At 45.6% G+C, this 72,089-nt stretch overlaps 1 protein-coding gene across 1 annotated transcript; it reads left to right on the top strand.

Annotated features, from left to right (window-relative positions):
• The first annotated feature begins 16,850 nt into the window (after positions 1 to 16,850).
• EXOC3L4 (exocyst complex component 3 like 4) lies at positions 16,851 to 59,267 on the top strand. The gene is made up of 13 exons (XM_077923859.1): positions 16,851 to 17,128; positions 24,158 to 25,060; positions 25,199 to 25,441; positions 31,285 to 31,948; positions 33,157 to 33,274; positions 35,724 to 35,843; positions 37,123 to 37,223; positions 37,702 to 37,791; positions 42,957 to 43,071; positions 48,569 to 48,703; positions 50,140 to 50,292; positions 52,023 to 52,144; positions 55,962 to 59,267. The coding sequence occupies exons 2-13, from the start codon at positions 24,199 to 24,201 to the stop codon at positions 56,116 to 56,118; spliced, it is 2,880 nt and encodes a 959-aa protein (XP_077779985.1). The 5' UTR covers positions 16,851 to 17,128; positions 24,158 to 24,198; the 3' UTR covers positions 56,119 to 59,267.
• The last annotated feature ends 12,822 nt before the right edge of the window (positions 59,268 to 72,089 follow it).

Here is a 72,089-nt window from a genome sequence, read left to right as displayed (position 1 = left end):
AAAAAAATAAAAAATAAAAGAAAGCATTGTTGTGTGCAAATGGAATCACATATTTGGGCCAGCTTTTGCCTAATGAGAATGTGTCTAATTTCACAGCATCCCCAGAAACATTAGTATGATGGACTGTGAAGGACAGTGCAGCAACCATCAGAGGTGTCATGGTGAAGAAATATGGCGGAATTATAGAGTTCATCAAGAACTTCAGCTCCCTTCATTTGGGTCTGAATAGAGCCAATGGCTTCCTTTCCCATTACAGATTCTTCTTCTTTGGCAATCACTTGGAGCTGAGTAAGATTGTCTTCCGTAATCGCAGTCTTAACAATGAGTAGGTAAGTGACTGTGGAAGCCAATTCTGGATCCACACATCCTTCAACAGTGGGGACGTTGGTTTCCGGGCAGGAGCTGATCACGGTGTGGATTTGCCAAGCGTGCCTTCCTCTTAGCATGTTTCTCCCTTGCATCCTGAGTTTGAGTGTCTTCAAAGCCCATGAAGAAGAAGAAGAAGAAGAAGAAGAAGAAGAAGAAGAAGAAGAAGAAGAAGAGGAGGAGGAGTTTGGATTTGCCTTTCACTCCCCTTCAGGAGTCTCAAAGCGGCTAACATTCTCCTTTCCCTTCCTCCCCCACAACAAACACTCTGTGAGGTGAGTGGGGCTGAGAGACTTCAGAGAAGTGTGACTAGCCCAAGGTCACCCAGCAGCTGCATGTGGAGGAGCGGAGACGCGAACCCGGTTCCCCAGATTACGAGACTACCGCTATTAACCACTACACCACACTGGCTCTCATGACACCTTTGGTAAAGGCTGTTCTCCAATTGGAGCACTCACAGGCAAGTGTTTCCCAATTGTCGGTGTATATACAGTGGTACCTCGGGTTACAGACGCTTCAGGTTACAGACGCTTCAGGTTACAGACTCCACTAACCCAGAAATAATACCTCAGGTTAAGAACTTTGCTTCAGGATGAGAACAGAAATCGCGCGGCAACGGCAGTGGAAGGCCCCATTAGCTAAAGTGGTACTTCAGGTTAAGAACAGTTTCAGGTTAAGAACGAACCTCCAGAACGAATTAAGTTCTTAACCTGAGGTACCACTGTACTCCATTTTTTTAGATTTGCCTTGAGACAGTCTTTAAACCTCTTTTGTTGACCACCAGCATTACGCTTCCCATTTTTAAGTTCGGAATAGAGTAGTTGCTTTGAAAGACGATCATCAGGCATCCGCACAACATGACCAGTCCAGCGATTAATTACCTCAGCGCTGCCAAGATGATTGTTTTATCACCTGCCACTGCTGTTTTACCGAGTCACTGAGCCTATTTTGAACGCAGCCTACCTCTAATTGCCTCGTCCCTCCCTGTACTTCTGCCATTTTATTTCCTCCTGACCCCACTGCAGACAACTCAAATTACAATCTCTCATATTGCGGTCGTAAGGAAATATACCTGCAGTTGAGGAGAAGACTTCATGCATCAGATGGAGTGGATGCTGTTCCCTGCAGCTCACACCACAATAAAAACTGGTAGTCTTGAAACTGCCACAAGACTCCTGGGAACATAAGGAGCTATTGTATACCAAGTTAGAGTTTCATTCCATCTAGATCAATGCAGTCTACACTGACTGGCAGCAGCAGAAGGAGAAATCAGCCACTGAAGTCACACAACGCTTGGCTCTGCGCTCGGCCTCCTCTACCCCCTGATTTTTTCAGACATTGTGGGGGGGAGGGGCAAAAGGGCTTGGCCCCCAGGAGTTGGTGCCCCCGAAACTGGGACATTCTGTTCTACATCAGTATCACTTCTTGAGCATTTCCTCCTGGTCACGTACAAAATGTTATTAGGGGAAACGCACAAAGCTGCAGTATTTTATACACAGAAATCTTTGAATTTATGCATCGCATTTAGGGAAATCTGAGGGGGAAAGAAAACCTCAAATCAATAAATACAGCTGACTGCGTGTGAGTGTGTGTAGACTATGCAATGCTATCATGCATTTGTGAGTATTTTGGAATCACCATTACTGTTCTGATTGTGCAGGTGTGTGAAACGGGTTTCCCAATGTTTATTTTAGGGTCTAGGAACACATAGACTTTTGAGTTCGGGGCTACATAAACTGCCCCCTTTTTTAGTGTTTCAAACTTCTGAGCAAATTAGGAATGTGCAGCTGCACAGACCCCACCCCACAAGTATCCCCTCCGCCAACTGCCCTCGGATGCGGCCCTTCACCCAAATGCACAAAATGGGGAGACTCGTCAGATTTCAGAAGGTGCCTGCAATTCAGATCAATACCTTTTCCCCATCCACATTAGAAGCCAGTCAGGAAGTGTCTTTGGAGGGAGGCGTTTTTGCTCCAGAGGACCCTTCCCCATCTCCCCAAATCCCCTTCCTCTCTAAGAGTCTAGTCCAGTTCATTTTAAGCCACTGATAGTGCCAGGTTGCAGGATCAGATCTCTCTCAAAGCAGGAGCCAAAGAGGAAACTCCCGCTACACATACAGGTGGCAGCGGTTCAGTGACACTTCAGGTTCCCAAACAAAAATGGCAATGAAAGGCCATTGCAGTGATGCAAAGAAACTGGGCAAGGACCTAAGAGGTTTGGACGCAGAGCAGACCCTCCCTGTTGTGTGAGGTGTTGCTGGGTATCTTTTAAGAGCATGCAAATAAGAACCTGAAGTAGGTTACGGCTTCTCTCTTTCCCTGGCCAGAAGATGGAAGGAGCAATGAATGAAAAGGTGGAGAAAGATTTGAAGTTTTTTGAGCAGGGAGGAAAGGTTTGCATTTGGAAATTGGGGACTCTGCATGACGAAGTGAGAAGCCATAATGGCCTGAGGGTTTTCGTGACAGTCCCAGCATTTAGGGGCCAGTTGGAGACTGTGTTATCTTCCATGAATTTGACTAAACCTCTGTTGCCATTTGGGGACGCGGGTGGCGCTGTGGGTTAAACCACAGAGCCTAGGACTTGCCAATCAGAAGGTCGGAGGTTCAAATCCCTGCGACGGGGTGAGCTCCCGTTGCTCGGTCCCTGCTCCTGCCAACCTAGCAGTTCAAAAGCACGTCACAGTGCAAGTAGATAAATAGGTACCACTCCGGTGGGAAGGTAAACGGCTTTTCCATGCGCTGCTCTGGTTCGCCAGAAGCGGCTTAGTCATGCTGGCCACATGACGGAAGCTGTACGCCGGCTCCCTTGGTCAATAAAGCGAGATGAGTGCCACAACCCCAGAGTCGGTCACGACTGGACCTAATGGTCAGGGGTCTCTTTACCTTTACCTTTACTGTTGCCATTGGCTAATTATGAATGATTCCAGTCTGTTGATTGTAGCTTGCCCATCACTTGAATGCAAATCATTGCTTTTATGAAAGAAAAATGAGGAGGAAAAACCCTCTCACCTCATCTTACAGTGGTTTTATGAAAAAAAGAGTTTAGCTGCAATCCTGTCTAAAGAGTAAGCAGTCTGAATATATATATATAGAGAGAGAGAGAGAGAAGTGACTGTTTTTAACAATGTATTATTTTGTTCATCGGAGGCCCTTGAAGAAACTAAATATGCTGCCATCGTGTGGACTGAACACAGCAGCAAGTTAGAAGAGCGCAGTTCAAACAGCCGTCATGCATAGACATTGCCAAATAAGACATTTCGCAAGCCCTGTGCACTGCTAGAGTCATTAAGAAAGATGTTGAACAATACCAGATCCTTGTGGGGAAGCTGCTGAATGCTTATTTCCAACGCAATTTCTTCAATCCATTAATTACCCCTTTTCAAATGTGACTTTTGTTCTTATTCTAATTCTAATTCTACGCAGAATTAGACAAACTAACAGGAAGAATCCGAAACTGGCAGGACCAGAGATTCACAGAAGACTGGTGTAAATTTACGGAATATTTGAAAAGCAATTGTGACAATCAGATTACGTTTGTAGGTTTGCAAGAAGTTTTGTGAGGTGAATTACTTGAATTATTGCAAAATGGATAAAGAGGAGGATTGTTAGTTAAGACAATTAAAGGCAATATGAATTTAAGAAATGCAGAAGAAATAATAAGAATGGTGGATCGTCAGAGGTGCTGATGAAAGTCCAAAAAGATTGTATAAGATGTGAAGTTTTGTAGTATGTACGACAATTAACATACTAAAATTAATAAAAATTATTATAAAAAAAAATCGAATGTGACTTTTGTTCACACTTCGTTTATCTGTTTCCCACTAGTTTCTTTTAAGCACACATTTCTCAGGCTTGGTTAACGAGGTGCCATTCAGCTTTCCCCCAAGGAATCCTGGGAAATGTAGTTTGTTAAGGGTGCTGGGAATTGAAGCTCTGCAGTACAGTTCCCAAGGTTCTTTGGGATGTGAGCTGAGTTCAAGGGCGTATTCCAAACAAGCAGAAATATTTGATAAGCATGTGATGTAGAGCTAGGGAGGGATATGGCTAATGGATAAAAGGCATGACCTGGGGAGGGTCCCAAGGGCTGAATAAAGAATTCTGGAGGGCCACATTCAGCCCTGCCCCCTTGGCTCCCGACCCCTTCATTATAGGAATGCTGTGCTATAAATTTTACTTACTGCAGCCATTGCATGTATGGGATGTCAGCGGATGGGAGGGGGATACTGTCTGCTGCTGTAAACTTGTGATGGATAGGACTCTTGTCAATCAGCTGTCACAGGTAGTTTTCCCGAAGATGCCAGAGGGATGGGCAAAACCCACCCCTGTGTGGGTGATTCATTGTGTCCCTGTCACTCCTTACAATCAAACCAAGCTCCAGGAACACAAAAACTCGTATCACGATAATAGCTCCTGTTATTGCTACTGTAATTCAAGGTTCTCTTATAGCCCCTACACAGCCAGAGTTTTGAAACAGAAATGTGTACCGTATTCTTTTTGACAAGGAATTTGACACGTGGCCTGCCCAATTTCGGAAAGGCTGAAAGATACAAGGAGCGTGTTGCTGCTACAATAAGTCTTGTCCCACCTTCTTGCCAGGCGCGATACCAATAGATCTATGGTATCTTTAGTTGGAACTTATAGCACATCTAAAGGACAATATAAACTATAAATCTTGGACTTTTCTCACACTGGACAAATTAACCCAGTTAAAGTGCTGGGAATACTACTGCTGCTGCTGCTGCTGCTGCTGCTGCTTCTGCTGCTACTACTACTACTAATAACAATACAGTGGTACCTCAGGTTAAGTACTTAATTCGTTCCGGAGGTCTGTTCTTAACCTGAAACTGTTCTTAACCTGAAGCACCACTTTAGCTAATGGGGCCTCCCGCTGCTGCTGCGCCGCCGGAGCACAATTTCTGTTCTTATCCTGAAGCAAAGTTCTTAACCCGAGGTACTATTTCTGGGTTAGCGGAGTCTGTAACCTGAAGCGTATGTAACCTGAGTTACCACTGTAATAATATATTACTTATACCTTGCCCATCTGGCTGGGTTTCCCCAGCCACTCTGGGCGGCTTCCAACAGGAGAGTTAAAATACATTAAAACATCAGTCATTTTTTAAAAACTTCCCTAAGCAGGGCTGCCTTCAGATGTCTTCTAGAAGAAGAGTTTGGATTTGATATCCTGCTTTATCACTACCCGAAGGAGTCTCAAAGCGGCTAACATTCTCCTTTCCCTTCCTCCCCCACAACAAACACTCTGTGAGGTGAGTGGGGCTGAGAGACTTCAGAGAAGTGTGACTGGCCCAAGGTCACCCAGCAGCTGCATGTGGAGGAGCGGAGACGCAAACCCGGTTCACCAGATTACGAGACTACCGCTCTTAACCACTACACCACACTGGCTCTCAATGTCAGACAGTTGTTTATTCCTTTGACACCTGATGGGAGGGCATTCCACAGGGTGGGAGCCACTACTGAGAAGGCCCTCTGCCTAGTTCCCTGCAACCTCACTTCTCGCAATGAGGGAACCTCCAGAAAGTCCTCGGAGCTGGACCTCAGTGTCCGGGACGAACGATGGGGGTGGAGATGCTCCTTCAGAGCTGAGGCCGTTTAGGGCTTTAAAGGTCAGCACCAACACTTTGAATTGTGCTCGGAAATGTGCTTATATTTTCAATGCTGTTTAAAAGGCAGTTGAATACTTGGATTGTCCAATTGGGAAAGGGTCGTAGCTCACGCAGTCTTGCTTGTAGAAGATCCCAGAGCCTAATCCTGACATCTCTGGGGAGTCCTGGGAAGACCCCCCCTGTCTTAAATTGCAGAGAGCTGCTGTCAGTCAATGTGTCCAGGCTGAACAATGGGGGTGGAGACGCTCCTTGTGGTATACAAGGCCAAAGCCATTTAGGGCTTTAAAGGTCAGCACCAAGACCTCGAATTGTGCTTGGAAACATACTGGGAGCCAGTGTAGGTCCTTTATCACTTCCAGTGATTATCAGTACGCATCCCTGCTGGAGCAACATCCTAGCCTGCTGCTCTTGGGTGCCTCCATCCAGCCAATCTTTTCCCTTCTCCACTTGGATCTGTCCATGGTAATTTCCTTCATTTTCCTCGCCTGCACTGTCAGCCCGCCTTCCTGGGTCTTGCTATGGTCTCTCTCTCTCTCTTCATTGCGGTCCAAAGACCCATAAAACAATTTCCTTTTACAAATTATCTAAAAAGACAACAAAATGAATTGGACTCCCTGGCAGGTTTTGAATAAACATGCACAAATTTATTGGTGGACAACATGGTGGATAGATATGTAAGGATATGTACAATTTTTTAATATGCAGAGGAAATATGTGAAGAGAAATCAGGGAGAGGAGCTGAGGGAAGTCCTTGGTGGGGGGAAAGGGGTGGAAATAATGTATGTGATTATATGGTTTGATAATTTTTTTTTAAAAAGACTCATACAACAATTTCAGAACAAAATACAGTTAAGACAGCCAACCACGAAAGGGAGAGAAACCGAGGCAGCCATTTTGTTTTGTCTCGAGCTTGATGATCTTTGTTTCTTTTGACTCCCAAAAGAAACTTTGCCACGGCCAGTGTAATATCATTAGACCTGTCACCCAAAAGATATTTAATATGGGAGGCTTCAGACTTTCCTGGTAGATTTGCCAGTAGGAGTTTGATCAGTTGGTCCCTTGCTTGCTCGTACTGCCCACAATGCAGTAAGATACGCTTCATACAATCAATGTCCTAAGAACATAAAGGTAAAGTGACCCCTGACCGTTAGCTCCAGTCGAGGATGACTTTGGGGTTGTGGTGCTCATCTCGCTTTACGGGAGGAGGGAGCCGGCGTACAGCTTCCGGGTCATGTGGCCAGCATGACTAAGCTGCTTCTAGCGAACTAGACTAAGCTGCTTCTAGCGAACCAGAGTAGCGCACGGAAACAACGTTTACCTTCCCGCTGGAGTGGTACCTATTTATCTACTTGCACTTTGATGTGCTTTCGAACTGCTAGGTTGGCAGGAGCAGGGACCGAGCAACGGGAGCTCACCCAGTCGCAGGGATTCGAACCGCTGACCTTCTGATCGGCAAGCCCTAGACTCTGTGGTTTAGACCACAGCGCCACCCGCGTCCCTAAGAACATAAACAAAGCCTATTCTGATAAGGGATGCCTCTCAGTCTACCATTTAGCACTTCCGAAGGAAATACATTAAGTCTGGCTTTGGTAAATAAACACCTATAGGTTGGTACAGACAGGTTCCTAAGATATGAGGATATCTGAAAGTCATACCCATATTGGATTCCTGCTGCTACTGGGCCACATATTACACGGGATCAAGATCTCAGGTCGCTATGTGAGATGTCCCAAAGCTTTTGCCTCAGGGATTCAAGGGCTGTACCATAGCCTAGATGATACAAGAGGGATTGTGGCAGTCCAATTGAGGTGCCTTTTCTGGCTTTAGTTTTCAGCCATGGGCTGATAAACCCCTCATTGGTTAAATGTAGGAATAATCCCTTCCCCAGGCCAAATACTGAGATCTTGAGCCACTATCTCAGGGCAGCCCACCATGTTTTGGTGGAGAGTGGGCATTCACCGATTTCCAAAAATAGAATTGAATTTGGGACACAGTTTGGGACCTGTAATGTTGTTGTTGTTTAGTCGTTTAGTCGTGTCCGACTCTTCGTGACCCCATGGACCAGAGCACGCCAGGCACTCCTGTCTTCCACTGCCTCCCGCAGTTTGGTCAAACTCATGTTGGTAGCTTCGAGAAGACTATCCAACCATCTCGTCCTCTGTCGTTCCCTTCTCCTTGTGCCCTCAATCTTTCCCAACATCAGGGTGTTTTCCAGGGAGTCTTCTCTTCTCATGAGGTGGCCAAAGTACTGGAGCCTCAGCTTCAGGATCTGTCCTTCCAGTGAGCACTCAGGGCTGATTTCCTTAAGAATGGATGCGTTTGATCTCCTTGCAGTCCATGGGACTCTCAAGAGTCTCCTCCAGCACCATCACTCAAAAGCATCAATTCTTCAGCGATCAGCCTTCTTTATGGTCCAGCTCTCACTTCCATACATCACTCCTGGGAAAACCACAGCTTTAACTATACGAACCTTTGTTGGCAAGGTGATGTCTCTGCTTTTTAAGATGCTGTCTAGGGACCTGTAATAGGGACCAAAAAAAACTTTGCCTAGAACCCATCTAGCTTAGGAAATGAACCGTTGTGCCAGACGTTTGAAGTGTAGAGAAGTTGGGAAACCCATTTTGCATTAAAGACCCTTATGGCTGATGGAACATACTCACCTCCCCTTGTAAAAAAGAACAGGGCTGTAGTAAAGGATGTCTGAGATATAGCAGATAAAGTTCCCTGAAAACGCAGTACTATTAAAGAAAGGAAATTGAAAAATAAGAGAGGGGGGTGGAATTCTGAATATTCTTTTTTTCCAAAAAGAATGCCAGGGGTCTTGTTGAAGGACAATGGACCATCGGAGGGGATCTGCTAACCAGCCTGGCAAACCCAATGCAAAGAAGGATGCGGGGATGTTCTGTTGAGTCGTGATCAGTGCTTGTGAGACTTCCTGCTGCTCAAACCACTGTTAAGTCTGCTTTGATGTGCTGAAGCCAGGTTGCTACAGCCAAAGTGAGGGAATTCATTCCATTGTTAGAGCCTTCCATGATTTTAATTGGTTGGTGCTCAGGCTCAAACTGCTTTAATTCCATGCGCCTCCTGGAATGCCTTTCTGCATAAAGACAAGGGTCTGAAAGTTCATGCTCAACTCTGTCAAGTAATGTTGGTCCAGCAAAAATATACAGCTTTGTCATCTTCTTTCTTACTTCACGGATGGGGATGCTGATGGCGTTTCTGCCCAGGTGGGATGCTGCAAATGCACTCACTTTTCACACACAGGCCTCAAGGATCCATTCAAAGAAAGACAAGAAACGCAGCCCGTATTTTGACTGGGTGGAAGGCAGGTCTGCACCTAGAAATTTGCTAAGAAGATGAGCCAAGTGCACACTGGATTGCAGGGTAGAGCCCTGGGTGGGCGGAAATGGTGTTTTTCTATTTGTTAAGAACAGTCATACCTCGGGTTGAAGTAGCTTCGGGATGAGTATTTTCCGGTTGCGCTCTGCGGCGACTCGGAAGTAACTGAGCGTGTTACTTCCGGGTTTCGCGGCTCGCGCATGCGCAGACGCTCAAAATGGCGTCACGCACATGTGCGGAAGTGGCAAATCGCGACCTGAGCACACGCAGACACGGGTTGCGTTCTGCTCAGGATGCGAACGGGACTCCGGAACAGATCCCGTTCGCATCCAGAGGTACCATTGTACACAATCCTGTGCACCTTTGCTTTGAAGTAAAGTTCTGTTATGTCCAATGGGGCTGCTTCCTTCGTAAGAGTGGTTAGGATGGCAGGCTTACGGTCTTAAACACGTTTTATGAAATACGAATTGACCGAATAAATGTGTGTTTTAAAAATGAAACACATTTATTAAATAAATGGTTTCATCTACACACACACACACACACACAGCTTTATTGCGGTCCGTAGACCCAAAATACACAGTACAACAATAATATATATCAACAGTGATTGAGGTGTAAGATCAGCCTTGCTAGCCAACAGAGGAGCATTAGCCTGTACATACTGATTTCTGATTTTTACTGCCTCTGAGAGGAATTTTGCTGCAGACAGTGTAACAGTATCAAACTTACCCTCACATTGCCCTTCCTGAGCCGCTCTGTGAGGGTGGGATCCCAGCCTCACAAAGTGGATTGAGGGTGTTTATGAATGAATGGAGTTCCTTCATAAGAAATAGAGAAGGTCAGGGTTAGGGATGGGAGGAGCTGTCCATTTTGCTTCTTTCAGTTTCTCTCTCCTCCTTTCTTAAATCCAGTTCTCCATATTTCTGCAGCATATTTGTCAATGTAACAAAATCCCCACAAAAGAAGATTTTTTTTGGGGTGTGAATTTCTCCTAATGAGCACATTTTGGCACAGAGTTTTAACTCCTGGGCACGTTTTTGCAAAAGCCATTTCATAATTCCCATAGAAATCAAATTGCAATATTTCTATAAGACTCAAATTGAAGTATTTCCATAGAATCACAGAATTGTAACACACACACAAACACAACAGCAACAACACTGCTCATTGCATTTACCTTTGCTAAGAGAGTTTTTAAAAGTCACGAGAGATCATTGTAGCAAGCACACCAGCGCCCTCTAACATCTTGCAAGGGATTGTTTTAAAAGGGGATTTGAAATGTGCCATCTCTCAGCTGAGCTTTCAAATTCCAGATGAGAAACCACCAGTGAGCACACTCACTTAGACCATGTCAGACAGCTGCACGTCCCCATTCTGACAGCTCCTTCTGGCCAATTTCTAAAAGCCCATTTGGGCAGCCATCGAGCTGTGGTATGAAATTGTAGCGGGGAGGATGGATAGGTGTGAAGTTGCAGGCTCTCCGCTCTAACAAGTTTTGGAGATCTTTCTGGTCATTACCACCTGCCTCTTCTGCTTGTCGTATTCACACCGCCGCAGCCAGTGACTTTGAAACACAAACCTGAGAGAACAAGAAGCCTCTGATTGCGTCCGGGCCGCATAACAGAGATGCTGAGCAGTAGTGAAAACATAGAACTTTGCCGAATGCCTCCATAAGCTAACTCTGAGGATCAAACCATACACAAAAGGTAGAATGCATTTTTCAAGACTTGTTGAGAGTGGAATTTTTTGGCAGATGGGAGGATTTATCTTGACGGGCTACAAAGCAAAAGAAAAATATCAATATTTTCCTCTGTCGCTGTGGCTACGTGTTCAAAAAGCCCAGGGAAATCGCAGATCACACTAGCAGGTTTCATCAAGCGGATGATGGCGACTTAGCAAGGTTGATTTATTGGGACCAGGCAGCATATTGACTCCTATAAACGGGTGTGATACAGTCCAGTTGGCTGCCTGTTAATTGCCTGTCAACACCTTTGGACAATGAAAGAGAAGACCCTAACACACAAAAGAAAAGGTGTGAGATATTGGCCTCCTTAAAGAAAAAAAAGAAAACGAGGACCTTTGGATGAAAGTCACATGGAGGACTGCATGTGATGATAACTGGCACTTGATAGCTACTGGTTTGCCTTGGTCTGGGGTCAATATGGCACAACAAAGGCGGGGAGCGAGAAAAGATGGGTTAGAAATGAATTTGCTAGGTGGATCAGAGCCTGGGAAAAACTTTGCTTGTGACAAAAAGGGAATGATGTGCCTAATTTGCTGTGAACACAAATAGCAATCTGATATTGCAATGCCCATTGTGACGGACTGGGTATCCAAAACCATAGTGCAAAGAGGAGACATACCTAGTGGATGGTGAAACCGGTCTCCAGAGGGGCGGAAAAATCACCCCATAAATCCTTCTCTAGTTATCTGTGTAAGGTCTTGAGTTTAGATCTCGGATCTGAGCTGTAGGAGAAATGGCAAGGCAGCATGAAGGGGGAGACTAAGGAGTGCGTGGCATATATGTTTGTGTGTTGTGCCACTGCTGTTGTGGTGAGATCAAACACAGGAGAAGCTTCCTGCCTTTCTCACACTGCGGCACAAAGTGTGTTTTTTCTGGTGAGGGGGAGTGCCAATACAGTTCCTAGCCAAGGGTGGATTGGACCCCAGGTTTGCTTCTGAAAAGAGAAGGCTAGAATCTGGCACTGAAAGCTACTGTTGACGATGGTAGGCTATGGGTCTTTCTGCAGCCAGACAGGAGTGCCCCTTTATCACTGCCATCTCTGTGGTGCAAGCCTTATGTTATCAGCATCAGCAGTACATTCAGGTAATTTTAGATTCTGCCTCAAGAGGAACAGGGAACTGAATCCAAGCAGGCAGACCAGATCCTTATCTCCCCTTCCTTATTCCACAGAAACCCAGAAGCCCTGGAATCCTGCCCTTCTTGAAGACTGGGGTGGCATGCAACAATATTTACAAGCTGCCAATTCCTCCTCTCACCCACAGCAAACAAGTGACCTGGCATTGCTTATTTTTGTCTCAAATTTGTTTGTTTCTAGTACAGTGGTACCTTGGTTCTTGAACTCGATTCATTCTGGAAGTCTGTTCGACTTCCAAAACATTCACAAGCCAAGGCACAGCTTCTGATTGGCTGATTGGCCCCGGAAACAATGGCGACAGTCAAAACACACATTCGGCTTCCAAAAAATGTTCGCAAACTGGAACACCTTCTTCTGGCTTTGCAGTGTTCGGTAGCCAAGCCGTTCAGGAACCAAGGTACCACTGTATTGCCACTGTTAGAATATGCAAAATGCCAATAAAACCCCCCATTAAACTGTAGACTATGGCCAAGTGCCAATTGCGCATGCAGTGAGCATCTCGAACACAAATTGTTGAATTTTTTTGCCCCCAATCAGCATCATGGAATGGCAGTGATAGGGTTTTAAATGCCATCTCCAACTCCTAGAAATATTCCATTTAACGCTGTCTCTGAAAAATTGGTATGCATCACTAGGGAAGACAGGCAAACTAATGTTAGTGCACTGGAAGGAGCAAATATCACAAGCGTCGAAGCAAGGATTCTTCAACATCAACTTCGTTGGACTGATCATGTGGTTCGGATGCCTGATTATTGTCTTCCAAAGCAACTCAACTCAAAAAATGGAAAATGGAATGCTGGTGGTCAACCAAAGAGGTTTAAAGAATCTCTCAAGGCAAATCTGAAAAAAGGAAGTATAAACACTGGCAACTGGGAAACACTGGCCTGCAACTGGAGAACAGCCTTTACCAAAGGTGTCATGGGCTTTGAAGAAGCACGAACTCAAGACAAAAGGAGAAATGAGATAAGAGGAAGGCACATTTGGCAAACCCTCTCCGTGATCAACTCAGAAACTACGTCCCCACTATGGAAGGATGTGCGGATCCAGAATTGGCCTCCAGTGTCACTTAGGGACTCACAGTTAAGACCACATTCATTGAACACAATCTTACTTAAAACAAAAAAAATTCCTTCCAGTAGCACCTTAAAGACCAACTAAGTTAGTTCTTGGTATGAGCTTTCGTGTGCATGCACACTTCTTCAGATACACTGAAACAGAAGTTGCCAGATCCTTCTATATAGTGAGAAGGTGGGGAGGGGTATTACTCAGAAGGGTGGTGGAAATGGGTGATTGGCAGATAGCTGTGATGAGCCTGTTGACGACTCTTAACGGCTGCAATAGGTCTTACAGGAAAAAGCAAGGGGTGAGAAGGTGAAAAATGGCTTTGTCATGTATAATGAGATAAGAATCCAATGTCTTTGTTCAGACCAGGTCTCTCCATGGTTTTAAGTTTGGTAATAAGTTGCAATTCAGCAGCTTCTCTTTCCAGTCTATTTATGAAATTCCTTTGTAGTAAAACAGCTACTTTGAGATCTTGTATAGAATGTCCTGGGAGATTGAAGTGTTCTCCTACTGGTTTCTCTGTCTTGTGATTCTTGATGTCAGATTTATGTCCGTTTATTCCTTGGCGTAAGGTTTGGCCTGTTTGTCCAATATAGAGAGCTGAAGGACACTGTTGGCATTTGATGGCATACACAATGTTAGACGATGAGCTAACTACAAAGGAATTTCAGAAATAGACTGGAAAGAGAAGCTGCTGAATTGCAACTTATTACCAAACTGCATGCACACGAAAGCTCATACCAAGAACTAACTTAGTTGGTCTTTAAGGTGCTACTGGAAGGAATTTTGTTTTGCTTTGACTATGGCAGACCAACACGGCTACCTATCTGTAACAATCTTACTTGGTTATGAGTGAATGCAAAAGAAGAAGGGTTTTTTGTTGTTGTTGTTGTTGTTGTTTCTGCTTTTTAAAAATGGCATTTAACTGTGTGACAGGTTATTAAAAACACTTGTTTTTAATATCTGAATAAAGTGCCTACCTGTGGAAGTCCTGCTAGTGGCACAGAAGGATAATGGTGAGCCAGTGGTGCTTGTGGAGGAATAATGAAAGGCAATGCTTGGCTTGCTAAACTTGTGGTGAAAATGTGAGATGGAAAAATAAGCCATCTTACTGCTGAGAGTGAATCTGCATCTAGGATACACACACACACACACACACACACACACACACACACACACACACCCTCTTCAAAAATGAACTATTTGATCTGGATTCAGGCACAGTCTCTATGGAAACCCTGCAAGGCCATTTCTGAATAACAACATTTCTGGATGAGAGAGATGAACTTAGTAGCACCAGCTGAAAGAGGGAAGGAAGAGTAGAAGATGACACAGAGGAGGAAAAAGATATGTGGTCAAACTGTAAGTTAACCTGCTGCAGTAACAAAGAAATGTGAAAGGCACAGATATATTCACCTTCATAAGGGCAGTTAAAAGCGGATTGCAGTACATGGAATTGGATGTCTCTCATCTCCTATAGCATCTGCTGGCCCAGCTGTATTATATTTATCTGTGAGAATTTTACGACCCCGCTCTACAGTCCGAAAAAAATGCTCCCAGACCACCTTCCAAACCGCCCACCATCTAAAGAGACATGACACAAATGGAAAATGAACTGGGAGGAAGAAGGAAATAAGCAAGCATGGGATCAAGTTCTTAGCTACAAGTTGTTCTTAAGACTGACCCGCTGAGATGGAAAAGTTTGAAGGAGTGAGGCAGTTCAATTGTGCCAGATTCTGCACCCTGAATCTCTCAAACGATATGTGGACGGTGGGGTCTACAGTTCCCAGGTAGTATAATATAATAATGTAGATTTACCACCAAGTTTAAAGCACCCGATGCTTGATTTTGATTTTTTGTGATGTGGCATCCAGCAATACACTAGTAGTGCCTGATAGATTGGAAGCAAGGCTTGGCACCTCAGCAGTCAAGAGGAGAGATTGTCTGTGCCAAAAGTTATGAGACAGATATTCATTTATTTTTATCCGATTCCTTTCCCCTGGAAATTCTTAAGACGTGAGTGGAAGACCTCAGACCCAGGGATGTCTCTACCTGGCACTGCTTCACAGTCTGAGTAGCTTTTGCCTGGCTAAAATGTGTCCTCAAACTCTGATACCGGCTCCCTCTTGTCTCTGTGGAAGGTAAAGAGAAGTGTGTGTTTGTGTGTGTACGTGTGTGCAAAGGTGAAATTTCAATTAGTTGCTCCACCCTCTCTGATAAGAATTTCTCAGCCACTTCAGTAAATAACTTTTCCTAGGATTATCTTTTAATCCTAGGATTAACTTTTCCTAGGATTATTTTCCTAGGGTTATGACTCTTGAGAGTCCCATGGACTGCAAGAAGATCCAACCTCTCCATTCTTAAGGAAATCAGCCCTGATTGCTCACTGGAAGGACAGGTCCTGAAGCTGAGGCTCCAATACTTTGGCCACCTCATGAGAAGAGAAGACTCCCTAGAAGAGACCCTGATGTTGGGAAAGATTGAGGGCACAAGGAGAAGGGGACGGCAGAGGACGAGATGGTGGGACAGTATTCTCGAAGCTACCAGCATGAGTTTGACCAAACTGTGGGAGGCAATGGAAGACAGGAGTGCCTGGCGTTCTCTGGTCCATGGGTCATGAAGAGTCCGACACGACTAAACGACTATACAACAGCAACAACAACAACAGGATTATCAGAGGACAATTAGTTTAAATCTGCAGCACAGATATGCCCTCATGTGCTACTCTCCTTCCAACGGCGGAGAGAACAGGTTTATTGGCTCCCAGTACGTTTCCAAGCACAATTCAAAGTGTTGGTGCTGACCTTTAAAGCCCTAAACGGCCTCGGCCCAGTATACCTAAAGGAGCATCTCCACCCCCATTTTTCTGCCCGGACACTGAGGTCCAGCGCCGAGGGCCTTCTGACGGTTCCCTCGCTGCAAGAAATGAGGTTACAGGGAACCAGGCAGAGGGCCTTCTCGGTAGTGGCACCCGCCCTGTGGAACACCCTCCCACCAGATGTCAAAGAGAAAAACAGCTACCAGACTTTTAGAAGACATTTGAAGGCAGCCCTCTTTAGAGAAGCTTTTAATGTTTAACAGACTACTGTATTTTAATACTTTGTGGGAAGCCGCCCAGAGTGGCTGGGGAAACCCAGCCAGATGGGCAGGGTATAAATAAAAAATTATTATTGTAATTATTATTATTATTATTATTATTATTATTATTATTATTATTGAAAGCCAAGTCATGAAGTTATGTGTGAGAGGCAGTGTGGCCTAGTGGTCAGAGTGTCAGACTAGGCCCTGGATCCCCACTCGCCCAGGAAGCTCCCTGGGTGCTGCCTCTCAGCCTAACCTACCTCACAGGGCTGTTGTGAGGATAGAAAAAGGAGGGGGAACCCAGAAGGAAATAAGCCAAGCGAGCATAATCTGCCATGTTTTGTTAACATTTCAGTGTGGATCTTAAATATACATATTTGCTGTCTGGGTGCCAAGCCTTCCTGCAAACTCTGCTGTGTAAATCATTAATCAAGCAGAGGTGGAATTCCCCCAAACTGACCTTTGGAACTGTTCTCAGCTTGTCTATTCCATCTTGCAAACAGAAAGTAAAATAAAGGGTAACCGGAGTATTTTTCTTTTTTTACTTCCTTTTGCAGCGCCCGCACACACACAAAGAACCCAGCTCTGGTAGCGAAAGGATTTTGGTTTTAGCCTAAAATACCCCCTCTTCCATCTCTGTTATGCTCTCCGTACAGGGTTCAGTCAAGTTTTGCAAAGCCAAAAGAAGATGAGATCACGCCCTGCCTCTTCGGAGAAGGTGTCTTGACAACCGTTTGTCTGAGGGGAGTGCGAGAAATTGCAGATTTAAGAAAACCAGGTGAGTCATGAAGAGAACTGCATCTGGAGGACTGGAGGTCCCTTTTGGGTTCCCTATCATAGTCTGTGTGTCCTAGGTGGATATGAACCACCTCCTCCTAGATATTTACAAGATTAAATGGGGGATAAGGCATAATTTACCAGTTTTATGAGTAGAAGACAAGCAACCATCAACACGAAAGACACTTACCTTAGATTCCGGCGTATAAGACAACTTTTTAACCCTGGAACAGAGGTTAAAAAAGTCGGGGGTCGTCTTATACGCTGGGTATGGGCGGCGTGGAGCGGAGTGGAGCCCGCCCCTCGCTGCTGCTGTGGCGGCTCCGAATGCAGGAGTGGTGGGCTCTACTCCGCACTGGGCGGCTTTCACCTGGCGCGGAGCTGCCCAGCGTATTAGGCGACTGGGCTTATAAGAGGAACCCCCAAATTGCAGCTGCTAATTTGGGGGGTTGTCTAATACAGTGTTTTTCAACCTTTTTTGGGCAAAGGCACACTTGTTTCATGAAAAAAATCACGAGGCACACCACCATTAGAAAATGTTAAAAAAATTAACTCTGTGCCTATATTGACTATTGTCAGGGGCTCAGGAGGAGAGGCGCAGGGGAGAGAGAGGATGGAGAGCGAAGGGGAGGAGTCTGAGGGCAGCGGAGAGCAGAATGACAGTGACCCGAGAGATTCCTTGAGCCTCTCCAGTGAATCAGAAGATTCCCAGAAGGGGGCGCCGATGGCCAGGGCAAGGGGGGTCCCAGGGGGGACACACCAGAGCCAGGGGGTCAGTGGAGACTCCCAGAGCAGTAGCTGGAAATCAGGACCAGTTTCCCCACCGGAGCGTAGTGGGGGGGAAGAGTCCCATAGGCCAGGGCCAGCGTCTCCTCCAGCAAACAGGGAGGAGGAGTCAAGCCCAGCTAGCGTTCCCGAAGAGGGGAGCAGCGACAGGAGCAGCATAACGGTCAGAAGGAAGGTGGCAGGCTGGGCGCGCGCGCCAAGTTCAAATGTGCAGGCGAGCGGGACAGCAGGAAGCCAGGATTGGGAACCAGGTCCTAAAGCTCGCTGGAGGGAAGGGGAGGACTCGGGAGAGTCAGCGTCAGAAGAGTCTAGAAAGGGGAAAGCCCCGACGGACAGGCGGACCCAGAGGAAAAGGGAGCAGAGGAAGAGGTGGAGCAAGGCTAGGGTCTTGAACTGGTGCTTGGGGGGGAGGAGATTCAGACGGAGCTTCGGCGGTCTAGGTTCAAGACGTAGAGCTGCGCGCCGTGGCTGTAAATGGGAAACTGAACTTTAATAAAGACTATTTTATATGACAACGGACTGGCGTTGGTCCTCTGTGAGCTGGGACCTGAGGCAGCTCTGACAACTATATATAAAGTAATTCTCTTGAATAGGAATCAAATAAACACAAAGAAAGTATTTTATAATTACTTTATTATGAAATAATAAGTAAACAGAAATATGAAAAATTATAAAATACTTTATTTTTAAATCTTTCGAATTTTTCTATTTTTCCCACGGCACACCAGGCAACATCTAACGGCACACTAGAGTGCCGCGGAACAGTGGTTGAAAAACACTGGTCTAATATGCCCATTAAAGGGACGTGGGTGGCGCTGTAGGTTAAACCACAGAGCCTAGGACTTGCCGATCAGAAGGTCGGCAGTTTGAATCCCCGCAACAGGGTGAGCTCCCGTTGCTCAGTCCCTGCTCCTGCCCACATAGCAGTTCGAAAGCACGTCAAAGTGCAAGTAGATAAATAGGTACCGCTCCGGCGGGAAGGTAAACGGCATTTCCCTGCGCTGCTCTGGTTCGCCAGAAATGGCTCAGTTATGCTGGCCACATGACCCGGAAGCTGTACACCGGCTCCCTCGGCCAATAAAGCGAGTTGAGTGCCACAACCCCAGAGTCGGCCATGACTGGACCTAATGGTAAGGGGTCCCTTTACCTTTACTAATATGCCCCGTCACCTAATACGCCGGAATCTATGGTAAATATTTGGTCTGTTTTAAATGAATTGTTAATAGTGCTATGTAGTAAGTGTTATGTAGTAATCTGTGACAGCCCTGCTGTTAGGCACCGTGATACAACTGCCTCGGGCGGCAGATGGTGGTGGGCAGCAACAGCTACACCTGATCTGTTCCTCTTGAGCTCTTCCAGCCTCTCTTCAGACAGCAAGATTTCTTGGGCCGTTTCAGCAATGTTGTCATTTTTGATATGGCTGTTGTTTTGGGACTGTTTATATTCTCTGTACCACTTTGAGCCCAAGTGCATTTGTGGGAAGTGTGGTACATAAATCTGCTTGCTATTACTACAGCTGCATACATACCCTACACTCAAAGCAAATTTAAAGCACACATCCCCCCAAAAACAACTTGGTTTGTTAAGGATGCTGGGAATTGTAGTTCTTTGTGGGATAAACCACAGTTCCCAGGATTCTTGGGGGGAGGGGAGGTTTAAATGTACTGCAGCAGAAGTCTGTGACTGCAACAGTGGCGTAGCGTGGGGGGTGCAGGGGGGGCCGGCCGCACCGGGCGCAACATCTGGGGTTAGGGCAAATCCACAGGTTAGGGGGCGCAAATCCACGGGTTAGGGGGTGCAAATTACTTGCCTTGCCCCGGGTGCTGACAACCCACGCTACGCCACTGGACTGCAACCAAAGGGGTTTGTATGCAAACCTACTATATAAATCCCATTTCTATGGTTTATAATAGCCACATGGAGTTAGCGCAAATGCAATGCTCTCTATCCCTTTACACAGTGCTATTTTTTATATAAAAAGAGGTGCCGGAACTCACCATGAACACCTCCTTTGTTCTATTAGAATGGCAACGACGGCACTCACCTGAAAGGTACCGGAACTGAGTTCCGCTGAGTTCCAGCTGGAAAAATGCCCTGCCTTTACATCGATTAAAGGTCTGGGAGTCAGCTGTTGGGTTATGGCGTCCCCTAATCCTTCCAGCCTCTCACTTCCGCACACAAACTCTCCATGCTGGGCTTTGCTATGGTTGTGTATCCCATTGGCGTGGAAAACCAGAGTTCATGCCAGGGCTTTCGATGGAAGATAAAATAAAATAAAAGCACAGGGATTTGTGTTTATGCCATACATATTTAGAACATGGGCTCACTTGGTGCACAACGGCCCTCATTCTGCCTGGAGGGAATAAAAGTACCTGATGGATAATCACATGTGGTCTAGATTAGAACATGGGGAGGAGGGATAGCAACATAGGAAACTGCTTATACTGAGCCAGAGCATTGGTCCATCTAACTCAATACTGTGGGCACTGACTGGCAGCAGCTGTCCAGGCTTCCAGGCCTTACCTGGAAATTCCAAAGATGGAAGATTTCCCCACACAAAGCATATAATGCTTGACAGCTAGGGGTGTGTGTCTTTTTCTGTGTGTGATGGGCTCTCCTACCTTCCCCAAACACCACTCCTATTAAATTGGGAATAGAAACTGAAGTGTAGGCGGGTTCCCACAAGGCAAGACACAGTGCTAACACCAAGAACCTTTATTGAACTAACAGAACTGGACAACAGGGGCAAAGCAACTGCTTATATGCATTTCTGAAGGCCTGGGCCACTCCCACTCCCAACGTGATTGGCTGTCTAAACTTCCAAGCGGCGAATCGTGACTCAAGAGTTTAAGGGCCAATGGTAGAGGCCCAAATCCTGAAATGTTCTGTGATTGGATATCACGTCTCTAATCAGAACACAGGGTCTTAGAAACTATCTTGGTCCACTCTGCTGTTTCTTCCACCTCCATAGTTACTCAAATCCCTTTCTTTCAACTGAAAGAAAGAGCTGTCATTTTCTCCTAGTGTCTTTCTCTCTATTTTGTAACTTGGATTGCTGTTTCCTTCGCCTGCCGTGGTTCCTGGGCTTTAGCAGCTATTTTGACCATCAAAATTTGGTGGCAAAGCCCTCCCAGGCAGCCACAAGTGGCAGCGATGGGTGGAAAGCTCACCCTGTGGTATTTCTGCCTGTCACACCACTCACTGAAAGGACGGGTCTAGTGTGGGAGGGGGCTGGGGAGCTGCCATCCTACGGTGCCATAGAATTAGGAAAAGTGGGGTGTCGGTAGGACAGCTAGGTGCTGTCCTTTCGTTAAAAATAAATAAATCATTAGCTGTACTTTTTCTTCCCCGCTCCACCTCCTGAAAATCCTTCCGCAACACATTATTAAAAGCACAGGAGCTTCATTTCCCCCTTTACACTTGGCCGGCCTACCAAACACGGCATTACAAAAACGGATTGCATGTTTCAAAACCACAGAGCAGTAACCATGGCGATTGACGTATTTCTGATTTCAGAAAACTTAAGCTATCGAGTTGCACCTTGCGGGGCCCCTTTTAACCGAGGCAGAGTGTGCAAACGAGGGTTCGCCTTACAGGTCAGAAACAAGTACTGAATCGACTCCAGAGATCAGGCCAATAAGCGGCGCAGGGAAAAATCAATCCCTGGACTTGCCTTGACCTGCTTGGGATCCTTGGAGGTTTTCCATCTTCAGCTTCACTCAACAGATTGACAGAGAGGAAGGGAGCCCTATTATAGTGTGGAGATTGAATGTCATCTTTTTAGTAGGTCAGGGACATGCCTGGATGTAGCACTGAACACATCTGGCCAGTGGCGGAGTGGCAAAATTCAAAGTGTGGGAGCTCATCATTATAGCAGTTATAACCAGGCCAGCAAGGAGACAGTTGGGTTGATTCATTGTTGTTTGGGATGGGGGTTGGAAATTCAATTAAGTTGGCTCTTTAAATGCAAACCTGCCCAATTTGCATTTTTCAAAATGATGCGCAAGCAGCCAGGCTTCAAAATTTGCACTTCTCCAAATTTGAAAATGCAATTCTCCAGCCAAGTAATGTGTCAAAAAATGCATGTATTAGGGTAAAACATGCAGAAATATGCAAGTATTTGTGATAATCATAGAAAACTGCACTATAGTGAGGGGGGAACTGGTTTGCTGAATCTTCACAGTGATTTTTGAAAAAGTGCAAATTGCCAAAGAAATTTGGAGAGCCGTAATTTAAGATTAGAAAAATGAGAACTTGAGAAAACCCAAACTGACAGATCTGACTATGCTGTCCAACAGCAACAGGAGGAAACTGTGTTTATTACCCCTGGTGTAAGTCCTGAGACTATCAACGTGTTTTATGAATGATCTCAGACAGACAGGCTGGGATTTATACATGCAGGCTTTGTCCAGGGCTCTGAGAATGCCATGGTCTTAGCCTGGGACCAAACGATGTGGCTTATGGGTGGTGTGTGGGCAGGGACAGAATAAGACCTTTAGGAGCCCTAAGCACTTAAAAGATTTGGGTGCCCCCATTAGGGCTGCCATACATTCAGAGTTTCCCAGACATAGCCTGGATTCGTCCATCAAAAACCCAGCTGCATGGCAGCCCATACGGGAAGTGCAGATTTTTTTGGTGATTTTTCCAAAAAGAAAAGAAAAGCTCAACAACTTTGCCAAAAAAAGCTGGTGTCCGGATTTTCACTTTTTGAAATATGGCAGCCCTAGTCCCCATATTTATCTAATTCAATATATACACTGTAAAATCATTTCCCACCCCCACCCCCCAAAATGAAATGAAACCTACAGTAAGATGGGAAATAATGCTTATTTTTGTATTTATATTTTAGGGTGGAAATTCTACTTTTTCTAATTGCAAAGCCTTTGATCAGGTCCTCAAAACTAATATTACATAACACATCTGCTTCTAGAGTTAGCAAAGATAAGGCATGCCTTGTTTCATAGTTGTTCTGTTGGGATTTTTAATGTACGTACTTCAACGGAGAAAAAGAATGCTCAGCTGAGCAATTTGTGACCATTAGTGTTAAAAATCCGGCAATGGAATGTTTCTGTGGTGCCCCCCCTTTTTTTCTTGATGCCTGTGTTTATTTCGCTTAATGGTTAATTCAATCCTGTGTATGGGTGCTTAAATCTCTTCTGGAATGAAAGGGGCAGGGTGGGTGTGCAACAGCAGCCTCTGCAATTGGCTGGCAGTGTGACTGTATATGCTTTATGGGGGGGGATGTGTCATGTGAGATGTTTCAGCTTCCCCCCAGCCATCTTCTGCCCCTCATTGCCGCACCATCTCTCATCCAGCCTCAGTCCTTGGATACAATCGCCCAGCCCAAACTTTTTCTCTGTGCTTGCAGAGGCCTCTTTGCATCTAATCTGGAGCTGTTTTTCACTCTAGCAGTCAGCTAGACACCACCCTCCAAAATGGTCCTTACAATTTTTATGGTCAGGCAATGATACTATTACGTTGTGCTGGGCCCGGGGGTAACCCATGAAACATGGTCCAGAACCGGTCCAGAATCCAAAGGGTCCGCTGGGAGTCAGTCCGACAGGGCTGAGGCAGGAAACCAGGCACGGACAGATACAGGATCTCAGGCAGGATCTAGCATACAGCGATGTTGCTCCCGCAACCTGGGGCAGGGTCCGACAGCCTTGTATCTTTGTTGGGGTAGGGGCTGGTCCTGATCCCCCGGCGACTCACCTCCCTGTTTCGCCCGAAGGCGAGCACTCCTCCTGCGAGTACTCAGGTCTCTCCTTCTCTCAGACCTGAGTCTCTGCAGCTCAGGAGACGTCGGTGGGTGAGTAAACCCAGGAGCCACCTCAGCCTCCCCTGACCCAACCTGTAGTGGAGCAGCTGTAAGTGATGGCCCAGCTGAAGGCAACAAGGTAATCCCCGCATCTGGAGCCAGGGCAGGCTCAGGCCCCTGACTCGGCCCAGCTGGTGTTTGTTGCTGGGGAACCTGAGCAGACTGGGGCTCTTCAGGATCTGGCTCCAGACTTGGTTCAGATGATGCCTGAGGCAAAAGATCTGGTGCAGACTGATTCTCCTCTGGTTCCAAGTCTGAGCCAGAGTCCCAGGCCATCACACCCATATGTAAAGCTGGCCTTACTGATAGTGGATGTCTACTGCACATGTCAGCAATAGTTGTTTCCTGCCTTCCACTTCTGTAACATACTGATTAACTTTCTTGCTTTCTTTCCCTGCCCTGCCCCCCCCCCCCCGCCTCCCACAGTAAAAAAGAGAGAGAGAGAAGCAAGGGAGGCGAGTGGGGAAATGGAGTTGCCAGAGTCTCCAGAAAAATGCACAGAGAGTGAAATCGGCGGTTGTCTTCCCAAAGATTCTCCGCCCTTGAGTCAGCAAGGAGAAAACGAGCCCAAAAACTTCATCATGGGTATCAGAGAAGCGCTGAGCTTCAGGAGGAACGCATCGAAACTGGCCAAAGAGAAACTGGCTGAAGCTAAAATGGATGGAGATAAAACAGAAATAAGCGGGAGGAATGGTAAATTGGAAGTGCCATCACAGCCGGAGTCTCCAGCAAAAAGTGAGGAGAGTGAAGGTGCACACTGTCCTCCTGAAGACTGTCCATCCTTGCATAAACAAGGAGAAAACGAGCCAAAAAGCTTCATCAGGGGTATCAGAGAAACGCTGAGCACCAGGAAAAGAAAGTCTCAAAGTCTCAAAGAGAAATTAAGTGATACTAACACGGATGGGCTTAGAACAGAAACAAGAGAGACTGATGGGGAAATGGAGCCAGCGGCAGAACCAAAGTCTCCTGCAAAACACATGGACGGTGAAGAGGCATCGAAATCTGCCAAAGAGAAATCTACTGAAGTCAACGTGGGTGAAGATAAGGCAGAAATAAGGGAGGCGGACGGGGAAATGGAGCCGCCATCAGAGTCAAAATCTCTGGCAAAACATACGGAGGGGAGTGAAGATGGCAAGCGCCTTCCCAAAGAAAAGGAGCCCCAAAACATCAATAAGATGATAAGAATGAGCTTGAGGAAAGGTAGATCAAAATCTCTCAAAGAGAAATCGGTTGAACCTAAACTGGATGAAACTAAAACAGAAATAAGGGAGAAGGAGAAGGAGGAGGAGGAGAAAATGGAACCTTCAGTGAACCACACAGAAGGAGAAGGTGACAATTTGTTGTTGTCAATTGTTTTTAATGTTGTTTTTAATGCTGTAACCTGCCTTGGGACCTTAGGGTGAAGGGTGGGAAATCAATCAATCAATCAATCAATCAATCAATCAATCAATCATTGTCTTCCCAAAGGTTATCCGCACCTGAGTCATCAAGGAGAAGACGAGCCAAAGAAATTCAAACCAATTCGGAGCTTGAGCCTGATGGGAAATACATCAAAATGTGTCACAGAGCAATCGGCTGAAGAAGCGGACCCCTCCAGGTCCAGCAAGCGTTTTTCATTCTTAAAGATAAAAAAGGCCAGCCTTCCGAAGGAGAGTAAGGAGCCTGAAGAAGAAGAAGAAGAAGACCATGTTCAGAATGAGCCACTGTCTGGTAAGAAACTGAAGATGCTGTTGCTTGATGTTGTTTTTCTGGGTTGTTCTGGATGGCAAGACTTGAAAACAGGTGTACAGTTCCTTCAGCATATCACAATGCAGGGCATATTTACTATACCAAATCAAATATTGAAACTGAGTTGAGTGCTGGTGCCTTCCTTGTAAATTCGGTCAATGACATTTATCAGGTACCCCTACTGAACGAGACTCAATGGGTGTCCATCAGAAGCAGGGACTTTTGGGTGGTGGTGCCATCCTGACCACTGGCTGTGTTGTTTCACGGATCTCAGGGCCCTGTACCGTTCAGCCCCCTTTACTTTTTGTTCACATATCAACCTAGGGAGGATGGTTAGATCTGAAAGATACTGCTCCGAGAGGTCACAGTCAGCTTTCTGGATGAGCAGGGAACTGAACCCAGGTGTCCCTCAGCTATTATAATTTGTGGGAACGACAATTCGGAGATTTGCTTTCTTGCTTATAAGCAGCGGCGTAGCGTGGGTTATCAGCACCCGGGGCAAGGCAAGTAATTTGCGCCCCCTAACCCGGGGCAAGGCAAGTAATTTGCGCCCCCTAACCCGGGGCAAGGCAAGTACAGTAATTTACTCTCCCAAGCAGCAGCAGCGAGGCTTCTCTTTCCCCCGCGCTCTCCTGGAGCTGCCTCTTTTCTTTCCTTTTTCCCCTTTCTCCAAGGATTTTCGCTTTCTCTCCTAAGTTGATTCCTCCTCCACACCGCGGCGTTTCCTGGCTGCTCCCCCCCCCCCCTCTCTCCTCCTCGCTCTGCTTGCCTTGCCCTGCCCTGCCTGAGGGCGCCCTGAGGAGACTCCGCTCTCCTTTTTGACCAGGCGAGGTGGAAAAAAGGGGGGAAAGTCTCTTCCCGCCCCCTCGCCAGACTCCCTGCTCGGCTCGGCTCACTACCCAGGCGGCCAGTGGAGAGAGTCTTGAGCCGCTTAATTCCCAGCAAGGAATTAGCAGGCTCGCTCCACCTCCTCCTCCTCCCGACTTTGCTGCTGCTGCTGCTGCTGCTGCGCGGCTTTTTTCCTCTACCGACGGCACGCTGTGCCTTGGAGAGGTTCCCGCTTCCTCGAGGGGGGCCGGCCAAACGCGCCCCCCAAAATGTTGCGCCCGGTGCGGCCGGCACCCCTGGCACCCCCCACGCTACGCCACTGCTTATAAGTGCCTCTTGGACGCTGCTTTTGCTTGCTTTCAGTTTTGCGTGAGTCTCTTTTTATCTGCCGGAATGTGCTCTGTGCTTGTTTCAACTTTGCCTTGAAAGGAAAATTGGTAAATTAATTGGGGTCAGCCACTTTTTCGAAATCTAATCTTCAGCGCCTGCCAGAGCCCAAACTCACTGTCTGTCAGCGGTATTTTGGTACAAGTCGTTACTAGCCAGCTGCCTTCGCTCACATCACACACAGATGCATGACGCAAATCATTTCTGTGCATGTGAACTACACAACCGCAAAGTGCAGAGCAGGAATTTAACTGGGCCATGATGGGAGCAGTCTCTCATTACCCTGCAGAGTTTTATCAATCTCCGTCTTGTCCTTTCTTAGCCATCTTTTTCTGAACACAAAAGCTTTCAGTACAGGGGTGAACAACCCCAGGCATGGGGGACAAATCCAGCCCTCTGGCCTGCTCCATCTGCCCATTGGACTCTCCTCAGGCCACATACCTGCTCCAGGCCTCCTTCTCACTCCCCATAAGAGTTTCTGTCTCTCTGGAATGTGTTCTTGAACTCTGATAATGACTCTGGCAGGGGACTAAATAGTACAGTCGCCTCCCTTGCATCCTCGTTGTGAGCTTTTCCGTCTTGCTGTGACTGTCAGTTTGCATTTTTAGTGCAGAAAGTATTGATCTGATGTGTAGAGATCTTTCCTATTCTTCTTAATTCAAGAGGGTTCTGGAAGCTTCTCTGCGTGAAAGAAACAACAGAAGGTTCATGATGTTTGGGTTTGTGATGGCCTGGGATTCGGATTCAGATGCTGAACCTGAGGAATCCCAGCCTGCACAGGATCCCCCGCCTTCAGAACCAGCTGAGCTGGAGCTGGGGCTTGAGTCTGAAGGGTCCTCACCTGTGCTGGATCCTCAGGTGCAGGCACCAGCTGAGTCTGCTCTGGCTCCTGAGGGGATGGAGGACCCGTTGCCTGCAGGTGCTCCACTCTCAGCCCCGTCAGAGGAAACTGAGGTTGCCTCTGGGTCCAGTAACCCTCCAGCCTCTCATGAGCTGCAGAGGCTCAGGGCAGAGTGGCGGAGGGAACTAAGTTCCCGCAGGAGGAGTGCTTGCCTCCAGGCCAGGAGAGGCGAGTCACCTGAGGATCGGGGCTGCCCTATGCCTCGGGGCATATAAAAGCCAGCCAGCCCCAGTCCCAAGTTGCGGGAGCAATGTTGGTGGTTGTCAGTCCCTGCCTGCACCCTGCCCTGACTTTTACGCACTGCCTTCATCTTGCTTCATCAGCCACGGACTGGACTTGGTCCTTGCCTCTTGATTAACCCCCAGGACCGGCACAGGGTTATTCCTTCAGAGAAGCTGAGTACAGCTGGTTTAAACTGTTATCTATTCAGTCAAGGCCAGAAGGAACCTGGGTTTCACTTTCTCTTTCTATCTCTTTTCCTTCTGGTGTTCTGTATGTAGTGTTGAGGTTTAGACTTATTATAAGTTATTGTAAGTTTAAGTTAAGTCTGCTGCAACTGGACCTCTTATGGGCAGTGCCAATCCTGAATGTACTGGATTTGTGACCATTATGTTCATTTGCCTTCAGTAGCAGTAAAGCTCTGCTGGATGAAATATTAATTGCCCCTGGTCTATTTTTGGGGAATCCTGCAACGTATTTAAGTTTTTACTCTGCTAACTATGCATTAGAGTTCTGCTCTGGACCAATATTGAGTAGAATTCCATGACAGTGACTTCCTCGCAAAGCACTTTGAGGACAAAACCGCTTGCATCCACTGTGATCTTGACTCCACTGTTTACAGCAGATAAATATCATGAGGTATGCAGAGCACTGTCCATGGCTGGGTCTACATTGATCTTTTAAACATTATTATCATTTTAAAATGTCACAGGCATTCCCTTACCTTTAACACATGGTTTCCCAATTGCCAGCAGCTGTTTAATGCATTCTTAATGTTATAGGGAAAACATAATTTGCCCTTATACAGTATGTTATGAAAACCATTCCTAAAGCTCCCTTAATGTTATAAATCATGAGTGTAGATCTGGCCTAGTCCTGTTGTGTTGGATGAGTTTCAGTTAGCAAGGCTCGAGGATGTGGAGAAGGTGCTTGGACTGGTTAGGGCAACCACTGGCACTCTTAGCTGATAAAAACTAGCAAGGAGGGGACAGCTGGCTGGGCCAGGGAAGTGATTAAGGATTCCTTGTGAGGTGGGTTGGTCCCTGCCTACCTGAATGAGGCAGTGGTAAGACCACTCCTCATGAAACCTCTCTGGATTCGGAAAATCTAAGTAATTACCAGCTAGTTGCCAATATCATAACACCGGTCCTGAGAGATCTGCAATGGCTCCCAGTACATTTTCGAGCACAATTGAAAGTGTTGGCGCTGACCTTTAAAGCCCTAAAGGGCCTCAGTCCTGTATACCTGAAGGAGCGTCTCCACCTCCATCATTCAGCCAGCGCCGAGGGCCTTCTGGTGGTTCCCTCACTGCGAGAAGCTAAGTTACAGGGAACCTGGCAGAGGGCCTCCTCGGTAGTGGCGCCTGCCCTGTGGAAGATGTGAAGGAAATAAGCAGCTATCTTATCTTTAAAAGACATCTGAAGGCAGCCCTGTTTAGGGAAGTTTTTCATATTTAATGCTGTATTGTTTTTAACACTCGATTAGAAGCTGCCCAGAGTGGCTGGAGAAACTCAGCCAAATGGGCGGGGTATAAATAAATAAATAAATAAATAAATAATAATAATAATAATAATTAATATTATTATTAATAATTAATTATTATTAATTATGATTATTATCATTATTAATTATTATTATTATTATTATTATTATTATTATTATTATTATTTTATTATTATATTATTATTATTATTATTATTATTATTATTATTATTATTATTATTATTATTATTATATCTCCCCTTTGGGGGAAGGTTTCTTGAGCAGGTGGTCTTTAATCAGATCCAGGCACTGTTGGGGGAAACTGATTTTCTAGATCCATTTCAATCAGGGTTTAGGCTCAGTTTTGCCACAGAAGCTGCTTTTGGTTCTCCTCAACCTCTCAGCCGCTTCTGATGCCATCAACAATGGTATCCTGAAAAACAACATCTGGAGGTCCACAGGTTTCCTCATGTCTGGAATAGATGGACCTTCAGTGTGATCCAGCAAGTCTCTTCGCTTGCACTTATGAACTGGTTAGGATTGCACATCTCCCTCCAATAAAACTTATTATTAATAGTAGAAATGTTTTGGGGGTAAAAACAATGTCAGAATAGAAGGAAGGAAATGCAAACTTTTCATTCCAGTAGAACATTTGCCGCCTGTATTTGGGGAAGGAGAGCCTGCAAGCCCTTCAGAAGTTCTTGGACATGGTCAATGGCCAGGGAAGATTAGAGCTGAAGACCTGGAATCACTGAAGGTCCACAAGTTCCCCACAGCAGTTGTAAAGGATTAAAGCAGTAGTTTTCAACCAGTGTGCCGTGGCACCCTGGGATGCCTGGAATGGTAGTCAGCGATATCACAGGCAACACTGGCCTCTGTCCCTCTTCCCTTCCCTCCCTCCTCTGATGCCCTCTCACGTCTCTGCCTCCCAAAGGCTTGTACAGCTGCTTATTGCAGCAGCCCTGGCTACAAGCTTCACGGGCGAATGGTGCCTCAGGGGGTGCTGGTTGCCAGGAGCTGAGGCAGCCTTGAAGGAAGCAAGCAAGTTGGCAAAGGAGCCCAGCCAGCCAGCCACTCCACCAGCTTTTCTGGTTGGGAATGGACAGACAAGTCCCAGGCCCCTGTGGGGCAGTGTGAGGAGGCACCTCTCTTTGAGATGAGGGGGCAGCTCAGAGACCAGGAGTGGCAGCAGCAGCTGCCCAGAGGACTCCTGAGGAGGGGAGGCTGAGGGAAGATTCTAGAAGGGAGGGTGCCCCAAAAAAGGGCAAGAGGCTGCCAGCTTTGCAGGCAAGGGGTGACATAACATGGCTCCTGAGCCCCACAAGGGTGCCGCAGAAAGAATGTAGTTGGTCAAAGGAGCTGTGGAGTCGAAAAGGTTGAAAACCTCTGGATTAAAGTACAAGGAGCCAGCCTGGTGTAGTGGTTAAGAGCAGTGGACTCGTAATCTGGTAAACCAGGTTCGCGTCTCCGCTCCTCCACATGCAGCTGCTGGGTGACCTTGGGCCAGTCACACTTCTCTGAAGTCTCTCAGCCTCACTCACCTCACAGAGTGTTTGTTGTGAGGGAGGAAGGGAAAAGGAGATTGTTAGCTGCTTTGAGACTCCTCAAGGGGAGTGAAAGGCGGGATATCAAGTCCAAACTCCTCTTCTTCTTCTTCTTCTTCTCTTGAGAACACAGAAATAGTTCTATAACTCCTTTTATTCTTGTTCTGTATGAAAGATCCACCTCCTGTGGTGAGACAATAGACAAAGCATCTTGTTTAGGTTTCGTTTTATGCAACAGAGCATGAGTGGGACACCTCTAGCCCTCCAGATGTTTATTGACTCCAGCTCCCACCAGCGCAAGCCAGTTTGGCTAATGGTCAGGGATTTGGGGGGCTGGAGTCCAGCAACAAGTAAGAGGTCATAGGTTCCCCACCACTGCCCCAGATGAACTATTCCAAATTATTTCTGAAGAGGAAAACATGCAGTAGATGTGGCTTGCTCTCACACTCCATTTCTCTCTTTAGTTATGCAGATAAATGAACTTATTAAAAACGGGCAACTTCTAGAAGCCTTCAAAAACATCAAGGGTTTAGAAAGGGAGCTTCTGGCTGAAATAGATGCCAAGAAATATGAAGACAACCCCAAGGGATGCATTGTGAAGGCCAAGGACATTGACTTGCTCTACGACTTGGTTTCTAAGGCCATCCAGCGCATCGTGGAGGAAACCCTGGAGCTTCCCAGGGTAGATGCAAAGGCTTTAAACACTCTTGTGACTCTGATCGCAGAGGAAGAAAAAGCCCATGCTGGGGCTACAAGCATCGCTGCCTCATCCGAGGCTGTGTCCAACCTTGGGTTAGCCAGGAACTGGAGGCAGCTTTGGGAAGACGCTGTCAAGCGAAGTGTGGAAATCAGGGTCTCAAAAGTGCCTGTGCCACTGAAGGAGGACAACACCTCTTGGCTCTCGATACACTTAGGATATCTCAAAGAAGTCGTAAGAACAGATTTGTTGACAATCAAACACTGGGTACACAAATGCTACCCACCAGGCTACAGTGTGGGCGATGCATACCTGAAGGCTTTCCACAAAGCCCTCTCTTCGCATTTACAAAGCATCCTGGAAGAAGATGAGAGCCTGGGATGCAATCAATTCTATGCAGTACTCAACTGGGTCACTAATGTATACCGCAGGTAGGTTTCCCATTAATCACATGATGGTTAGGAAAAGGTAAAGGACCCCTGGATGGTTAAGTCTCAGATATTGTTTGGTCCATGTCACAAGCTATAGGTGCTGCAGTGTTCAGTAAAAAAGGTAAAGGTAAAGGACCCCTGGACAGTTAATTCCAGTCAAAGGCAGCTATGGGGTTGTGGAGCTCATCTCGCTTTCAGACCAAGGGAGCCGATGTTTGTCCACAGACAGCTTTCCAGGTCATGTGGCCAGCATGACTATACAACTTCTGGCCCTACAAGACACTGTGACAGAAACCAGAGTGCACGGAAATGCTGTTTACCTTCCTGCCACAGTGGTACCTATTTATCTACTTGCACTGGTGTGCTTTTGAACTGCTAGGTTGGCAGGAGCTGGGATTGAGCAACGGGAGCTCACCCCATCGCGGGGATTCGAACCGCTGAGCTTCCGATCGGCAAGCCCAAGAGTCTCAGTGGTTTAGACCACAGCGCCACTCATGTCCATGTGATTTCCATGTGATCAAGAGGCAGCAGGATTGTACCGCTGACCCCTCCCACATGCTTGTGTGGATTCCTCCAGCCCCCCCCCCCCTTCATATTTTTGTTACCCTGGAATCCAGTAATTACTAGGACACCATTGGAGGCTACAGAGTCACTGGCTAATGAAATGAACCTGGTTCCTGGCTCTAGGTCTGATGCTGGTAATCTGCTTTGTGCGTCTCTACATTTTGTAAAGCTGTCCTTAAAATAAAATAAAATAAATACAAAACACTGTATGCTACAAAAAAGTGCACACAAAAAGCATGTAAAATTATTATTATTATTATTATTATTATTATTATTATTATTATTATTATTATTAAATTTGTATACTGCCCTTCATCCAAAGATCCCAGGATAGTTCACAACAGAAAAATACAAAATGAGAATACAGAATAATAAAACAAAAACAAGCCAATAACCCTTCTCCCACAAAAACATTTTAAAAGCCATAGATTTGTAAAACGTGTATGTTAGTGACAATAACACACCAAAATGAATTAGATTAGGTGACAACCCAGCTGCTGCTCTCCTTTCCTTTAAAGTGATGGGAGGGAAAGACTTTGCCAAGACCAGTTAGGTATTTTCTGTAAGCCAGATTCTGTCCACAGGCTTCTGGACGAAGGTCCCAGGTGTAGAAACATCATGGAATCCTGTTTTTGTTTTTGTAGTGAAAATCTCTTAGGATGCCCAGACCTTAAACCAGAAATAAAAACTGAAGCTCTGCCAGATTTGTTAACTGCAGAAGATTTAGAGAAACTGAAGAGCAACTACGTTAACTCTGTCCAGGTAACATCTCAATTTCCTTGTATAAATCAAAGGAGAGGGTGGGGAAGTTTGCATCGCTGATTGAATCGAACACGTGCTGCTTTTATTCCAGACTGTAGCGTTCAATGCCCCAACTTCCTTCAGAATGAAGTGATTGCCTTAGAAAATGCATTTATGAATGGGATCCAAAGGCCCCTTAAACTTCCACAGGAGCAACGCATTATTTGTTGAATGGAGATTCCTTGTCTACTTCCTGGTTTACATATGGGGATGGGGGTGGGAGGAATTTGATTCGATTATCATTTAAAGGCAAACCTATCCAGTGCTCAGGGATGCGGGTGGTGCTGTGGGTTCAACCACAGAGCCTAGGGCTTGCCGATCAGAAGGTCAGCGGTTTGAATCCCCGCAACGGGGTGAGCTCCCATTGTTCGGTCCCAGCTCCTGCCAACCTAGCTGTTCGAAAGCACGTCAAAGTGCAAGTAGATAAATAGGTACCACTCCAGTGGGAAGGTAAACGGCATTTCCGTGCACTGCTCTGGTTTGCCAGAAGCGGCTTAGTCATGCTGGCCACATGACCCGGAAGCTGTACGCCGGCTCCCTCGGCCAGTAAAGCAAGATGAGCGCCGCAACCCCAGAGTCGGCCACGACTGGACCTAATGGTCAGGGGTCCCTTTACCTTTACCTTTAACAGACCCTAGGCCACAACAAAGGCATGCAGTAGGGCATAATCTCCAACATTTCTCCGATGAAAATAGGCGTGCAAGGAGCATTGAGAAGTGAGTGTGAGCTCTTTTCATCAAAGCCCCATGACGGGTTCATTTAGTGTGCAGTTTTGACTAATGTACACATTCTTGGAAGCAATTTCTCCTAATATAATGCAACTTTTGTGCATGATTTTCCCTTTACCCTAATAATACGCATTTTATACACTTTACTTGCCTGGAGAACTGCATTGCTAAATTCGGCAAATTCTGAAGGATGGCTGTGTTTTGTGGTTCAACATATCGTTTCCAAAAGGGAATATTTGAATGGTTTGTCTTTAAATGCGGTCTGAATTGAATTCTCACCCACCCATCCACACTTAGCGGTGGGCCAACCTGTTTTGCAAGGCAGTTTGTCTGCCCTTGCTGATTTTAGTGATTCAAGGACCCGATCCCCGCTTGGGAAATAAAGACACGTGGACACGGTATATTAGGTTAATGGGCAAGAAAAGGCCACAGCTTTATTGATTACAGCATGTGAGAAGGTATTGGCTTAGGCATTGGACCACGGACAAAAGACTCCACCCACTGGGAGAGGGGTGAGTCTGAAGAGGGGTTAACCACCAGTCGGGGGAGCCTGTTGATGCTAATACAACTATAAGCTCTCCCCTGATGTCACCGAGGGTCGTGCCATGGCCCCCCGCCACACAGGCATCGGACAGGATCCACGACTGCCGGATTCCTTTAATGGAATACCCAAAATTGAAGGGGTAGGCGATGGCCACACCTTGCCCTTCCACACACCAACATTACATTCCAATGCCTAACCGCCAAATACCACAAAAGTTGTGATGATTGCTAGGAGGTAGGCAAAAAAACCAAGAGGCCGGTGCCAATTAAATCGCCAATTGGGGAAAAAACTCCTACCAGGCCCCCTGGGCAACCAGGGCGACCAACCATGGGTCCATAGCAAGGTCAAGGGAAAAGCTAAGCTCTAAAGGGAGTGGTGGGACGCGGGTGGCGCTGTGGGTAAAAGCCTCAGCGCCTAGGGCTTGCCGATCGAAAGGTCGGCGGTTCGAATCCCCGTGGCGGGGTGCGCTCCCGTTGCTCGGTCCCAGCGCCTGCCAACCTAGCAGTTTGAAAGCACCTCCGAGTGCAAGTAGATAAATAGGGACCGCTTACTAGCGGGAAGGTAAACGGCGTTTCCGTGTGCGGCTCTGGCTCGCCAGAGCAGCGATGTCACGCTGGCCACGTGACCTGGAAGTGTCTCCGGACAGCGCTGGCCCCCGGCCTCTTGAGTGAGATGGGCGCACAACCCTAGAGCCTGTCAAGACTGGCCCGTACGGGCAGGGGTACCTTTACATTTTTAAAGGGAGTGGTGGGTGGGTGACTCGTAGCAAGATGTGAGCGCAATGGTGTGAAATGGCTGGCGCAGCCGCATTTGAGCGGCAAACCACGCCCCCTCTGCACTTCCCAATTGGGTGCCCAACCGGGGGGCGTGGCGCGCCAGCCATGAGGACGGGGCAGGGGGCAGAACGCCCCCTGCATGACACGGGAATCGTCTCCCGCTCACAACACCTCCCCTCCAGGAGGAGGAGAGGCCTTCTCAAGCAGCAGAACTTGACTGGCTTCCAAAGCATCTTTTTGGACCCATTTTGAAAACAATTTTGCTGGAGAGCTACAAGGAACTGGGATGCGTGTGCATAAAAGAAGTGTCTGCATATATGATTATGTTGAGCTGTGTTGTTCCCCTTTATCTAAATATTTAGCAGGAAACCAAGAACTGCTTGGAGAATATTTTGATACTGGAGACCAAGGAAAAGTGGAAAGGAGAGCCAGATGAGCGAAAAAACCCATACGATTCGTCGCTGTCCTACGATATTCAAACGGTATTTGCTGAGATTGTTCATAGCACATGCATGTTCTTTGATTCCAGGGAAATTGAAATATTACCTTCTGGTATGTAGGTGTCGCCTACTGTGCTAATTTATGTTAGTCACGTCCTTGGAGAATGTATTAGCAAAATGTAGTTTTATTACAATTTTTAACACTGCCACCCCTCGCTTCCTAGCTACAAATTAAACCTGCTGTCAATTGTGTCACAGACATAATAGGCAACTGATTTTTAGAGCCATTTTAGAAGGAAGGAGGGAGTGCAGGGAACAGGGTTGTTACAAAAAAAAATATTGGTGGGGAGAAGCCACTTGCTACTAGGCCTGCGGCAGCCTTGAAAAAAGAGAAAGGAGGAGGAAGAAATTGGGGGTGAGGTGTGTGACCACAGCAGAATGCCAACCTCCCACATTTTTAAAGAAAGAGAAAGAAAAGCCCCTGCTAGATTTGGGGATTGGGACATCAATGAAGCCAGGAGGAACTCATATTTTTGCAATTTGCAGTGGGCTGAGTCGTTTCAGTTAAATAAAATGCAAACGACATAATAAACCCATATTGGGAGAAAATAAAATTTAAGGTGAGGTGTTTTGGAGGGAGGGCTTTTTGTTCTGCTGTCATTACGAACGTTTCGTGGGATCATTATATGTTTTCAATAATCAAAAAGTATATGGATTAGCAGGAATTTTGTAAGGGGGTGCAGCAATTGCTTTTGTGTCCTGTTTGCTTCCTCAACCTCGGCCCTCCGGACGTTTTGAGACTACAGTTCCCATCATCCCTGACCACTGGTCCTGCTAGCTAGGGATCATGGGAGTTGTAGGCCAAAAACATCTGGAGGGCCGAGGATGAGGAACCCAGATGTTAGTTAAGGCATGGCCATCCCTCAGAAATCGCAATAACACAGGCCTGCTGGTAGGGATGGGGTTTCCGTTTGCATTTAAAGGCAACCCTGCTTAATTCACACTTTCTGAAATAAAACGAGATCCTTCAAAAATTGCACTTCTCAAAAGCTACACCCCACATACTTTTTTAAACCTTTCCTTGACCATTTGCCTATGAAAAAACGATGAGGTGTTTTACTACCCCAGTCGGTTAAAATTTTGGCAAATAGATTTCCCTTGCCTCACCCGGGTCATTCTTGCTTCCTCTTTGCAAAATGCAAGCTCTGGCATGTTCTGTGTCTGTCACACCTGGAAAAACCATTGAGGTGCCCATTGTACTCATCAAACAAAGCCATTGCCTCTCTGCTTTTGGTTACATCCCTTGTCCCCTTTGGTCTAGCTCGCCAAACAACACAGAAAGGTAGCCGGCTGCATTTGTGAAGAAGTGGAAGACGCCGTTCTCAAAGGTATCGTGAAAGAAGTGACAGAATTCCTACCACGGTAATGTCTGCTTGTTTCAAAGTCCCAGTGTCTAAACTGGATCATGTTTTATGCTTAATGGTTCTAGCAAATAGGCATGATGGAAAAGCATCAGCTGTTCTGAGGACGCAGCTCAGAGGCTTTAGCTCAAGTGCAGAGGCAAATGTTTCCTCTTCAAATGAATCCAAATTCTGACTCTGACATCGCCAGCAAAAAGAACTTCAGACGGAAGAGCTGGAAAAGAAATCTGGGGCCTGTTTGGCCATCTCTGCAAATCACAATGTCCCCAGCACCAACTAGTAGTCAAATACATATTGCTTCTTTAAGCATGAAGGACCCATTTTAGCTGACCTGGCTAAACATGATTGATAGAACTATCATCCAATAACTCCTCTGACTTTTATTTTATTTTATTTTTGTATACAATTTTTATTAAATTTTCTAAATTACATTTCAAAATAATAATTTAAACAACCTTAAACCAACAATTTTATTACAGCTTTGGGAAAGCATTTCTGGACCAAGCGAAAGATCACCCCCAGTTTCTGATGTTCATGATGGCCTACCTTAACAGCTTCCAGGACTTGAGGTAAACTTGTTTTTCCCTCCCTCATGCTGTGTTTGAAGAGGAAATGTGGGACCAGATCTTAGGATTTAGTGCAGAAGGCAAATTGGTTGTGTTCTTTTGGACAACGGAACGTCCAGGGATCGTTTTGCAGGGAAAATACAATTCCTCAGTCTCCACACATTGTGCTGGGTGGAAGTACCAGTATAAGGGGAACCTATCCAACAAAGGTAAATTAAGGTGTGACACAAGTTCCCTATGCCCATTTTACTGCCTTATAATTTCTTTTTAGAAAGCAGCCCTGCACAAAAATTACTAGTGTACCCCCCAAAAGATGAACCTGCCCACTGAGAGGCCAGTAACCCCAGTTTCCATTCAGGTTATGGAGATAGGAAAGTGGACACACACACACACACACACACCAGCTTTCATACCCTCCAACATTTCTCCAATGAAAATAGGGGCATCCATTATTATTATTATTATTATTATTATTATTATTATTATTATTATTAATACACCACCCATCTGACTGGGTTGCCCCAGCCACTCTGGGTGGCTACCAACATACAATATATAAAAACAGAATAAAACACTAAACGTTTTAAAACTTCCCAATACAGGGCTGCCTTCAGATGTCTTCTAAAGGTTGAATAGTTACTTATCTCCTTGGCTCAGGGGTCGGATAACTCCATAGCCTCCAACATCTCTCCAATGAAAATAGGGATGTCCTAAGGAAAAGTGGGACATTCCCGGATCAAATCAGAAACTGGGATGGCTTCTGTAAATCCAGGACTGTCCCTTAAAAATGGGGACACTTGGAGGGTGCATTCGCCCATAGTCACCATGGAAATCAATGCAATAAAAATTAACATGCAATAGCAAAGACAAGAGAGACAAAAACACGTTACCATCTTACAGCCGTTCACAATCTATGTAAACACAAAATATATCTAAAAGCATTAAAAAAACAATCAGGAGCCCATTTCACGTATAGTATGTTTTTAGAATTTATTTTGTGCACTAGCATTATTTTGCCTCTAGGTGGCAGGGCACCTCCAGTAATTAGCAATACAGTTGAAGGGGCTGGAAATAAATTCAGCTTGTTACTGTCATATTTTTTTCTATCCACAGAAGAAACCCAAGCAGGCAATTAAAAGAAAAACAAGAAACTATTGTGTAAACGTAAATATACATTTTTTGTTTTGAAGGATTAGTAGACCCAGCAATGTGTGGGATGCATTTTCCCCCCTACAAACATGGCTAAAAAACAAACAAAAACAATTGCAATGACTTAGGGATGAGCAAATCTGTCAGTGTTGATTGTAAATAGTTTCTTGTTTTTCCCGCCTTCAATTCACCACATTTCTGCACCAGTTTGCAATTTTAAAAAGAAGCTGCTCGTGAAAATTCGCCTGCATTTTAGTGTACATTTCTCCTAGTATACACATTATCAACTACAGTGGTACCTGGGGTTACATACGCTTCAGGTTACAGACTCCGCTAACCCAGAAATATTACCTCGGGTTAAGAACTTTGCTTCAGGATGAGAACAGAAATCGTGCTCCAACGGTGCGGCAGCAGCAGGAGGCCCCATTAGCTAAAGTGGTGCTTCAGGTTAAGAACAGTTTCAGGTTAAATACGGACCTCCAGAATGAATTAAGTACTTAACCCGAGATACCACTGTAGTATACACATTACTGCAAGCAATTTCCTCCAATATGTATTGGAGGAAATACATATTGGAGGAAATTGCTTGCAGTAATGTGTATACTACAGTGGTATCTCGGGTGCATACTTTTTGTTGCTGCTGCTGCTGCTGTATGGCACCGCAAAATTCAGAGAGGTGCAGATTTTAAAGGATAACTGTGTTTCTATTTGTGTATTGCGTTGGAAAGTGTGAATTAATTGTGTTAAAATGTGAAGCAAATGAATTTCACTCCTTCATTCCTAGTTTGGGTTTCCTTTGGAATGAGCTACAGCAGAGACTTTGGTGTCTTTGATATACAGTTTACAGTGGTGCCTCGCAAGACGAAAAGAATCCGTTCCGCGAGTCTCTTCGTCTTGCGATTTTTTTCGTCTTGCAAAGCAAGCCCATTAGCGGATTAGCGCTATTAGCGGCCTAGCGGGCTTAGCGGATCAACTGATAAGCGGCTTAGCGGCTTAGCGGATCAGCTGATAAGCAGCTTAGCGGCTTAGCGGATCAGCTGATAAGCGGCTTAGCGGATCAGCTGTTAAGCGGCTTAGCGGATCAGCTGATAAGCGGCTTAGCGATCAGCTGTTAAGCGGCTTAGCGGATCAGCTGATAAGCGGCTTAGCGGATCAGCTGTTTAGCGGCTTAGCGGATCAGCTGATAAGCGGCTTACCAGCTTGGGAAAAAGGGGGGGGAGGGGGAAAACCCTGCAGGAACTCGCAAGACATTTTCGTCTTGCGAAGCAAGCCCATAGGAAATTCGTTTTGCGAAGCACCTCCAAAACGGAAAACCCTTTCGTCTAGCGGGTTTTCCGTCTTGCAAGGCATTCGTCTTGCAGGGCACCACTGTATTTACACGTATATGTGACCTGAGCCTACGCTAAAGATGCTGGCAGCATTAACACCCCAAGAGGACTTTGCATCCCCCATAGCTGCAGCCTTGGATTCAAACTGAAATCAAGTGTCGCTCTCACTCTCTGCCTTCCCAGCCCGTTGCTTTCCCCCTTCTAGCTCATGTCACTCAACTCCCCATTCCGGCCTTTTCTCTTTCTAACAACCAGCCGGTTGAGGGAGGAGCTCCACCCCTTCGTCATCTGGCACCGATCCATTTCCTTTGTTCCCTTAACGGCCTACAAACCTAGGCTATCACCTCACCAGGAATTTGAATCCTTCCTCATAGTTTAACACTTGGATCCATAATAATGCTAATAATAATTTTATTATTTATATCCCCCCAACTGGCTGGGTTTCCCCAGCCACTCTGGGCGGCTTACGGCACATAAGAACATTAGACATTAAGAAAACTCCCAATACAGAGTTGCCTTCAGGTGTCTTCTAAAAGTCAGATCTGATTTCTTTGACATCTGATGGGAGGGCGTTCCAGAGGGAGGCCCCACTACCAAGAAGGCCCTCTGCCTGGTTCCCTGCAGCCTCACTTCTTACAGGGAGGGAACCGCCAGAAGGCACTTGGCACTGGACCTCAGTGTCCGGGCTGAATGATGGGGATGGAGATGCTCCTTCAGGTATACTGGGTTGAGGCCATTTAGGGCTTTAAAGGTCAGCACCAACACTTTGAATTGTCCAGGAGAATCCCGGAATTAGCCAATCACGTGGGGCCCATTGCGTAAATAATGTATATAAAGCAGACACTTTGGGGGGACTTGCATTCCTCACTACTATGAGCTGAATAAAGAGCATGAAATCCACACTTGACTCCGGGTATATTTCACATTTGCAAGAAATACAGAAACACAGGCTTTGTGGAACTCCTCAAGGGGTATCTCCGCACACCCCAGTTCCTGACCTGGAGGGAGAGAGGAATCCATCTTGGAAGAAAGGTGGAGTAGAAATTTGAAAAGCCCAGCCAGCACATTTGGTGAAAAGACTTCTGTATAGGATCTAAAAATACACAGATGTATTAAAATGTAATCAATTTGTTAACTGATTAATCGGTTCAAAGCCAAAACCTTTAATTGGTGCACGACTCCTCTTTCGATTCTTCTCTTTATCATTACATGTGAGTTCATTATTGCTGTTATGCAGCGATCAAGCTGGCAAGCTGCCATCTAGCATGCAATTTAATTTCAGGCTTTTAATTTCACCTTCGCTTCTGTTCCTAACGATGGGAAATTAAGGCTTCTAATTAAGACAGAGGTTGGCAAAAATCAATTTGGATCTTTGGGAAATGCCATTTATTTTGAAGTTGTTAAAAGAGCGAGGCGTTTAATCAGGATAACCAGCGGGAAAATAAGCGGCCGAAAGAAAACCTTAAATTTCAACATCGTTCTATTTGGCCTTCTTTGGTCTTCGTTAGAAATCAGAGTGAAATTATTTAGCTGTGGGTTCCTAGATTGCTTACTCTATACTAAATAGCAAGTAATGTGGGTGGCGCTGTGGTCTAAACCACAGAGCCTAGGGCTTGCCGATCAGGTGGTCGGCGGTTCGAATCCCCGCGACGGGGTGAGCTCCTGTTGCTTGGTCTCTGCTCCTGCCAACCTAGCAGTTGGAAAGAACATCAAAAGTGCAAGTAGATAAATAGGTACCGCTCCAGCGGGAAGGTAAACGGCGTTTCCGTGCGCTGGTCTGGTTCGCCAGAAGTGGCTTAGTCATGCTGGCCACATGACCCGGAAGCTGTACGCCGGCTCCCTCGGCCAGTAAAGCGACATGAGCGCTGCAACCCCAGAGTCGTTCACGACTGGACCTAACGGTCAGGAGTCCCTTTACCCTTTACCTTTAATGCTTCATGCCTGTTGTAAGCAGAGAAAGGGGGTTGCTCTTTAAGAAATAAAGGAATCATAGAATCATAGAGTTGGAATAGACCACAAGGGCCATCGAGTCCAACCCCCTGCCAAGCAGGAAACACCATCAGAGCACTCCTGACATATGGTTGTCAAGCCTCTGCTTAAAGACCTCCAAAGAAGGAGACTCCACCACACTCCTTGCCAGCAAATTCCACTGTCGAACAGCTCTTACTGTCAGGAAGTTCTTCCTAATGTTTAGGTGGAATCTTCTTTCTTGTAGTTTGGATCCATTGCTCCGTGTCCGCTTCTCTGGAGCAGCAGAAAACAACCTTTCTCTCTCCTCTATATGACATCCTTTTATATATTTGAACATGGCTATCATATCACCCCTTAACCTCCTCTTCTCCAGGCTAAACATGCCCAGCTCCCTTAGCCGTTCCTCATAAGGCATCGTTTCCAGGCCTTTGACCATTTTGGTTGCCCTCCTCTGGACACGTTCCAGTTTGTCAGTGTCCTTCTTGAACTGTGGTGCCCAGAACTGGACACAGTATTCCAGGTGAGGTCTGACCAGAGCAGAATACAGTGGTACTATTACTTCCCTTGATCTAGATGCTATACTCCTATTGATGCAGCCCAGAATTGCATTGGCTTTTTTTAGCTGCCGCGTATTGGCTTTGTTTAGCTGCCGCGTATTGGCGTATTGGCTTTGTAAATTACACCTTAATGAACATTAACTTGTTGGCCTTTTCACTACAGGATGAACTTGCAAGCGACTTTTCACATCAACTGTGAAGAACTGGAGAAGACCCTAGCTGGTCTGATGCTGAGATACAGGAAATGCTTTTTAAATAAATTAAAGCTGGAAACACAGGTAAGAGGAGTATTTGCAATTCAAGAAGACTGCGCTAGAACCCAGCTGCTGAGATTCCAAGCCGCAGCAGTTCTTGTTGATTTCCTCCGTGAGATGCCATCACTGAGCCAGGGTGTGTGCATGGGCAGATCATTCAAAGCACACCCACCACACATTTAAAGCACGTGGCTTCCCCCAGAGAACCCTGGGAACTGCAGTTTGTTAGGCGTTCTATGAATCATGGCTCTGTGGCGAGGAGACTGCTGCTCCCAGAATTCTGAAATGAGAAAAGGGACTTACCGTAATTGAATTGCCGTTGTGAACTGATGAAATTTTATTTTATTATGAATCGTGCCTCTTTGAATCAGGGCAGGCCTCTTTGAAAAGCGGATGGGGAGTATATCTTCCGAGCAGTTTAACGGACAGCCTTGCACACGTCCTTGGAGGAGCAACCCAAACCACAGCTTCTTTCATGTGGTAGGAATGGGAGTAATTCTAAGAACTCGGATAACTTAATTTCTCACCATCGCTGCTTTCACTTTTGAGCAAAGCCAAGGTTGCAAACAACAGCGATGTTTTTGGCAACTGTAAAACCCCTTGCAAGGCAGAATTATTGTCAAAGGCAGACATCATCCTCACTTGCAAGCTGCTCTGGCCATCTGCACAGGGGCTGGTGTGCCAGCATAGCTAACAGTCAGTGGCAGTGGCAGCCAATAAGTACCACTGGTCAGTGGCTGATCACCTGCTTTCATAGAATCACAGAACTGTGGAGTTGAAAGGGAGCCCAGGGGTCATCTAGTCCAACCCCCGGCAGTGCAGGAATCTCAGCTATAGCATCCACGACAGATGGCCATCCAATTTCTGCTTAAAAACCTCCAAGGAAGGAGAGTCCACAACCTTCCGAGGGAGACTGTTCCACTGTTGAACATCACTTGCTGTCAGAAGGTTCTTCCTTATGTTTAGTCGGAAGCTCGTTTCTTGTAACTTGAAGCCATTGGTTCGAGTCCTACCCTCCAGAACAGGAGAAAACAAGCTCTCTCCATCTTCCTTGTGACAGCCCTTTGGATATTTGAAGATGGCCATCCTATCTCCTCTCAGTCTCCTCTTTCCATTCAAAACGTCCAAAGTCGAATCCCCATTATCTCTAGGCAAGGATGAGAATATTGCCTGTTTGCAACAGTGGAGTGCGTTAGTGTCGACAATATTTAGTGTGGCTTGCTGTAAGGCAGCTCCCCATATCCTATTGGTATTGCCCCAATTCCTCAGCCACCTCAGGCAAGGTGGGGAATGTGCATGAGTTCTAAATGTAGCTCTGGCAGGGTGGAGGGGGTCTCTAAACAACTCCCAACACCCTTAAAGGTAAAGGAAAAGGGACCCCTGACCATTAGGTCCAGTTGTGACCGACTCCGGGGTTGCGACGCTCCTCTCGCTTTACTGACTTAGGGAGCCGGCGTACAGCTTCCGGGTCATGTGGCCAGCATGACTAAGCCGCTTCTGGCGAACCAGAGCAGTGCACGGAAACGCCGTTTACCTTCCCACCGGAGCGGTGCCTATTTATCTACTTGCACTTTGACGTGCTTTCGAACTGCTAGGTTGGCAGGAGCAGGGACCAAGCAATGGGAGCTCACCCCGTCGCGGGGATACAAACCTCCGACCTTCTGATTGGCAAGTCCTAGGCTCTGTGGTTTAACCCACAGCGCCACCCGTGTCCCTTAAGAAATGCCAGTTCCCAAGATTCTTTGGGTGAAGCCCTGACTGTTAAGATTTGTGGATGTAAACAGAGCCCTACTGCCCCAGGGATTTTTCACATTTCCAGGACAGAGGCTTTAAACATATACTGTGGACGTTACCATAGCATCAGAGACCGACAACAGTGCATTAGGATTTTGCCCTGAGATGTTGTGATTACTTTCCTGGCGAGTGTGGATCCAAAAAAATACAATAATTTGAGGCATGCTTTTTCTACCCCGGAGCATTTCTACAACATGGACCAGATGATGCTCAGTCATTCTGTATGCATCAGCACCTCCGTGTCTTCACAACAGAAATAGACCTCTGCTACTTTTTTCAAAAGCAGAGGCTCCTAGGCAGAGAACCAACAAAAGCTGCTCAAAGTGATTTAGCACAGCTCGTTGACCTGCTCCTCTATCCCACTTTACTTTCCCCCTGATTTACATTTTAATTGGTTCCTGCCTCTTTAATACAGTTGCCAGCTGGTGGGAAAGGCTTAGATTTATCTAGGGGAATACAGTTTAGGCATCTGAAGAAGCCCAGAACTCATGGAGGCATTCCAAATGCCCATAATCCCTTAATTAGGTGGAGCATATACGGTAAATGCACACAGGCCACCCTTGACAATTACCAAAGCGATCTGCAGCGCTTCCTGTTTTGAGCCTTCCTCCTCCCACATGCCTGAGCTGTCTCTAAGATCTTGCATCACACCCTAGATTTGAAGCACTGTGTTAAAATTCAGCCAAGGCACAGGGAGGGACCAGACCCTAACTACATATGGCACACACAGGGGTTTATTGGAAACACCTTTGGGGGAGAACCATGCAGAGGAGAAAGGCAGCGAGGAGGAAAGTGCTTAACCCTCACCCCACCGCATCTCCACTTGAAACTGTCCTCCCCGCTGCACAGTTTCAAACAAGAGAATTCTGAGGGCAAAGATGGGAAAGGGTGAAGCAGCCCCCGCCGTCTGCTCCAAATACAGTGGACACTCGGGTTGCAAACGTGATCCATGCAGGATGCACGTTCGCAACCCGCAGCATTCGCAACCCGCAGCGGCGCACCTGCACACTCACAGGTTACAATTTGACGCTTCTGTGCATGCGCAAAGCGTGATTTAGCACTTCTGCGCACGCATGACTCCCAAAACCCGGAAGTAACCTGTTCTGGTACTTCCGGGTTTCGGCGGTCCGTAACCCAAAAAAACGCAACCTGAAGCATCTGTAACCCGAGGTGTGACTGTAATTCCTCCCCAAATGTGCTTTTCCTTAAAATTGTTGTGCTTCTGTTACATGTGTTCATGCAGACCCTATCTGCCTGCGGACTGTCTCGCCAGAGTGGTACATGCTCTGGTTATCTCCCGCTTGGACTACTGCAATGCGCTCTACGTGGGGCTACCTTTGAAGGTGACCCGGAAACTACAACTAATCCAGAATGCGGCAGCTAGACTGGTGACTGGGTGCGGCCGCCGAGACCATATAACACCGGTCTTGAAAGACCTACATTGGCTCCCAGTAAGTTTCCGAGCACAATTCAAAGTGTTGGTGCTGACCTTTAAAGCCCTAAACGGCCTTGGTCCAGTATATCTGAAGGAGCGTCTCCACCCCCATCGTTCTGCCCGGACACTGAGGTCCAGCTCCGAGGGCCTTCTGGCGGTTCCCTCACTACGAGAGGTCAAGTTACAGGGAACCAGGCAGAGGGCCTTTTCGGTAGTGGCACCCGCCCTGTGGAACGCCCTCCCATCAGATGTCAAAGCGATAAACAACTACCTGACATTCAGAAGACATCTGAAGGCAGCCCTGTTCAGGGAAGTTTTTAATATGTGACATTTTAGTGTATTTTTTTATCTTTGTTGGAAGCCGCCCAGAGTGGCTGGGGAAACCCAGCCAGATGGGCGGGGTACAAATAATAAATTATTATTATTATAAGGGATTCATAAATCCTAGTTCTTCAGCTCCACCACTGAGCTGAAGCCCTTCCCCTGAATATTGACTCGTGTTTTTTTGCTGGGAGCTGATTGTAACATATGCATCGTTTTGCTTCTAAAAGTAACGTGGTCCTGCACTGTGAATCGAGGGTGGAGGAAAGTTCCGGGTATCAAAAACCTGGGAAACTGTTTACTTGGCTGTCAACAATCTCTTTTTAAAGTAGGAATGATACCGTATTTTTCGTTCCATAAGACCATAAGGCGCACCTAGTTTTTAGAGGGGAGATGCAAAGAAAAAAATATTATTTAAAGGGAGCGCTGAGCAGAGCCCTGCAATAGACAGTTGCAAGAACCTGTCCCCCAAGTGATCTTCCCACATTTCTTGGGCATCCTGAGCTTTTATAGTGTGTGAACATGGTCCTCAGTATCGTATGTTAAAGTCTCCATGCCCAGACGTCCATTGTGAGGGGCTATATTTATTTCCCAAACTTTGCATGCATAGTTCCTGGCAAAGATTAAAACATTTCCCAGTAGATTCCAGTAGTTTTGTTTTCATGCCCACCTAGGAAAGAAGTGTTAGCAGATAGATCAATGGTGTTTTAACCAGGTTATTCTTAAATGCACTTGCATATCAGCAAAACATCGACACAGAAACAGGAGTCCTTGTCTGAAATATTCGTGGAAGCATGTGCAAAGAACTTAAAGCTGATTTAAAAGCTATGGGAAAAGACCAAAGGACCATGATCAAGACTTTGAAGAATGTGGACCCAAGGAACCACAGAACAACCTTACGCTCCAATCCTTTAAGGCCAGCTGTAAGGAACCAGAGGTGCTTTTAGGGTGGCATGATCGGTGTGGCCACCTTGGGCACCATGCTGCAGGGGGCACCACAGCAATGAAGTAGAACAGAGCCCAAGAGGCAGGGGCGCCAGATTTTAGCATTGCGCAGGGCACCACTGAAATTTGAGAGCCTGGTGTCTGCCACTGGAGGAATTTGGCCATACCAAATGGCGCTGATGGAAGTTGATGTCCAACAACAACTGGAGGGCTGTAGGTTCCCCACCTATGCCAGCAGCCAAGTTACAGGGAACTAGGCAGAGGGCCTTCTCAGTGGTGGCACCCGCCCTGTGGAACGCCTTCCCACCAGATGTCAAAGAGAACAACAACTACCAGACTTTTAGAAGACATCTGAAGGCAGCCCTCTTTAGGGAAGCTTTTAATGTTTGATGCATTACTGTATTTTAATATTTTGTTGGAAGCCGCCCAGAGTGGGCTGGGGAAGCCCAGCCAGATGGGCGGGGTATAAATAATAAATTATTATTATTATTTATTCTGGGTTAGGCAGGCCAAGGATTGCCATATTCATTTCGTGTTTCTCAAACTGCACTCCCCTCGTGGCAAATGGCAAAATGCTTTTGAAATGAAGGAGAACCTTCCCATTGTGCCAGTGTGGTGTAGTGGTTAAGAGCGGTAGTCATGTAATCTGGTGAACTGGGTTCGCTTCCCCGCTCCTCCACATGCAGCTGCTGGGTGACCTTGGGCCAGTCACACTTCTCTGAAGTCTCTCAGCCCCGCTCACCTCACAGAGTGTTTGTTGTGGGGGAGGAAGGGAAAGGAGAATGTTAGCCGCTTTGAGACTCCTGAAGGGGAGTGAAAGGCGGGATATCAAATCCAAATCCATGCAGTTTGTGAGGGGATGAGAAGAGTATCCACCACTCAAAGGGGTGGGGGATGTCCCAAAACTCTTCTGAGTACACCCCAAACTGGGCCATAAGGATTTGAGTAGGCCACACCTTAGAATCAAAAGAGATGCTTTAGTAATACCCATGACTGACGTGTGTGTGTGTTTGTGTGTTTTACCAGCCAATGTTCAAGAAAATTCTAAGCCAGGCCTGGGTTGCAAGTGGCGGAACCTTCGATTCATTCATCATTAAAATATTGTCCATCATTGAGGAGTCTTCGGAACATCTAAAGCATCTGCAGGAACCCGTCTGCAAGGTAATAGTAAGAGTAATAATTAATAATTCAGTAATGATTTTTTTAAAAAAATGTTTGTTTGTTTATTAAATTTATATTCATCACAGTTCACAGAATAAAATACAAGATAAAAACACAAGTACCGTATTTTTCGCCCTATAGGACACACCGGCCCACAGGACGCGCCTAGTTTTTTTGGGGTGGGGGAATAAAGAGGGAAAAAATTATCCCCCCCCCCAGCTGCGGCTTCAGCGCGCCCCGCGCTCCTTGCAGCAGGCTGCTATCCGCAGCCTAGGGAGCCCTGGGGAACTCCCGCGAGCTCCCAAGGCTTGCTGATAGCTTCCTGAAGCCTCCAAGCTTCAGCGAAAGCCTGCATTCGCTCCATAGGACGCACACAGATTTCCCCTTCATTTTTGGAGGGGGAAAAGTGCGTCCTATAGGGCGAAAAATACGGTAAGTAATTAAAACAAAAACATTCCTAACCTGTCTTTCACAGACAATGTACACATGGCATAGCATATATAGAGATGTTTTGAACTATTGTCAACCTTCATACAGGCTGAGCCTCATGGATGTTGTAGTCCCAGGGTGAACATCCTGCGCCCTTCCAGATGTTTCTGGACTACAACTCCCATCAGCCCCAGTCAGCATAGCCAGTGATCAGGGACGATGGGAGTTGTAGTCCAATGCATTTGGAGGGGCATCCAGTTAGATTTCATTTATAGAGACCCTGAGGACTGGGCTGAAGCCTGACAAACGCTATTTCTTACATCCATAGGATAACAACAAAAATGTAATAAGCAACAACAACAAATATATATACCCATATATACCCAAATACATAGCGACCCAACTTATTTTAGTGATAGTAAGTTGTTTTTAACATTGAGTTTAATTGTTGCAAACCTAGGACCTGAGGGTGGAGAGAAAGTAGATGATGATGATAACGTTTCTCTTTTTCTTTTTCTCTCTTTTATTTACCTTTCACCATGTTTAGTGCACATCTAATTATGTACTTTTTGAAATTTCAATAAACTTGAACTTTCAATAAAGATGTTAAGGAAAATTATTACTATTATTACTATTATTACTATTATTTATTATTTATTATTTATTATGTTGCGATTTTAGTATTGTTGTTTTGCTTTGTACTGTTGTGTATTATTTTTGTTTTGCCTTGGTTGTAAATTGATTAGGGACGTTCTTAGTGGGGTGCAACAGACAGAATTAATAAGCCTAAAAGTAACCATTGCAATACTTCGCAGTGACACAAATAAAACTTGATCTTACAGGTGGCTGTGCACTGAAAAACTCATCCAGCGGGTTTCTTGCGATCCTTTTGGGTTCTCTGACTCTTTCCCAGTCCTTGTGGATTGGCATGGCAGTAAACGCCTGGCTGTGCACTTGTGCTTTGGCCAACCCACTGTTGTTATTTTTATCGTTCTTGTTGTATGCAGGATTTTCTCAACGAGGTTCACAAGGATGTGGTCAAAGAGTACATCACGCAAACTCTCAAGCCAAGAGGCAGAATGAGGAAAACGAAACGAGGCGAGGTCAGCAAAATAATGTCTCAGGATGCCACAGCTATTAACAACACAATGCAGCATCTGGTAAGGAATTTCTGCCATTTGTATCTACATCGTAGCAGTGGACTGATGTGAAAGTGCCTGAGGTTATCTAAATGCAAGTGAGCCAACGAAACATCAAGATCTGTAACGTTTAAAGTTGTTTCTTTCCTAAAATGTGTTAACAAGATTCATTTTAAGGGTGGTAGGGTTAAAGGTGGGGACGAGGGTGGCGCTGTGGGTAAAACCTCAGTGCCTAGGACTTGCCGATCGTATGGTCGGCGGTTCGAATCCCCGCGGCGGGGTGAGCTTCCGTCGTTCGGTCCCAGCTCCTGCCCACCTAGCAGTTCGAAAGCACTCTTAAGTGCAAGTAGATAAATAGGTACCGCTTTATAGCGGGAAGGTAAACAGTGTTTCCGTGTGCTGCGTTGGTGCAGGCTCACCAGATGCAGCTTCGTCACGCTGGCCACGTGACCCGGAAGTGTCTCCGGACAGCGCTGGCCCCCGGCCTCTTAAGCGAGATGGGCACGCAACTCCAGAGTCGGACACGACTGGCCCGTACGGGCAGGGGTACCTTTACCTTTACCTTTAGGGTTAAAGGTGGGACGCGGGTGGCGCTGTGGGTAAAAGCCTCAGCGCCTAGGGCTTGCCGATCGAAAGGTCGGCGGTTCGAATCCCCGCGGCGGGGTGCGCTCCCGTTGTTCGGTCCCAGCGCCTGCCAACCTAGCAGTTCGAAAGCACCTTCGGGTGCAAGTAGATAAATAGGGACCGCTTACCAGCGGGAAGGTAAACGGCGTTTCCGTGTGCTGCGCTGGCTTGCCAGATGCGGCTTTGTCACGCTGGCCACGTGACCTGGAAGTGTCTCCGGACAGCGCTGGCCCCCGGCCTCTTGAGTGAGATGGGCGCACAACCCTAGAGTCTGTCAAGACTGGCCCGTACAGGCAGGGGTACCTTTACCTTTACCTAGGGTTAAAGGTAGAACATTAGAAGCTGTCTTAAGTGGAGTTCCATCAGCACTGACTACATCAGCCTTTTCCAACCAGGTGTTTAGGAATACAAGGCTGTTGGGATTTACAGCCCAAAACATCTGGAATTGTTCGGAACCACAATATTAGAAGCTTTTGCAGATCAAGAAAAGTACCATCAAGGTCAGGCATAGGCAAACTCCGGCCCTCCAGATGTTTTGGACTACAATTCCCATCACCCCTAGCTAACAGGACCAGTGGTCAGGGGTGATGGGAGTTGTAGTCCCAAACATCTGGAGGGCTGGAGTTTGCCTATGCCTGATCAAGGCCAAGAGGAGGTCCGTGTGGTAAGAGTCAAAAAAAGGTTATTAGAGGCAAGACATCTTCCTTTAGAACAGGGTATCAGTTCCCAACACCACTGGTCCTGCTAGCTAGGGATGATGGGAATTGTAGTCCAAAAACAGGTGGAGACCAAAGTTTGGGAAGCCCTCCTTTAGAAAATGTAAGTCTTGTTGAAACGTGGAGAACAAAAAGGGACACAAACTTTGGCAAAATAAATGCAAGCAGACTATAAAAGATGATGGGGAAAAAACCAAATTGAGGAGTACACTGCTAAAAAGATAAAGACCAACAACAACAAAAAGTATTTAAATACATGAGTAGTAGGAGACCAGCTAGGAGTGTGATCGAACCTTTGGGTGACAAAATGTTATCAGAGATACGTTGCTTTTTCGAAACCTGAATGCTTCCATCTTAACTGCAGGTCATTTGGTGGTGGGGAAATAACCAGGTATTCTAACATATTTCCAGGGTTCACCTTCTGACTGGCTCGCTCCTGCCATAGAACACATTGCTAGAATAATTGGCGAGGAAGAAAAACCCAGAATCAAGGACCACATTAACTGTTTATACCAGGATTATCCAGACATCAGGTATGCCAACCCATTCCGAATAGCTGTAACTCGCGGGTTTGATTATTAGGGATGGGCGAACCTGCCAGTTTTGGGTTCTCTCAAATTGGAACGATGAGAAACTGAGAGAGACCTAAACTGGCAGACTCGCCCATCCTTGGGTCTTATAGATGTTCCCCCATTCCCTTCTTTGTGGGGCACGTTTGCTTTGATTCATTGGTTTGTTTTCAGAGAAATTTGACTCAGAGTAGACCCTCTGAAATTAAGGACCATCGCCAACTTAAAGGTAAAGGTACCCCTGCCCGTACGGGCCAGTCTTGACAGACTCTAGGGTTGTGCGCCCATCTCACTCAAGAGGCCAGACACTTCCGGGTCACGTGGCCAGCGTGACGAAGCTGCATCTGGCAAGCCAGTGCAGCACACGGAAACGCCGTTTACCTTCCCGCCAGTAAGCGGTCCCTATTTATCTACTTGCACCCGGGGGTGCTTTCGAACTGCTATCAGGTTTATGCTGAGTGTAAATAAATAAGTAAATAATTTTTTATTTATACCCCACCCTCCCTGGCCAGGGCCGGGCTCAGGGTGGCTAACACCAAATATGAATTACAATAAAACGTAATAGAGAAAAACAACAACAAACAAACAAACAAACAAACAAACAATTAAAACACGGCTTAAAATGCAGCCTCATTTTAGTAGTAGCCCATAAATCAAGACCATATAGGGAGGAAACACCAGATATTCCTCCGAGCCAGCTATCCACGCTGGTCCTACATGGGCCAGCAAAAAAGCCAAGGGAAAATTTATATACTAAATCCCATATAAGAGGTCAGAGTGAGTCTAAGCCAAAGGCCAGGAGGAACAGCTCCGTCTTGCAGCCCCTGCGGAAAGATGTCAAATCCCACAGGGCCCTAGTCTCTTGTGACAGAGCATTCCACCAAGTCGGGGCCAATGCTGAAAAGGCCCTGGCCCTAGTTGAAACCAATCTAACCTCCTTGAGGCTTGGGACCTCCAAAGTGTTGTTTTTTATGGACCTTAAGGTCCTCCGCGGGGCATACCAGGAGAGGCGGTCCCGTAGGTACGAGGGTCCTAGGCCGCATAGGGCTTTAAAGGTCAAAACCAGTAACCCATTCTATTCTGTTGCTTTCTTTCCTTTCCCCCTGAATTTTGCTTTAAATTTATCAGGTGCAGTTGGGGGCCCCTTCAGTGCATTCTGTACAGGGTGCGCCCATCTTATCCCTTCTATAACACCATGTGGGCATTTTTGGGGGAGAGGAGGCGGAGCAAGATGATCAGAGTTGGCCAAACATCTTGGCGCCTGAGACAATTAAATGGCTGGCCCCACCCCACCCCCATCCCCCAAAACCCCCACACTTAAAGTCATATTGTACCCACAACTGGCCAAGTTGTGTTTGTGCTTAAGGCAAAAACTCCCCCAACTACCTCTCCACCTCTCTGGCAGCAAAAACCCAACAATAAGAAATTAAAATTACTAACCATTTGCTGCCCTTTCATGACAGCTATCATCATCTTCCCCTAGGCAGCCACCCCACTTTGCCTAATGATAGGGCCGGCCCCGGAGAAGATGGAAGAGCAGAGAAGAGGCTGCACCAAGTCATTTCCAGCCAGCTTTGCTTGTTTACAGGGAGGGATAAAGAGAACTGGTTAGGATTCAACTAATGAATCCTATCACTGGAAGGACTGTGTAAGGACTTCTGCTTGCACAAGAGGATTGCCTGAATCTCCTCCCTACAAAACAATCAGAAGTGTGTGACATTGAATTCTTCCCATTTTCTCTTATTCCATGTTCCTCTTTCCTCAATCTATAGCAGAAAGAGACACTAATTTTACTTTTTTAACAAAATATATGTTTAAATAAACATTCCTAACCAGCTTTTTTTAAACAGAAACTTAGCACAGCTGCCAACCCTAACTGTTATAATTCTTGACACACTGGCTATTTTTGCAACAACAATGAAATAACCATTGCCATAAAAAAAGCGCAAACAACTATTTGCCAGAGAAGGCAGGCCTCCTTTCTGTATGCCCTGGGAAGTTCCAGGGCTGTTCCTCTTTACAGGGTCTGCTTCCTCATGATAAGAAAGAATTCTGCAGATGATGGGGTAGGGGGAAAACTCAGTTAAGTTTGAAGCAGAACACATATGAGAACCGAATACGATTTGCGAAGCAAAGCATAGCCTTCCTTCAAAAATCGGCATTTCTCTTAAATATGCAGTGTTGTTCTCCAGCCAAGTAACACATTCCAATTATGTGTAAACGAGTGTAAAGTATGCATAAAAATGCATAGTATACAAAAACGAGTTACCGTATTTTTCTGTGTATAAGACTAGGTTTCCCCCCGAAAAAGTCAAAAATTAGGGGGTGTCTTATATACTGGGCCATCTCCCCTCGTTTTCTTAAATCTGAGTCCCCAAAAACAGGGGGCGTCTTATACATGAGGGCGTCCTATAGACGGGGAAATATGGTAATATTGGTGGGAAATTCGCACAAAAATGCTGGTGAATTTTCACAAGGTTCTTTTCAAAAAGACACACAAAACGATCACTAGTTGTTGTGGAAAGGTAAATTTAAGACTGGAAAAATGAGAAACTTCAAGAACTGAAAGGAACAAAGAGGCCCATCCCTACTGTAGATTTAGTGCCGTCTCCGCCAACCTGCCACCCTCCTAATGCCAGGGGCTAAAACTAACTTCAGCCCCAGTCAGGACAGCTGGTGGTTCTTGTAATCCAAAATGGCCACATTGGCTGGGAGTGGTGGGAGTTGCTATCCAAAACATTTGGAGAGCACCTGGTTGGTGAAGACTGGCATATGGTGTCTTTATAATATCTGTTTCTTTGCAGATATACAAGCCGAACATAATGGAAGCAATTAGATTCCTAGAACAGGCAGCACAACCACTAACTGATAATATAACATCACACAGATATAGGTGCTTTCTAAGGTATGGCAATCCTAGGTAGGTTAGGACATTCAAAGTCACTCTCCACCTTGGCTAAATGCCCCCCCCCAAGACCCTCCTATGTCAGTGGGCCAGGTGGCAAAAACGGGCTATAGCACTCTGAATCAACACTGGGCAGCTAGAAGCACAATTCCGAGCACAATTCAAAGTGCTGGTGTTGACCTTTAAAGCCCTAAATGGCCTCGGCCCAGTATACCTGAAGGAGTGTCTCCACCACCATCGTTCTGCCCGGACGCTGAGGTCCAGCGCCGAGGGTCTTCTGGCGGTTCCCTCATTGCGAGAAGCAAAGCTACAGGGAACCAGGCAGAGGGCCTTCTCGGTAGTGGCACCCGCCCTGTGGAACGCCCTCCCATCAGATGTCAAAGCGATAAACAACTACCTGACATTCAGAAGACATCTTAAGGCAGCCCTGTTCAGGGAAGTTTTTAACGTGTGATATTTTAGTGTATTTTTGGTTTCTATGGAAGCCGCCCAGAGTGGCTGGGGAAACCCAGCCAGATGGGCGGGGTACAAATAATAAATGCATTGTGGGGGTGTTAAAGTAGAAACTCCTCAACGTAGCCACTTTCTACAAGAAAGGACTTTGCAGAATTCCCTCCCCTGCTACCCCACCACCCCAGACATGGGGAAATGACTTTGTAATTGAAGCCCTATGGTCTTTTGACTGGGCTACAATTGACTGGATTACAGTTTATTGGATGACAACAGCATTTTACAAACTCCAGGCCTCTATGATCATTTGGATGTCAATGTTTGCCAATGAATGATGGGAGATGATATTTTTATTGCCTTGTTTTGCTTTTGTTTTACATGTATATTTCCCCCATTTGGAGAATTCACCTTCATTGCATTTTGCAGAAAGGAGCACATTGTCGCTGTTCTTGCTCTTCGAGGATTGAGTCGAAATAAGAGGCAAGCGATAGCTGACCACATGAAGCAGCCGTCAGAAGAGTTGGGATGCAGGACGCTCTTTGCTGAAATAGAAGTCCCAAGAACCACCCAGTGCTTTTTTTAAAATCTGCAGAAATGAGATGTTGAGCTATGCTTGTTTCCATGTATTTATGAACAAACAAGCACTTGAACAGAGTCAGGCCATTTGTCCATCTATCTGTGGCTCTCCACATCTTGCTCCTTAATGATCCTTTTAGCAGGAGATGCCTGGGATGAGTCTCAGAAGATTGTTGTTGTTGTTTAGTCGTTTAGTCATGTCCGACTCTTCGTGACCCCATGGACCAGAGCACGCCAGGCACTCCTGTCTTCCACTGCCCCCCACAGTTTGGTCAAACTCATGCTGGTAGCTTCGAGAACACTGTCCATCCATCTCGTCCTCTGTCGTCCCCTTCTCCTTGTGCCCTCCATCTTTCCCAACATCAGGGTCTTTTCCAGGGAGTCTTCTCTTCTCATGAGGTGGCCAAAGTATTGGAGCCTCAGCTTCACGATCTGTCCTTCCAGGGAGCACTCAGGGCTGATTTCCTTAAGAATGGATAAGTTCTACTCAGAAGATTAGATACTTGCTAAAAATGGACACTACTTAAAAATGGAAAGCGTAATGCTAGTGGTCAACAAAAGACGTCTAAAGAATCTCTCAAGGCAAATCTAAAAAAAGATGCAGTAGAAACAGTGACAACTGGAAAACACTGGCCTGTGAATGCTCCAATTGGAGAACCTTTACCAAAGGACTTTGAAGATGCTCCAACTCAGGATGAAAGGGACAAACGTGCCAAGCGGAAAGCACATTTGGCAAACCCTCACCGTGATAAATTCCTGCCCAGAAACCTATGTCCCCACTGTGGAAGGACATGTGGATCCAGAATTGGCCTCCACGGTCATAGACTCACTATTAAGACTGTGTTCGTGGAAGACAATCTTACTCAGCTATGAGTGATCTCCAAAGAAGAAGACTACCTCTGAGCTATAGTGTCTCTCCAATTTAATCATCATCATCATCAAACCTTTTATTGGCATCACATACAAACATCCAAAACAAATCAATACAGAATTACCACTTCCCCAGTGGCACAAAGCATTAGCTAAAAGAAAGGAGGCAGAGCAGTCTATCGTCACATCTCTAGGTCTCCAGGGAGATCAGACGTCTGCAGTGTATTTCGACGACAAAAAACCAAATAGAGATATTTAGCCACTAACTTGGTGAGCTCCTGATCATTCCCCAGTAATAGAAAATGTATGACTTCCAACTCTGGTTTCCATTTGGTGATACAGAGTTGATCTAGAAATTGTTGACAGAGATCAGCATATAGTTTACAATTAAGAACCATATGTATAAGGGTTTCCACCAGGTGGCCTTCACATGGGCAAGTTCTTTCTCCTTCCACCCTGCCTGAGAACCTTCCCCAAAGGAGGTTTGATGGATTTGAATTAAACCTGGCCAGCGAAAATGCCCTTCTTTCTTGAGGGTTAAGCAGAAATTCAAGGTAATTGTGGTTAGTTTCATGTGCCCAAGAAAGTTGAAAATAAAGAGGGGAACATGTTTTCTCTGCTGCTACAGTTAGTTCTTGGTGTTCAATATCCCACAACCTAGTTTTTATTATAGCCTTGGCAGATGGTAGGGACATTGATCACAAAAGTTCCACTGACAGCACGAGTTGCTGTACCTTCTTGTTAAACTGTTGTAGCCCTGGGGAAAGAAAGGGGTCTAACAAAACTTCGCTGAGGAGAGGATCTTTATCTGATGTAAGGCAGATGTTTAACTATCTCGCCCAGGCGACAGTCTCTACCTTGTGTTGACCTCCCTCTAGACACAAGGCTGCATAGGGTACACAGTGTGGGACAGTAAAAATCTTGAAGAGGAAAGCTGCCTGCACTCGTTCTACCAACTGGGTAAACCCTGGCAGCCAGACTGGAATACCATAGAGCAATTGAGCTATAATTTTGGCATTGAAGACCTTAAGGGTAGAAGGGGTATGTGAATTACCTCTTGTTATGAAAAAACGCATTATGGCCTGCATAGACATCTTACTGGCATTCACCGCCGTTGCACGGTGCGTGGACCAGAAAAGCCTTTGATGGAATGTAATTCCCAGATAGTTGAATCCGAATACCTGCTGGATGGGTTTTCCACCAAATACCCAGCTATAGCTCTTGTTTGAATTCCCAAAAACCATTATTTTGCTTTTGTCAAAGTTCATGCACCATTTCATTCTGGACAGATAGTCAATACAGGAGTTTAACAATCGCTTTAAACCAATTCTTGTCCGTGAAAGCAAAATCATATCATCTGCATATAGGAGGATGGGAATGCTTAATGCATTGAGTTACAGATAGGTAGCCGTGTTGGTCTGCCATAGTCAAAACAAAAAAAATTCCTTCCAGTAGCACCTTAAAGACCAACTAAGTTAGTTCTTGGTATGAGCTTTCGTGTGCATGCACACTTCTTCAGATACACTGAAACAGAAGTTGCCAGATCCTTCTATATAGTGAGAAGGTGGGGAGGGGTATTACTCAGAAGGGTGGTGGGAATGGGTGATTGGCAGATAGCTGTGATGAGCCTGTTGACGACTCTTAACGACTGCAATAGGTCTTACAGGAAAAAGCAAGGGGTGAGAAGGTGAAAAATGGCTTTGTCATGTATAATGAGATAAGAATCCAATGTCTTTGTTCAGACCAGGTCTCTCCATGGTTTTAAGTTTGGTAATGAGTTGCAATTCAGCATTGAGTTTTGGGCCAATTTAATAATGAGAAGGTCTTCTCTCCTTACTGTATTTATAGTTGTGTTTGCCTGCCCTCTCTCAGGTGTGGGGAACCTCCAGCCCACAAGTCAACTTCTTCCCCATAGGGGTCCCAGCTTAGCACACCAGATCATTCCCTGCAAACCACAGCTGCCTACGCTACACCTGATGCCCTGTTTGGGGCAGGTGGCTGTGGTTTCAAAGGCACAACTGGGAGTTTAAAATGAGCTTCCTATTACTCTTTTGCTAGAGAAAAGCACATTCCCAGTGCCCAACCGATAATCCTTAGTTTTAGAAGGGTTTTTAGAAAAGTGGGAGTGCCTTCAAATATGCCCATCAATCATGTCAGGTGACTGAAAGATGGGTGACCTCACCCATCTCTCAGATTTGATCCCTGGAATACTCTCCCCAGGGAAATTCACCTGGCACCTTCATTACACACCTGGTGAAAACTAACTTCCTATATCTATTTAAATGTGTTTGAGGGAGGCGGGGGGTTATTGGTTTGTTTTGGTCTTGGTCTTGTTTTTAATCTGTAGTTTGTGCTTTTATCTTGTATTTGTTTTTTTATGCTGTGAACTGCCCTGAGATATATGGATGAAGGGAGTACAAATTTAATTAATTAATTAAAGGAGGAGACACGATATGGGGAACTTGACTAAAAGCATAGCCCGACTCCCAAGAAACCATGGCCGCACCCAACACGTGAATAGATTTAATATGACACCGACATTCCCCAAAAGAAAACAAAGGAGATCTGTTGGCGATCAGCTGTCACATGTCAAACACCACAACAGACCTTCTCATCACTTGATTTTCCTCCTGATACCACACTTTTCAGAAGAGGAAGTTCAGCCAGTTTTTCTGAATAGTACAGTCAAGTGATACGAATCTTACCTCTCACCTCAGAGCAGATTTAAAGCAGGCCTAATAACATCAGCATTCAAATGTGTTTGTTTTATTTTTGTTTTTCCCCTTCTTTCTTTTTTCCTTCCCCCCCTTCCCCTCCCCTTTTTCTTCTTCCTTTTCTCTTTTCCTTTTTTTTTGTGCCTCCTTTCTTGGTCTTTCTCTTTTTGATGCGTTAAGAAGGAGATAAAGAGATAAAAGTGTAACATGAAAACTTCAGTAAGTCAAAAGTGATGTTGTGTAATTTTTCTATTACTATTTATATATTGTTAAAATTTGTGAATTGTAATGAACTGATGTAAAAATTACTGTGGTTTTTTCCTTTGTTATTGTTGAATTCTAAGTAAAATGTTATTCTTCTCTTTAAATAATAATAATAACAATAACATCAGCATTCACATCTTTTGCCCTAGCGCAGCCCCACTGCTGAGCCTTCACCTTAGAAAACATGTCTGCCACAAGGAGCTTTCATTTTAATATCCCACAATGCCTTAGAGGGTTTCTGTTTAAAATGGAAACTGCCAGGGCTCCCACTAAGTAAGTCAGAAAGGGCAGAGGGGAATCACCAAACATCACTGGTTTGGTGAGTCGGTCCCTATTTAAATACCTCATTTGTGCTTTCTGAAACAATACAAAAAACGAAACACAGCCATGCTTCAAAACTCACGCTTCTACGAATTGTGCAATGCAGTTCTCCAGTAGATTACAGATCTGCTTTCCACAGCTTTTCCCAAGAGTTCATTTCTATATTATATCCAATAACTTTTAGCCCATTGTATCATCACTGATTTGACCATTTCATCTTTCATCTCCCATTCTAATAACAATTTATACATTTCTGAAACCGGTTTTTCTGTTCCTTAGAGCAGAATCTTTTCAAAGTCAGAACCTCAATCTATGAAACCTTTTAATAGATCCTTTTTAAAAAAATACTCATTAATTTGATAATATTGAAACCAGTCCAATACGAATTCTACTTTTCAAGCCACGGTAAGCCACCTCTATTGGTCTGTCACCCACCCCCCCAACTGTATTACCTGGGTTATGAAGGCACCCAAAAGATGTTAAAGCAAAGGTTATGAGATAATGCACACAGTGACTTGCGATCTCAATCACACACAGTCTGTAGTCCGCTGGCAGTAGGAGTACAATATGGGCATGTCTTTAGGTTAACATCTTACATTAAAAACCTGACAGTACCAAACTATCGAAGGCTTTCCACCAAAGCCAGACTGAACGTCTTTCCTTCTGCAGTGCTGGATGGCACGTTGAGAGAGTTCCCCACCAGGACAGACTTTGCTCGTGTGCTCAAGACATCGATTCCATAAAACATATTTTGTTGCACTGTGCAAAATATGAGCAAGCCAGGGCTGAACTGATACTACCCTTGCTGGTACCTTTCCCAGGAAAATCAGAGGCTCACTATGTCAGGTTCCTATTGGAAGACCAGACAAATGCTAGAACATTAGCAGTGGCAAAGTTTTTATCGGTGGTTGCAAGATCCAATGATCCCTATATTCTGAACAAAATGCTTGTTTCACCTGGAGGTAGGCTGTATGAATTGTGTATTGCTTTGTAACGATTTGTTGGGTCTCTGAACCGTAATAAAGATTGTTTGTTTGTTTCAAGCCACGGGAACACAGACATAAAACCAAAATAAAACATATCAGCAGAGTGAGAAAAACAAGTTAAGGGAGTTCCTTTGGTCTTTCATAATAAATACAGAAAATTCATGCAATGCTGGAAATATATATTTATAGGGAAGTAGCAAGGCTTTCCTCACCCCTCACATTGGAAAGTGAAACTAGCCAAATGTCTCCCCCAGCACAGTTATTCAAGATAAGAGGAGCCCTGCCATCTGTTATAACTGATTACCCTGTGAAGAGTGAATCAAGCCACACAAGAAGCAATTTGGGGGGAGGGCTGTGATGCTCTGATAGTTCCTGGAATTCAATTCCCATCATCCCTGGTCATGCTGGCTGGGGCTGATAGGAATTCAGCAATGTTTGGAGGGAACCAGGTTGAGAAAGGCTGCTCAATTAAACAACCCATTTGGTTTAAAGAGCTTCCAGTTTGACTAATCCAGGCATGGCCAAACTTGGCCCTCCAGCTGTTTTGGGACTACAGTTCCCATCATCCCTGACCACTGGCCCTGTTAGCTAGGGATGATGGGAGTTGTAGTCCCAAAACAGCTGGAGGGCCAAGTTTGGCCACTCCTGGACTAATCCCTGGGAAAGCCAAATTCACGGGTTTTCCCCGTGATGATGTGAAGCAGGGACAGGCCAGGATGAAGCACTGCCACTTATTTCACAGCAGAGACGATGATGTCATCTCCAGGGATGCTATGTGCCAATCTTCTGGGTGCTGAATAAATAAGCTTTCTTTTTCTCCTCAGAGAGAAACCCGTCAAATAAACAAAGGAGAGGATGAAGTAGGTGACCTGAGCATGAATGGCTAAGGATTTCAATTTGGAAATATTGCCAACCAAAATGTGACAAAACAAGTGAGCAAGGAGATTCTTTTGCAGACTGGATGTTAAATAAAATGGCTGGTGGTGTGAGAGAGAAAGGTTTGCTTGGTATTGATGTCTGCACTGATCAACATTTTATTTGTGTTTTACAGTTTTAGAAGGGTTGCCATGAAAAGCACCTGTGTTTCATAATTTCCCGCCACACCACTGAGCTTTTTGCAGTAACCCCACACTCTTAAAACCAGCAAACCGTAATGGATTGTAGCTATCTGACAAAGCCATGCACAAGAGTAGACCCACTGAAATCAATGGACTTAACGAAATAAAAAAAATCCCTCCAGTAGCACCTTCGAGACCAACTAAGTTTGTTATTGGTATGAGCTTTCGTGTGCATGCACACTTCTTCAGATACCACACACGAAAGCTCATACCAATAACAAACTTAGTTGGTCTCGAAGGTGCTACTGGAAGGAATTTTTTAATTTTGTTTCGACTACGGCAGACCGACACGGCTACCTACCTGTAACAATGGACTTAAGTTAGTACGGGCCATTGATTAACTCTGAGTATGACTTAATTAAATTCATCGCAAGGCAAACAACAAACAAGCAATTGTCTTTTAGTTTTCTGGATCTGTGCAAGAAAATGTTCAGATTTTTTAAGCGATCTCCTTTAAAGGTCCTCTAATTTGCACTTGGGGAATAATTCTTTTGGAGCTTGATTGAGTGCACTAAGAACATAAATGCAAATGGTTACTAACGGACAGTGTGTTCTCAGAGGCAAGTGGCCTTGTCCTTCCGATGGACGTAATAAAGTTAGCACAGTGATAAATGTACATTAGACTGCTAGAGCAAGGAGAAGAGGCCCCCATCCTTGCTCATGTTCGTGAGTAAGTCCAATTTCCCCTCCATTGTTGTTAATGTTTGTTTTGGCGGTTTTGATCACAATCTGATTAAAGAATGTCATCCTCTCCAATATTTCAAGTGTCATTTCGTAAGGAGGAATTGGGGTGGAAGAGAAATAAAGTACAGTGGTATCTCAGGTTACATATGCTTCAGGTTATATACGCTTCAGGTTACAGACTCTGCTAACCCAGAAATAGTGCTTCAGGTTAAGAACTTTGCTTCAGGATGAGAACAGAAATCGTGCTCTAGCGGCGTGGCGACAGCAGGAAGCCCCATTAACTAAAGTGGTGCTTCAGGTTAAGAACAGTTTCAGGTTAAGAACGGACCTCCGGAACAAAGTAAGTACTTAACCCGAGGTACCAATGTACTTTTTATCTAATAACTAAATCTCCAAAATGGAGGAGGATATGCCTTTTTTCCCAACCATTGCTAACATTGCAAACTAACCATTGCAAAACAACAGCACTTGTGTGGTATTTTTTGCATTCAAGCCAGTTGCTTCAAGAGAAGCAAGGAGCCAGGAAGAATTTTTCCTCCTTTTGGCTTAGGAACGTAGGAAGTTGCCTTATGCTGAGTTACACCATTTGTCCACCTAGTTCAGCATTGTCTACATTGAGTGGAAGTGGCTCTCCAGCATTTCATAGGCACATGGTTGTTCATGTGAGATCACCATTGAACTCAGATCTTGTTTAAAGCCCTATACGGCCTAGGACCCTCGTACCTACGGGACCGCCTCTCCTGGTATGTCCCACAGAGGAACTTACGGTCCTCAAACAAAAGCAATCTGAAGGTCCCAGACCACAGAGAGGTTAGGCTGGCTTCAACTAGAACCAGGGTTTTTTCGGCTGTGGCTCCAATCTGGTGGAACACTCTGTCACAAGAGACCAGGGCCCTGTGGGACTTGACATCTTTCTGCAGGGCCTGCAAGACAGAGCTGTTCCACCAGGCCTTTGGTCAGGGCACAGCCTGACTCCCTCCTTCAGCAATATTCGCAGAACTTTAGCCTAATGGTTGCCATCAATTTGAGTTGAATTAATGTTATAATTGAAATGATTTTAGAATGTTGTACTATTTTATTGTTGTTAGCTGCCCTGAGCCCGGCTTCAGCTGGGGAAGGCGGGATATAAATAAAATTTATTATTATTTGTGGGGCTTCCTGGTGACCCGAGTGATATTGAACTAAACCAGACTAAATGGCCAAGTGCTAAGAAAACCCCGTGTGATCACATTTGATTTCAAAAAAGGGAACTTCCCCCAAATGAGGGAACTGGTCAAAAAGGAAGTTGAAAGCCAAGGTCAAAAACACAATAACTGGAAAGAAGGAAAGGTACCATGAGAGCCAAGAGGGTGCCAATGTGATTAACAAGCAAAGAAGCTATTGGAGGCAAGAAGGCTTCCTGCCAAATGAAGAGAACAAAAAGGGAAACAACCTTGGCAACTACAAAAAGTGCAAGCAGGCAGCAAGGGTTGCTAAAAAGAATTTGAGGAGCACATTGCTGACACCTTAAGACCAATAACAAGAAACGAATTAAATACCTTCCTAGCAGGAGACTATCTAGGCAGTTGGACTCTTGGATGACGAGGGAGTCAAAGGTGTGCTAAAGGAGGATAATGAGATTGCAGAGAGGCTGAATGAATGCTTTGCATATGTCTTCACTTTGGAAGATATGGGGCAGATCCCAGTGCCTGAATTAAATTTTGCAGGAGGAATTGAGTCTGAGGAACCAAGGCAGATAGTGGTGAAATGAAATGAGGTTCTAAGGCCTAATCGACAAAATAGAAACTGGCAAATTCTCAGTCCTGATGGCAGCCACCCAAAAGTTATCAAATAACTCAAATGTGAAATTGCTGATTCTCTAAGAAAAATATGTATTTTGTCCCTCAGATCAGCCTCCATAGCTGAGGACATGATATAGCCAATATAATACCATTTTTAAAAAGGGGGGGGGGGGGGTCCAGGGGAGATACTGAAAATTACAGGCCTGTTAGGCTAATATCTGTTCCTGGAAAACAGGTGGGAAGTATTGTTAAGGATAAACTAACCAAGCACATAGAAGACATTTTTAATGGACCAGCTTTGAAAATTTGCACTTCTGTGAATTTTGCAAAGCAGTTCTCCAGCCAAGTAATGCGTACAAAAAAGCAAAAAGCAAAATGCAAAAAAGCAAAATGTAAAATGTATGTTAATATGCATACATTAGAGAAAATAAATCTGTTATTTTGGGGAAAATGGCATTGCAAAGAGGTGTATATTAGTCAAATGTGTAAAAAAATAAAAATATCACAAACTGATATGCCAAGTTGAAAAAACAGACCTATCCCTAACTGCAGTCTGCAAAAGCTTACACTTTGATTAATGTGTTAGGTGCCACAAGACACTTCATTGTATTTGCAGCAGGAAACTAACATGACTACTCTTCTCCAAATTAATTTACACAGGAACTCCAGCTTTTATATATCCAGCTTTGGTTGTGTTAGTTGTAAACTTCTGTTGAGTTTTGTATTGAAAGATTTACATTGGCTCCCAGCCCATTTCTGAGCACAATTCAAAGTGTTGGTGCTGACCTTTAAAGCCCTAAATGGCCTTGGTCCAGTATACCTGAAGGAGCGTCTCCGCCCCCATCGTTCAGCCCGGACACTGAGGTCCAGCGCCGAGGGCCTTCTGGTGGTTCCCTCGCTGCAAGAAGCCAAGTTACAGGAAACCAGGCAGAGGGCCTTCTCAGTAGTGGTGCCTGCCCTGTGGAATGCCCTCCCATCAGATGTCAAGGAAATAAACTATCTGACTTTTAAAAGACGTCTGAAGGCAGCCCTGCTTAGGGAAGTTTTTAATGTTTGATGTTTTATTGTGTTTTTAATATCCTGTTGGGAGCTGCTCAGAGTGGCTGGGGAGGCCCAGCCAGATGGGTGGAGTATAAATAATAAAATAATAATAATAATAATAATAATAATAATAATAATAATAATATGCTTACAGGCTTCTTGATTAGGTTGGGTTTACAAACAAATTTAAAATTTACAACCAAATAATGAAAAAACCACCCAATAAAAATGACATAAAACATTATTAAAAACAGATTGAACAGTACAATCTCACACCACTGATTCTTCCAAAATGCCTGGAAAACAAGGAAGTCGTTGCCTGGTGCTGAAATGATGATAAGGTCGGCACGAGGTGGGCTTCCCTGGGGAAAGCATTCCACAGATAAGGAGCTAACATAGAAAAGGCCTGTTTTCTCGTTGACACCCTTCAGACTTCCCTCAGAGGTGCATGCAGAGAAGGGCCTCAGATTATGATCTTGGGGCCTGGACAATTCATGTGGGGAAAGGTGGTCCTTTAAGTATTGGGGTCCTGGACTGCTGTAAAGATTACCAAGTTATTATACGTTAACTTTGAAATGAGGTATATAAATGATCATACAGTGGTACCTCGGGTTAAGTACTTAATTCGTTCCGGAGGTCCATTCTTAACCTGAAACTGTTCTTAACCTGAAGCACCACTTTAACTAATGGGGCATCCTGCTGCCGCTGCACCGCCGCTGCGCGATTTCTGTTCTCATCCTGAAGCAAAGTTCTTAACCCGAGGTACTATTTCTGGGTTAGCAGAGTCTGTAACCTGAAGCGGATATAACCCAAGGTACCACTGTATTGTTAAACGATCATTATCCTTTGCAGCGAGGGGACGCGGGTGGCGCTGTGGGTTAAACCACAGAGCCTAGGACTTGCCGATCAGAAGGTCGGTGGTTCGAATCCCCATGATGGGGTGAGCTCCCGTTGCTCAGTCCCTGCTCCGGCCAACCTAGCAGTTCGAAAGCACGTCAAAGTACAAGTAGATAAATAGGTACCACTCCGGCGGGAAGGTAAAAGGCGTTTCCGTGCGTTGCTCTGGTTCGCCAGAAGCGGCTTAGTCATGCTGGCCACATGACCCGGAAGCTGTGCGCCAGCTCCCTTGGCCAGTAAAGCGAGATGAGCGCCGCAACCCCAGAGTCGGTCACGACTGGACCTAATGGTCTGGGGTCCCTTTACCTGTCCTTTGCAGCAACAAGCTTTATAAACAATAACCGCCAGGGCTTTTAATAACAAGTGATAAATTGCCTACGTTGCTCAGCAGAATGTGGGTTCAGGACTGAACATTACACAAGGGGTATTCCAGAGAGCCCTTAAGTGAGCAACTGCAAATGATGCAATCATTTCTAGGCCTCTGCTAAACTGACCACTCTGCATTGCTGTGCTGCTCTGTGAAGCAACTGACAAAAATCCCCCACTGTGTTGCAATTTCCACTTTGGCACAAGCATGAGCTAACCTCCAAAGAATGGGAATCAATGGATATCTAAAGATGCTTTGTTCCTAGAGAAGGAAGCAGAGCTGGGCAGGGGGAGTGAGTTGCTTGCTCTGAAAATTCAAGAATTCTGAAACTCTCGATTTCCTCACTCTGAAATTGTCAATATTTTAGTTACCTATGAGGCTCAGAGGTGCCTCACAATTAATTCTCATAATGTCAGGGTCTCGACAAGGCATGCCTTGTTCCCCATCAGTAGGAAATACTCACTTCTGCTTTAACTCGCAAGCATATTGCAGAAGTCATATGAGCACCTGTTTCCTGTCTTGCAAATGCAAAATGGATAGTTATTTTCATACAAAAAAATGAACTGGGGGAGGGGGGATGAAGCGGTCCCTCTCATCACCGCATACTCTGTCACTCAAATTTGTAGTCTCCTCTGAGGCTCAATTTTTTTAAAAATAAAACCAATAAACAATAATTAAATAACAGAACAGCAGCCTTAGGTAAAGGTACCCCTGCCCATACGGGCCAGTCTTGACAGACTCTAGGGTTGTGCGCTCATCTCACTCTATAGGCCGGGAGCCAGCGCTGTCCGCAGACACTTCCAGGTCACGTGGCCAGCGTGACAAAGCTGTTCTGGTGAGCCAGCGCAGCACACGGAACGCTGTTTACCTTCCCGCTGGTAAGCGGTCCCTATTTATCTACCTGCACCCGAAGGTGCTTTCGAACTGCTAGGTTGGCAGGCGCTGGGACCGAACGACGGGAGCGCACCCCGCCGCGGGGATTCGAACCGCCGACCTTTCGATCGGCAAGTCCTAGGCGCTGAGGCTTTAACCCACAGCGCCACCCACGTCCCAACAGCAGCCTTACTGGGATGGTAAACCAATCTTTGCTATATTTGGTAAGCCAAGAATGACCATTGGTTTGACACCATGGTTTGTTTGGAGTTAAATAAGCCACAATCCACAAACTAGGATGACTGGATATTATACCATGTGTACTCAGGATAAGGAGGGAGGAGAAAATTCCATTTTATTTGCATTTTGATCCAATTTTATTTCCATTCTCACTTCTCAAACCAAGGTGTGAAACGAAACACAGCTGCCCTTCAAAATCCACTCTTCTCTGAATTTAAAAATGCAGTTCTTCAACCAGTGCACAGAAAAACATATTTCGGGGGTACACATAAATACAAAAATGCATTAGAGGAAATTGCTTACAAAAGTGGGCATGTGCATGCACAAATGTGAAAATTGCAATAAAATGCTGGTGAAATTTCATGAGGATTTTTTTCAAATTAAAATGACCACAAATTCTGCAGAAATGTAAGGTAATAAAAACCCAAGAAGTGACTACTGGATCAGGCCCATGGCTCACCTTAGCCCAGCGTCCTGTTCTTACAGAGGCCAACCACGTACCTATGGCTCCATAGCCATTGACATGCCCTTCTCCGTTGCTTTAATCATGCAATAAAGTTCACCAAATAGCAGTGATGTATCTAACACAGCCATTTCATTAAAAGTCAGTCTAGTTGAGAAATTAAGAGACTACATATCTTGGCTGGCTGGCTGGCTGGCTGGCTGGCTTTCATGGAATAAGGAGAAATACAAGATAGATAGATGATAGATAGATAGATAGATAGATAGATAGATAGATAGATAGATAGATAGATGATAGATAGATAGATGATAGATAGATAGATAGATGATAGATAGATAATTTATTACGCTCGGAGACCAGCTTATAAAACACACTTGCAGGTACAATCCCAGAAAGAAAACAAACAGTTAAAACAATGTACAACAATAAATTTAAAATTTATAAATGCGATAAACATGTAGACACTTAAAACTTTAAGATAAGCTACTGCAGAGAGATGACCCAGAGTCACCCATGGAACCGAGTTTGGTCTACGCCTACAGATCTGTACACAGAATCTGGTGACCATCTGGGTCGTCTTATGATCTTTGCCTAACAGGAAAAGGTCATATTTTTGCTTTTCTGGGAGGTCAGCGAGCCTCACCAGCAGGGTCTCACTACGTGCCTCTTCATAAAAGGGACATCTAAAGAACAAGTGCTCTGGGCTTCCTATCTCCCCCAATGAACAGGCGACTTTTTTAAAAGCTCCTTCCAGGACCGGTGAGGGCAGAGCCAAGCTTCTGGCGAGTGTAAAGGCCCTTCTAGCATTTTTTGGATACGAGAAAGAAGAGATATGCTGCCAGTGCGGCTATATATCTCTTGATTTCTCCAATTTTATAGCCGGGGCACATTGAGCAGTCCTGTTGTCTCTCAGTGTCTATTATTCTTTGCCTGACTGTAGCTTACATGCATGTACAATCATACCTTGGGATAAATACGCTTCAGGATAAGTATTTTCGGGTTGCGCTCCGCAGCGACACAGAAGTAACGTAGCGCATTACTTCCGGGTTTCGCCACTCGCGCATGTGCAGACGCTCAAAATGACATCATGCGCATGCACGGAAGCGGCGACCCACGCATGCGCAGATGTGCAGACGCGTCTTATGCTCTGTTCAGGATGCAAACAGGGCTCCGGAACGGATCCCGTTCTCATCCTAAGGTACCACTGTATTCATACTCCTTGATATCTCAGTCAGTAGAGCATAAGACTCTTAATCTCAGAGTCATGCATTCGAATCCTGAATTGAGCAGAAGAGTCTTGAATTGCAGGGGGTTGGACTAGATGACCCTTGTTCTCCCTCCCAACTCTTAAGTTTAAAAGCACATGCCCCAATACTGATCCTTAGGGGACTCCACTCTCTACATCTCTCCATCCAGAGGACTGTGCAATTATTCCTATATATGAGAATAGACGAAGAAAAGAATTAAGTTAAGGCAATTTGGAGTATGCAGGAAAGGATGAAAATAAATGTAACCTTGGAAAGAGGGGAAAGGGAGTCAAAATTGAACCCAAAGAAGCTTTTCCCTGAACAGACGTGTATAAAATGGTGCTCACTGTCCATTTCTCAAATGAGACTCAGATAACTGGTTGAGTGTCCATGTGCCTTCTTACTTCATTCAACACATTGGTGCATAGTAATGCATACAAAAACCAGCAGAGTTTATGAGAAATGGCTTACATCATAAAGACCACAGAAGTTTTCCAGATCCATGAACTAGCAGCTAAGTCTTTCTGCTTATTATTATGCAAGAAACCACTAACAAGCCTCAGCATTTGACTTTAGGAAATTTATCACCTACATAAAACCTGGTATTACAAAATGCTTTTCTTTCTCTCTCTAGCTCAGCCCAACCTCAGTGCGTGCTCTTGATCGTTAAGCAGAAAGCAGTAATTGCTAAAGCAATTCTGTGGCCCATCAAGGCCCTATGGGGAGGTCAGGTGTCAGTAAAATGATCAACCGTTAAACCACTCTGGCAACTGTAGCTCTGAGGAGAATAGGAGTCTCCTTACAACTCTCTGCACCCTTAACAAACTACAGTTCCCAGGATTCTTTGTGGGAAGGCATGATACTGCTTTAGGTGTATAACACAGACGGGGCCACCGTCCCAGCTACATGGAAACCCCCTGCATCCACCCCACCCAGTCACAAATACAGGAACTTTGCAAGCGAACAATAAACGCTGAGCTGCATTGCTTGCCCTTACGCTTAATCCAAACCGCATGCTTTTCGTTTAATTAGGCACCTGCTTTCGCACTAATCTGTAAACTAGCAGAGCAGCTGCCTGATGATTCAGAGCCAAAACTATGCAACATGTTGCCATTCTCCAGAATTACTCACACACAGTTAAAAAGGGCTGCATATGTGTCTGGCCCTCAGCTAAGTCGTTTATCTTCACCATGTGTGTGGGAATGTTCATCTCTCCACCAGACCCACACAACTAGAGAAGTCCTGGAAATGAGGGGAAATAGTGCCAGCCTCCATCCCGATGTGTATTCTTCAAGAATGGCCATTCTCCCATTTCGCTGTTCTTGCATTGGCAACACACAAGTCTATCCATCTATCTAATTCTATCAATTCTATCTAAGCCGCCATCTGCCTGAATCCTAACAGTGTCTACTCAAAGGTGTCCCATTGAATTCAGTGGGGATTACTCCTAGGTAAGCCTTTGCAGATACAGTCCCACTGTTTGACACAGTGAATAGCTGTTGCATGGACAGGCGGAGTCCCCCAAACCCTGGGCAGCTCCGTGTGGAATAATGACTCAAGACAACGTGCTATGGGATTAAAATTGGCCACAACTTTATTATGTTTCAGATGTGGGCAGGTGGACCCTCCCCCTACCTGGCCTGATCACCTTGGCAACGCCTCCCCAGGTGGGATTGGGCTACTGGCTGCAGTAGGCGGAGACGTCCAGGTATCCTACCTGGGGATGAAGCCAAGCCTGTGCTAATGGTGCCACATAGGGTCCCAGGGGCTGCGTGCAACCATGCAAAGGGTGCCCCCCATTTAATGGGGGAGCGGTCATTGTCCAATTATTGTTACAAGACCCCTAGTCACATCCCAGAACTACAATTTCCAGAGTTCCCTGGAGATTGATTGTTAAACCACTCAGGGGGAAGGGACTAGAGGTCCATAACAAACTACAGCTTCTTTGGGGGGGGAGTTTTTAATGTTTCATGTTTTATCACTTATTTATTTATTATTATTATTATTATTATTCTGTTGGGAACCGCCCAGAGTGGCTGGGGAAACCCAGACAGATGGGCGGGGTATAAATAATAAAATTAGTAGTAGTAGTAGTAGTAGTAGTAGTAGTAT

Source organism: Podarcis muralis, chromosome 1 (assembly GCF_964188315.1).
Source record: "Podarcis muralis chromosome 1, rPodMur119.hap1.1, whole genome shotgun sequence".
NCBI lineage: Eukaryota > Metazoa > Chordata > Lepidosauria > Squamata > Lacertidae > Podarcis > Podarcis muralis.
The sequence above is the reverse complement of the archived record's forward strand: the minus strand, read 5'-3'. Positions and strand labels throughout refer to the sequence as shown.

Bases quoted from the DNA above. Each gene is read 5' to 3' on its own strand.
- EXOC3L4 (XM_077923859.1), top strand. From the start codon at position 24,199: ATGGAGTTGCCAGAGTCTCCAGAAAAATGCACAGAGAGTGAAATCGGC. The intron at 25,061-25,198 runs GTGACAATTTGT...GTCTTCCCAAAG, and splicing joins GAACCACACAGAAGGAGAAG to GTTATCCGCACCTGAGTCAT. The intron at 31,949-33,156 runs GTAGGTTTCCCA...TTGTTTTTGTAG, and splicing joins GTCACTAATGTATACCGCAG to TGAAAATCTCTTAGGATGCC.